We start from the raw sequence: 72,089 nt of genomic DNA on the forward strand, positions 1-72,089 counted from the left end.
CGTAAACAAACATTCCTAAACTGAAAATTATTGATAAAATTATCACTTGAGCCGTGCTATCACATCCCAACACTATAAAAACATTTCACCAATCGAACTATTTGTGCTAGCCAAGGTTCTATGGTGGTTATAGGCGGTCAATGTGGTGGCATGAGAAAAGAGAGTTGGTTCTGACGTTATAAATCCTAAATGATAAATTCTTACTTTTGATAACATACAAGATATATATTATACCATCAAGTACTGAAGTACATATAAAAAAAAGTATGTCAGCAAGAAAATGTTTATCTAACCATAAGGTGAAACCAAAGTCTCAGTATAAACGACCCATAAATTCCAGTCATTACTACATTTCTTAAATCTCTTAATAGTATTATCTTTTACATTAAATCTCACCAAGTCCCATGAATCCAAGTCAATCACAACATCATCTTCATGTGTAAAACACACCGGTGTCATTCTGTAACATCCTAAATATTATAATGTTAAATAAAAAAAGTTACGTTTAGTGATTTCGCGTTATTAATTAATTAATATCGAGTAAAGAACGGATCATGGACTTAGATTAATTAAGGTGGATTAAGTGGTAATGGGCTTTAGGTCCATGGGCTTTGTAACACCCCGACCAAAGGCGGATTATACATCGGGGCGCCACATATTGCTTCATTACTCGCGACACTATTGGTGTCAATATTTATTAATACACATTTTATCGCGCACGCGCAGCGGGGAAAATAAAGAACATAAATCAAACATAAATCAATATATTATAAATTATAACATTCAAACAACATTAACTTGTCTTGATACATTTTAATTCTAGGTCCAAAAGTAAAAACGTCCTACGTGTCCACAAGCTCCAAAACAGTTACTGCAAACCTGAACATGTGTTAAAATAAACGTCAAACACTTGCGTGTTGGTGAGAAATCAAGTTTAATACAATACATAGGTAACAATAAATCTGCGCGCAACATGTGTATGTCTGGTTTTCAACAAGGGTGTAATCTGATCGGGACCAACTCTAAGAGACAAGACTGCCAGTGCTCACAATTGAGCTCACAAACAAGACTAACTGTGCAAGTGTAACAAAAGAGAAAATCATAAACGAATGTTCTCCCGTGTTCATCTAATGGTACCATGAAAACTGCGGAATAGACCGTCCATACGGTTAATGATCCACACATACAAATAAACAGCCAAGTCTACGTCCTCAACACATGGGATACTGCGCGACTAAAGTTCATAAACAGTTTAAGACTCAAGTTTTGTATGAACACATGAACATCCCAAAGCATTTAAAATAAAAAGGGATTAGATACGAGATAACTCACTTGATAAACGATGCGGTGTAAGATAAAGCAAGAACCAACTTTAAACAAGCACAAGTTAACCTATAATTAAAGATTATTGTTTTAACGATCTGTTTTAAGTCTTGATTATAAGTTAGCATAATTAATAAGTAAACTATTATATATAATATATATATATTACCGGAAAAGCAAGGCAGAACGGAGGCAGAGAGGAAGCGGCAGAGAGAGCAAGGAAAACAGGAGAGATTAAGTGTTTGTGTGTGATGTGTTATGAAAATATTATTATTATTTATAGGAAAACCCTAGGAGACATAAACCCTAGAAAAAGGGGAAAAGATTTCAAAAAGTAAAAGAAAAGATATCAACGGTAAAAAGTTCTGAAAAGTAAAGATATCAAAAGATATGGCAGCTGCAGAGGGCAAGATAAAGCTGTCAGGGAACAGTAAAAAGCATGGGCGGATCAGATAAAGGTACTGGTCAAGCATGGCAAAAGCAGATCTCAAAAGATTATGTCAGTCACTTTATCTGTCAACCAAGGGGTTGGTACGCATGCTGCGCCGAAAGTAACTTTTCAGACATAAAGCAGATTAGGTCAACAGCTCAAAAGATAAGACAACTCAAAAGCAACGGCTAGCTTAAACAGAAGAAAACTCAAAGGGTTTAACGCGAGAAGGCTAAGGCGCGAAGGCAGACACAGAAGGTCAAGAGAGCGCGAGCGCGAAGGCAGACAAAAACAACCTTAACGCGTCGCGGAAAGAACTATATTTCCATGCGCACTGCGGGAAGAACCACATTTCTTAGCGCGCCGCGGGAGGAACTAAGATTCCTAGCGCGCTGCGGGAAGAACTATAATTCTTCGCGCGTCGAGGGAACTACAAATCCTTAGCGCGTCGCGGGAAGCGTTCGTCTCGCGTATCGCAGGAACAGATGGTCTTCACGCAGGCTTCCTTGTAAGGAGTCTGGCGCGTGAAGCTGCGCAGACAACCTTAGGCGGGAAGGAACAAAGGACAAGCAAAGAGTTGAGGGAAACAAGGCTTAAGGGCGGGACGGCGACAAGAGGGAAAAGAAGGTGGAAAGAGAGAAGGAAGGGGGAGGGGACGGCGGAAAGAAAGAGAGAGAAAAAGGCGGGAAGGAAAATATATTATTATTATTAAAAGTAAAATATAAGTATAAATAAATATTAAATCATAAAAGAAAGAGATCGGGTCAGAGAAACGGGTACCTGGGTCGGGTCGGATCAGGGCAGATGTCACAGTCTCCCCTACTTTAAGAAATTTCGTCCCGAAATTTATCTCGAAGTAGGTTGCGCAGAGAACAGGTGCGGGTACTTGATCTTCATTTGATCTTCCCTTTCCCATGTAAACTCGGCTCCGCGCTTGGACTCCCAACGAACTTTCACGATAGGGATACGACTGCGCTTGGTTTGCTTAACCTCGCGATCCATAATCTCAACAGGCTTCTCAACGAAATGCATAGATTCATCAACTTGAACTTCATCGAGTGAAATGTGAAGGTTCTCGTCAGCTAAACACTTCTTGAGATTGGATACATGGAACGTTGGATGCACATTACTGAGCGCGGGCGGCAGGTCAAGTCTGTAGGCAACTTTTCCCACACGCGCGAGAATCTTGAATGGACCAACATAACGAGGAGCAAGCTTACCTTTCTTCCCAAAGCGGACAACACCTTTCCAAGGCGACACTTTGAGGAGAACAAGATCACCAACTTGAAATTCGAGAGGCTTTCGCCTACGATCTGCGTAACTCTTCTGTCGGCTTCTGGCAGTCAGCAGATGATCACGGATCTTGGCGATTTTATCGGTTGTCTCTTGAACAAGTTCGGGTCCTGTGATTTGAGTTTCACCCACTTCGCTCCAACAAATCGGGGAGCGGCACTTACGACCGTAAAGTGCTTCAAATGGGGCCATACCAATACTGGAATGATAGCTGTTATTATAAGAGAACTCGATCAAAGGCAGGTGCGAATCCCAATTACCTCCAAAATCAAGAACACAAGATCGGAGCATATCCTCAAGGGTTTGAATAGTTCGCTCAGACTGACCGTCAGTCTGAGGATGATATGCCGTACTCATGTCCAAGCGAGTTCCTAGCGCAGATTGGAGAGATTTCCAAAAGCGAGATACAAAACGGCCATCACGATCGGATATGATGCTCAAAGGAGTACCATGGCGGCAGACAATTTCCTTGACATAAAGCTGCGCGAGTTGCTCAACACGGTAGTTTTCACGAATGGGCAGAAAGTGAGCAGACTTAGTCAATCGATCCACTATTACCCAAATGCTATCATGTTTGCTTGCTGTCAAAGGTAACTTGGTAATAAAGTCCATCGCTACACATTCCCATTTCCACGTAGGAATTTCTGGTTGTTCGAGCAAACCAGATGGGCGTTGGTGTTCAGCTTTAACTTTAGAACAAGTCAGGCACTTAGCTACGAACACAGCAATATCCTTTTTCATGCCAGGCCACCAATAAGTAATGCGCAAATCCTTGTACATCTTATCAGCGCCGGGATGAATAGAATACCGAGATTTATGCGCTTCACTCAGGATATCAGCGCGAAGATTCTCATCAAAGGGAATCCAGATGCGATTGAGATAGCAGAGAATTCCACTCAGATTAGGGACAAAATGCGCTTCCGCGCCACACGCTAACTCGGCGCGAAGGTTACCATTACTGATGGATGCGCGCTGCGCGTCACGAATACGCGATTCAAGGTTGCTTTGAATCGGCGCGAAGTGAAGCTGGGTGCGCGGCAAGATACAGTTAAGTTGGCAGGGTTTTCGGCTGAGCGCATCGGCTACCACATTAGCCTTACCAGGATGATACCGGATCTCACAATCGTAATCGCTGATGAGTTCGTTCCATCGGCGTTGCCTCATGTTAAGTTCCTTTTGATCAAAGATATGCTGAAGGCTTTTATGGTCAGTGTAGAGGATGCACTTAGTACCATAAAGGTAGTGTCTCCAGATCTTCAAGGCAAAAACTACTGCACCAAGCTCGAGGTCGTGAGTTGTATAATTCTTTTCGTGAATCTTGAGTTGCCTTGATGCGTAAGCGATAACCTTGCCTCGTTGCATAAGAACACAACCGAGACCTTGGTTGGAGGCATCGCAGTACACGACAAAATCATCATTACCCTCAGGTAGCGCAAGAACAGGAGCTTCACACAACAGACGCTTGAGCGTTAGAAAGGCTTCTTCTTGCTTCGAGCCCCAAATATACGGTTTACCTTTGTGCGTAAGAGCTGTTAAAGGCAAAGCGATCTTCGAGAAGTTCGAAATGAAGCGCCGGTAATAACCAGCTAAGCCCAGAAAGGAACGGATCTCAGAAGGAGAGGATGGCGTAATCCAGTTCTTGATTGCTTCAATCTTGGATGGGTCGACATGAATACCCATCTTGTTAACAACATGACCAAGAAACTGTACTTCATCAGACCAGAATTCACACTTGGAAAGCTTAGCATAGAGTTGCTCAGCTTTAAGCTTTTGCAACACCAACCGAAGATGTTGCTCATGCTCGGCCTTGGTCTTAGAATACACCAGAACATCATCGATAAACACAATCACGAATTTATCCAAGAAAGGCCTACACACCCGATTCATTAGATCCATGAAAACGGCGGGTGCGTTGGTTAAACCGAAGGACATGACCAAGAATTCAAAATGGCCATAACGAGTTCGAAAAGCAGTCTTCGGAACATCTTCATCGCGGATGCGCAACTGGTGATAGCCAGAGCGGAGATCAATCTTCGAGAAACAAGAGGCACCTTGGAGTTGATCAAAGAGGTCGTCAATACGCGGTAAGGGATACCGGTTTTTAATGGTGAGTTTGTTCAACTCGCGGTAATCAATACACATGCGAAACGATCCATCTTTCTTTTTAACGAACAACACCGGAGCACCCCAGGGCGAAGAGCTAGGGCGAATGAATCCTTTAGCAGTCAACTCTTGAAGTTGGCTGGCCAATTCTTGCATCTCAGCGGGTGCAAGACGATAAGGAGATTTAGCTACGGGGGAAGCACCAGGGACAAGATCAATGCGGAACTCGACTTCACGAGCGGGAGGGATACCAGGAAGATCATCAGGAAAAACTTCAGGGAAATCACGCACAACAGGGATATCGCGAAGCTTCTTTTCTTCAGCAGGTTTAACCACATGGGCTAAGAATGCAATACACCTTTTCCGCATGAGCCTACGGGCTTCGGCGCAAGACATAAGTTTAAGACCACTGGAGGGTTTTTCGCCGTAAATATGAAGATCACCATTTTCTCGAGGTATGCGAATCAATTTCTTGGCGCAAATAACTTCGGCGCGATTCTTCGAGAGCCAGTCCATACCAATGATAACATCAAAGCTTCCAAGAGGCATGGGGATGAGGTCGATTAGAAAATCGTTTTCGTTAAGATTAAGCGTACAATCTTTAATCACTGAGTTAATTAAAATAATTTCACCATTAGCCAATTCAACTGAAAAATCTTCTTTTAAATCGTTGCGCGGTCGCGCAAGCTTCTGCTCGAAGGCGCGAGAGATAAAACTTCGATCGGCGCCAGTATCAAAAAGTACAGAGGCATAAAATCCGTTAAGTAAAAATGTACCATTAACTACGTCATTATTCGCTTGCGCTTGGTGCGCGGTTATGTTAAAAGCTCGTCCACGCGTCACTTGGTTCGAAATCTGGTTCACCGGATTCGCTTGTGTGATTTGCACTTGTAGTCTCGGGCACGCGTTCCGGAAATGACTGGGATCACCGCAGTTAAAGCACGATCTGGGTCGTGGGTTTTGGTAGGTTGGTTGTGGGTTCTGCGGGTAGACTGGTGGTGTTGGTACAATTGGATTGGCGGGAAGGACTCTACAGTTTTCAGCAGTGTGACCAGCGCGGCCACATCGGTTGCAAAGTCGACACGGGGTTTGGGTTGGGTGGTGAAATCTACAGGTTGGGCAAAAGGGATGGTTTCCTGTGTAAGGTTTCTTAGGAGGCGGGGCAGGGAGTGCTGGATTGGTTAAGGCATAGTTATGGACTGCAGGAGGTGCTGGGTAGGTTGACAGTGGGTTAGGCGCGTAAACTGGGGGTTGGTAAACGGGTTGCTGGACAATGGGCGGGTTGGTAAGCGCATAGGCTTGTCTGCGCCTACGTTTCTGGTTATGGTTTGAGGGTTCAGGTTTGGTTTCTGTTGGTTCAGGGACAGTCTTGGTGGGTTTGGTCTTCTCTGTTCCCCGCAGGAACAGGGTTCCTGCTCTGACATGGTTGTCGCTGAGCACAGCGGCCAACTCGATGGCGTCAGAGAGGGTTACTGGGTTTCTGGCCCATACAGAATCTTGAATTTCCATGGGGAGACCCCCAAGGAATTTCTCGATTGCTCGGCGTGAAGGGGTAACAAGGTGAGGGACCAGTAAGCTTAGCTCGTGGAAGCGCGTCGCGTACTCGCGCGCTTCGCCACTGTATTGCTTCAAGTTCCAGAATTCTTCCTCCAGGCGCTTAACTTCGTTGGGAGGGCAGAATTCTCGCGTAAGAATTTCCTTGAATTCCTCCCATGTCATGCTAGAAGCAGCCTCTGCGCCACGCGCATGAGCTACTCCATTCCACCATGTAAGCGCTCTGGATTCCAGGACACTGGAAGCATATAGGGTTCGTCTGTCTGAGGGGCATTGGGTATGGAGGAAAGTGTTTTCAATCTTTTCGAGCCATTGGAGCATCACGGTGGCTCCTTCAAGACCTGTGAACTTTGGAGGGTTACCCGCGTTGAAGGATTTAATGTTATAACTGGAGGTATTGTTTTGGCTCAAGGCTTGGGCTATTGCGGCGGCCATTTCCTGGGAACGTTGCTGTCTACGCATGCGCGAGGCTTCTCTTCTCTGAAATCGGCGAGATAGCGGAGGCATTCTATAAAAATTTTAATTTTAGTTAATATCTTAGTTTTATCGCAAAGTATAACTTTATAGAGCTTGGTTTCGCAGAGTTAGATACTATCAAAAGTTAAAGTAGATTAAATGACCCTAAATGCAGACTTAATAAAGGTAACAAATTCGAATCAAGAATCGACAATTCATGTATCACCATGACTTTCCGAATTCCCAATTTAAAATATACGAGCAAACGAGTATTGGAGATTGACGATTCATGTATCACCATGACTTTTCAATCTTCAATATAAAACATACAAGAAAATGAGTATTGGAGGTTGACAATTCATGTATCACCATGACTTTTCAAGTCTCCAACCTCAGAACATAATCGTAAATGGAAATTGAAAATCAACTATTCATGTATCACCATGACTTTTCGGATTTTCAAACCCAACAAACGAATATGTAAGAAAAATCAATAAAAATCGAAATTCGACAAAAATCGAAACATCGCGAAATAAAACATAAAATCATATACCGCGCAAGCGCGAGCATATTCATAAATAACGAGTAATTAACAATAAGCGCGCAAACATGAGATTTCTCTCATGCGCGAGAAGGGACTCTTAGGTATTCTAGGCCGTTACGTCTAACCACCTATCCTAAAGCCAACGAGCTCTGATACCAATCTGTAACACCCCGACCAAAGGCGGATTATACATCGGGGCGCCACATATTGCTTCATTACTCGCGACACTATTGGTGTCAATATTTATTAATACACATTTTATCGCGCACAGCGCAGCGGGGAAAATAAAGAACATAAATCAAACATAAATCAATATATTATAAATTATAACATTCAAACAACATTAACTTGTCTTGATACATTTTAATTCTAGGTCCAAAAGTAAAAACGTCCTACGTGTCCACAAGCTCCAAAACAGTTACTGCAAACCTGAACATGTGTTAAAATAAACGTCAAACACTTGCGTGTTGGTGAGAAATCAAGTTTAATACAATACATAGGTAACAATAAATCTGCGCGCAACATGTGTATGTCTGGTTTTCAACAAGGGTGTAATCTGATCGGGACCAACTCTAAGAGACAAGACTGCCAGTGCTCACAATTGAGCTCACAAACAAGACTAACTGTGCAAGTGTAACAAAAGAGAAAATCATAAACGAATGTTCTCCCGTGTTCATCTAATGGTACCATGAAAACTGCGGAATAGACCGTCCATACGGTTAATGATCCACACATACAAATAAACAGCCAAGTCTACGTCCTCAACACATGGGATACTGCGCGACTAAAGTTCATAAACAGTTTAAGACTCAAGTTTTGTATGAACACATGAACATCCCAAAGCATTTAAAATAAAAAGGGATTAGATACGAGATAACTCACTTGATAAACGATGCGGTGTAAGATAAAGCAAGAACCAACTTTAAACAAGCACAAGTTAACCTATAATTAAAGATTATTGTTTTAACGATCTGTTTTAAGTCTTGATTATAAGTTAGCATAATTAATAAGTAAACTATTATATATAATATATATATATTACCGGAAAAGCAAGGCAGAACGGAGGCAGAGAGGAAGCGGCAGAGAGAGCAAGGAAAACAGGAGAGATTAAGTGTTTGTGTGTGATGTGTTATGAAAATATTATTATTATTTATAGGAAAACCCTAGGAGACATAAACCCTAGAAAAAGGGGAAAAGATTTCAAAAAGTAAAAGAAAAGATATCAACGGTAAAAAGTTCTGAAAAGTAAAGATATCAAAAGATATGGCAGCTGCAGAGGGCAAGATAAAGCTGTCAGGGAACAGTAAAAAGCATGGGCGGATCAGATAAAGGTACTGGTCAAGCATGGCAAAAGCAGATCTCAAAAGATTATGTCAGTCACTTTATCTGTCAACCAAGGGGTTGGTACGCATGCTGCGCCGAAAGTAACTTTTCAGACATAAAGCAGATTAGGTCAACAGCTCAAAAGATAAGACAACTCAAAAGCAACGGCTAGCTTAAACAGAAGAAAACTCAAAGGGTTTAACGCGAGAAGGCTAAGGCGCGAAGGCAGACACAGAAGGTCAAGAGAGCGCGAGCGCGAAGGCAGACAAAAACAACCTTAACGCGTCGCGGAAAGAACTATATTTCCATGCGCACTGCGGGAAGAACCACATTTCTTAGCGCGCCGCGGGAGGAACTAAGATTCCTAGCGCGCTGCGGGAAGAACTATAATTCTTCGCGCGTCGAGGGAACTACAAATCCTTAGCGCGTCGCGGGAAGCGTTCGTCTCGCGTATCGCAGGAACAGATGGTCTTCACGCAGGCTTCCTTGTAAGGAGTCTGGCGCGTGAAGCTGCGCAGACAACCTTAGGCGGGAAGGAACAAAGGACAAGCAAAGAGTTGAGGGAAACAAGGCTTAAGGGCGGGACGGCGACAAGAGGGAAAAGAAGGTGGAAAGAGAGAAGGAAGGGGGAGGGGACGGCGGAAAGAAAGAGAGAGAAAAAGGCGGGAAGGAAAATATATTATTATTATTAAAAGTAAAATATAAGTATAAATAAATATTAAATCATAAAAGAAAGAGATCGGGTCAGAGAAACGGGTACCTGGGTCGGGTCGGATCAGGGCAGATGTCACAGGCTTCAAGAGGTATAAATACCCTCTTAAACCAACCTAAAACCCTAAACCCTCATTTATATCCATCCTAATCTCTACACACTCAAAAACACACACACACACACTTCCTTATTACTATTTACGGCCGAGAGAGAGGAAGAGGGTGAAACAACCAACGAACATCGAATAGCAATAGATCTCTCATATACGAGCTAGATACAAGATAACCAAGCAAAACGCGACCAACCGAACGTATAAAAGGTATGCTTTGATCCTAAAGTTTACGTTTTTATAAACGTTTAGCCTTGAAACTTAGAACGAGAATAGATCGGGGGTAAACGAAATGTAAAGTTGTAAAATTGATGCTAAAACGAAACTAATGAACCCTTAAACCTGTGCGAATAGATTAAATAGAAAGATAGTCTTAAACGTTTAAAGGTCCAAACTTTATGCGCTTTTGGGTCAAGTTTTATCCGAAAATGAACATGTGAACGTTTACGGGTTTTGGTCACTATCATCTCCAAGGTTTCACGACGAAACGGATATGAGTAAGGGGTTTTAAAACGAACAGGACCTGCTGCTGAGCAACTTCGCCTGCAAGCTAAGTTCGCTTGCAAGCCAAGTTCGCTGCAAGCCAAGTTCACTGCAAGCCAAGTTCTCCAGCAGGAAACTTCGCCTGCAATGTAAGTTCGCCTAAGGTGTAACTTTGCCAAGTTAAATTCGCCACTGGTCAAGTTCGCTGATTCCAAGTTCGCCTAATGATAAGTTCGTCAAGTTAACTTCGCTTAATATTAAGTTCGCCAAAAGTTAAGTTCGTTGGGAAATAAATTAAATTCCTAGTGAAAAATGTGTTAAGACAGTTAATGGAAATAAAATTTTTCTAAGCTGACCTGGCAGCTCGACCCCAGCCAGGGGCTCTGCCCCTTGGACCCTGCTAGGGGCTGCCGCCCCTGGAACCCCACTGCCAGGGGCGCTGCCCCCGGACCCCCGTCCGTTGTGGGTTATAATTGAACTAGAAACACAATATAGATTGCGATAGATGATTGATACGTGTATTGTTATACAGTTAGCCGTGCACAGCTCAAGAAGGAAATAACAATTAACGGTGAACGTAACCGTGTTCAGGTGAGTTCTAGCCCCGTTTATGTGTTATGTTTTCGGGGTTGTATGCATACTCAATATGTTTGTTAATACGCTTATCCTAAGAGATAAGTGTATGCCTTATGTGAATAATGTGAAATGTATGAATGATTACTTGATGGTACGTGAACGATCTTCGGATATTGCACGTACTGTCAGGTTGTAACGCTATGTATAAGGTAAGTATGATATGTATGCTTATGTGTATGAACGTGATAAAGTTAATAAAAGAAGGAAAGGATGGTTGTATGGTTGTATGGTTACGAAAAGGGTACCGAGCCCTAATAATACTCGAGGTATGATGTATGGTTGTATGGTAACGAAGAGGGAATCGAACCCTACTAGTATTCGAGAACTAGGGAACCGAACCCTACTAATATTCGAGGAAAGAGGGTACCGAGCCCTAATAATACTCGAGGAAGGAGGGTACCGAGCCCTAATAATACTCGAGGAAGGAGGGTACCGAGCCCTAATAATACTCGAGGAATGTAGGGCGTAATGCTCTTTATAACGTTATATATGAAAGCAAGTTAGTACAAAAGAAAGTATGAAAGTATGAATGAAAGAATATAAGTTTGTGTGTATTGTATAATGTATGATTAACTAGAACTCACTCAGCGTAGCTGACTTTTAGTATGCACGCAGGTGAGTAGGATGAGGCAGCTCGCTTGAGGAGACACGTGGCATTGAATAAGAGGCTGGCATCAGAAGGCTCAAGACGTGATATGTTTTAATTACTTTGTTTTTGAAAGACAAGTTGTTTGTTTAAGACAAGTTTTGGATTGTTACGCACGTGAGTAGGATGAGGCAGCTCGCTTGAGGAGACACGTGGCATTGAATAAGAGGCTGGCATCAGAAGGCTCAAGACGTGATATGTTTTAATTACTTTGTTTTTGAAAGACAAGTTGTTTGTTTAAGACAAGTTTTGGATTGTTACGAAATGTTTTATGAAAGTTTTTAATGTTCCGTGAATGTTTTAATTAACTCTGATATATAGAACTGCGTTTATGAGTAAATCCAACACGAAAGTAGGGCTACCGGTAACGGGGCCTTACACATTCCATAATCACAACCAAATCTAATCCATTCCAATTTAATCACCTTACTCCATGAGCTTTCAATACCATATTCCTTCATCACCCACACTTCCATATCCACACCATCATCACCACCACCACCATAAACCGCATACAAACAACCTTTCAAATCTCCCAAACATCGAAATCCACTTTGCTCATTCTCACCACCATTTGGTAAAACTATATCCATAAAGACCTCGTCTTTTATGTTGAACGAAATAATCGCTTCACGTTTGTTGAAACCATCATCATGTGGACGATGTCTAACTATCCAATGTATTGCATCGTTCGTAAAAGACCCGATCATATCATGGTCATTGATGCTCATGTGGGCGGTTTGGACCGTCCTCCACGAGCCAATCTTGAGATTGAAAACTTGACAACTGATAGAATTACTAGAAATGGTTCTAGACACGCTAACCATCTTGTAATCATCGATGGAAAAATCATACCCGAGCCCATAAAACCGAGTGCCATTAGAAGATGGTGTTAATGGGTCAGGTATTACTCGAGTCTTTCCAGTAGTTGGATTCCACAATAGAATACAATCATCGAAACAAACAGAGAAAATCAAGCCATAGCAAGAACCTAATTTCTTTTCAATAACTGATTCTTTTTCAAATGGATCGGTTAAACTGATAATGGCCCTTGAATAATCATCATCGACGCCTTCATAACATGATGGTGACTCATAGTTGATTGAGTGTAGTGAATGAGTTGATATGACAAACACTCGGGAATGATTAGTATTAGTATCGAAGAGGGCTCGACGATGATGAAATTTAATAAACTCTTTAGATGAAATTAAAGAAAGCCAGTATTTTGATACTGATTTGAACTGGCCTAGAGACTTTGCAGGTAATCTTGAAAGAATGTTGATTAAAATATCGCGAGGAAGATCAAACATTGCTTTGATTTCCTTAATTAGATAAACTCAAAAGCAATAGTAAAAAGAGAGGCCAACAACCAATGTGTTTGATTTATACAGAACTCATCTTTGATCTTCCCTTGAGTTAGTCAAAGTCAATTGTCTTGGTCAAGATAAATGTTGTTGTACTTTGAATCCGTCAAGTCAAAGTCTAGCATGTATAATGTATTACCTTCACTTTCTATATATAGAAAGAACAAGTCCAACGTATCAACAAAAAGAGTGACCGACTAATTCGTACACGGCACAAAAATATGATATAGTCCAAACAGTCAAACACGAAATCTTTGCTGCAGTTTGATTGTTTCAATTGTATGTGACTACGATTTATGATAAAATGTCTTCTATTAGATATCGATCAAAATAATCAACAAACCAAAGTGGCGCAGCGGAAGCATGGGCCCATAACCCACAGGTCACAGGATTGAAACAATCAAATAACAGGAAAAACATATAATCTAACCAGGATAAATCAGATTTTATGTTGCAATCAACCAGCATTATGTTTTAATTTTATGTTAATAAACAAAATAACAAATAACAGATTTACAAACAAAATTACAAGAACACATACACACCATAACTCTTATTTAGGGAACGAAACACGCCCAATATCAATTATCCATCAATGAATTTACAATACCAACGGTAACTAACCGCTGCTGAATCAAGAGGAATGTCAAAAGGGGCACTCTGCAAAGCATTTTCAACACATTAGTTATTTACAAAAATTCAAAATAACAAAAAGGTGTTGGCTAGTCAACTCACAAGAACATGGACTTTTAACATAAAATTATTCTCAAAATAAAGTAGTCAAACTATCACTAGCATGCATTTCCTCACATTATTGGGTCAAAAGTATATACTAGCATCTGTAAAGCTTAATGGTAGTAAACCATCATTTTATTTTTTGTTAATAAATATGAAACATATGTCCATCCAATTCATTAGTAATGAATAATAAATATGAATAAAGAGCAGCAACTAATACTGAAGCAAATAAAATAAATATAGGTCCATCAATGGAAGGTCTTTAACTATTTACGATAAACTTGGAGATGTGGAGATACGAGGCTCTTAACAAATATACTAGAGCACATATACTTCCCATTGCAGGGTGCACGGTGACCAGATTGTCCATCATCATGTCTGAAAGTGTAGACATAACCCCTCTTGTTTTGTGAATCACTCACTACGCTCAAGCGGTTTGCAATATCATACTTGCTCTGCTGACGATCAATATACTGTTCCCACTTGTTGTTTACCATTACCCATATCTTAGAAGAATGTTTTGAATATATGCATAGACGGTCTTGTATAAGTCCGAGTGTGTGTTTAAACAAAGGACTCGTCTTAGGAATCGTCTTATAATCAACATCATCTGGTTGGGGGATTTTTTTAAGTTCCTCTGTAGATAAATCGAAAGAAATAATTATTAACTTTTTAAGTTTTATATTAGCCATGAACCAGTAAAGCACACCATCACATAAGATACCGTTACCACCCATACTATGATACTTTGATTCTCCAATAACTTTCCAAGTATTTGATTTCAATGACAAGACATGAAAACGTGTCGGCGGTGGTGTTTCAAGACCTACTACAACCTTGTAGTCATCTGAATACGAATCATAACCAAAACCCCAAGTTATTAATCTCCTAATGGTAGCTTCTTCGAACTCATTAGGCAGCGTTTGCAGTTTCTTCTCTTCTCTAGTGGAAGGATTTATTACAAGAAACTCGCCAACTATAGGGTAAATGCATACGAGGCCATTACAAGAGCCAACAATACAACTCAAGTTGGGGGCAACCCCGTAGCATATACGGATCCTTCTATGTCCAAGTCGTTGGTTGTCACGGTCACTTTTAATATTATGGTTTAAGTGAGCTTTAACAAAACGAGGACTGGATATAAAAGATTTCCATGACTTATACACGCTCTTGCATCGGATTAAATCTTTCACATCCAATCGTATCAGTATTTGCTCTAAAACGTCAAAAGCAAGCTCTGTCATTCCGAATGAGAATGAAGCAGAGTTAGGTTATGTTGTATGTTATATATGTTCTATGTTTAAGCCCAAGCCCACGTTTTCACTTCTATATTCAATAAATAGCCACTTTATATTTTTTATTATTAAAGAATATGTAGGTTTATAGAATTTTCTACGAGTTTTCAATTTCTTCAAGTCTTCCATTTGTTGGTTCTTATGGAGTATATGATATTGATTGTTGCTAACGCGTTAAGATAGACATGTTGGCCAGACACTGTGTTTACAACCTAGGTGACCCGAGTTTGAATTCTAGAGTCTGATTTTTTTCGAACAAAAATGCGGGTGGAATACAAATCAATTTGCGCTACAACGTTCGGGTTTATACTAGTTAGTATTACTTCTTATAAAATTATAATTTTGAATATAGATTTTTATTTTATTATATATATATATATATATTTTTTGTTTGTTTAGTTATTTATGCTTCTTTTTTTTATATTTGTAATAAATTAAATATACTTATATTAAAGGTGCAATCGGGTTAAGCCAGGCCCGAGCTCGCCTTATTAATGAAAGGGAGGAAAGATCGCCCAAAACATACAATTTACACACTTTGCTATTTGCACATCTTTCATATATTTTTCTAAGAAAAAAGCTGTCATACTTTATCCCGAACGTGATCCCTCATTTATTACATCTAAATGCGTTTTTGTATTTCTCCGTTAAACTAAAGAATAAGAAAACACATAGATGTACATTTAGAAAACACATCTAAATGCGTTTTCATTTACATTCACTATAATCGATTTGAACTAGGGCTGTCCAAAATGCTCGCCGCTCGTTCGTCGTTCGCTCGAAAAACGCTCATTCGATTTTGGCTCGGTTTGAAAGTGAGCCGTTCGGCTCGGTTCGGTTTAAAAACAATCCAAGAACGAGCAAAGCCTCGCTCGGTTTGGTTAGGTTCATTTTGCTCGAATTATTTTTTATTTATTAGTTTTATATATAAACTCTATGAATATATATAAAAGTATACTATTTTTTAAAGTTTTTAAAATTTCAATCTTTTGTGTTGAATTCAAAGTTCAAATTTAAACCATAGTCACTCGTTTTATATATATTTTGTAGTTAACTTTGAGTTTTATACATTTTAAAGGTGAAACTTTAGAAAATTTAGAATTGAAAGTCTTGAATTAATAATATTTTGAAGTTTTAGAAATTTAAAATTGGAAACTTTGTATGAAACCAAGCAAACCAAGCCGAACCAAACCGCTCGGTTTCAAACCGAACCAAGTTCAAGCATTAAGATATCGCTCGTTTCTTTAAATTCAATCCGTTCGATTCGGCTCGCTTTCAAACCAAACCAAGTATGAAAATGTCCGCGTTCGGTTCGGTTCGTGAACAGCCCTAATTTGAACAAGTTAAAAGTTAAACATAAAAAAGTAACACCACTTAATAACTAGAAAACTTGGTCAGTCAATTTCCCTTCATGTGATTTTAAGTTACTTATAAAACGATTAAAATAAAGTGGCAGGCAAACGGGCAACAAGCTGCGCCGCAACCCCCCTTTTGAATAGCAAAACCAATCCTGCTAAAAACGAAGCTTTGGGACCTAGAAGCTGAAGAGGTTCCATGTACGACACACTGAACCCTACTAAAAAATTTCACAGCCTCTGGGGCCAGAAAACCAAATGTATCAAAGGCAAATGGTAGAAAGACATGTTGATTATCTAAACAAGCTTTCTCGTGTTTAACAACTTTGCCCGATTCAGCCTTCAACGCAGCCTGACCCACAACAAACCCACGGTCCCTGAGACCAACCAGAGGAGACACTTTTGTAAGATCCACACATGCGTGTTTCCCCCCTGCCCACCCGAACACAAGAATATTAGCTGGTCGTAAAGTAGACCTCCCTTCAAGAGGATCCGTGAGAAAGTTAACAGGGGCCTCTTTTTTAGCAGAAATCCCTGCCCATTTAAGAACATCACATAGAACATCTCTAACCAAATTATGCATGTATTTAAAGCCAGGCAATTCTTTGCAATGCACCGCATGGTCACAAAAAGAATCCAAACAGACCTTGCGACAAATTGGGCAAGGCTCATCAGACGGGAATATAGGGATCATTAACCGGTACTTAAGGATAGCCCGATACTCCAAACCCGACATACGTTGGCCTAATCCGTCAATGGGAATGGCCGTTAGAAAATCCTGAGCCCGAGGAGCCCGAAGGCATTCAAACACCGCCTTTTGGCGAGGGGATAGATCAAACTTCACTTCTATACTCTTGACGATTCCACTAAATAAGGCACTCGCCACAACATGTTGGGCTTGGGGAGGGGGGGGGGGGGCGGTGTCCTTATTAGAGAACCCGCTAAGATCAAAATCTGGAAGTGAAGTACGTAAACGATCCATCGCACACCCATAATCAGAGTCCAACCCATAAATATCACAACCTCGAAGAATATGGTCTTGCAAACACCACGATTGTGCTCTCGAAGCCACAAAAGCATATGTAGCTACATCCTCGGCCGAACAGAGACCCAACCACCCATAACGGGTCGGAAGTGATGACAACCTCCATTGGAGATCCCCAAAGAATGAACCTCCACAAACCACGATGTCCTCAATTACCCTTCGAAGGCCATTGTCAAATATAGAAACAGCTTCCCCCACATACATAGGTTGGCACGTTCTCAAACCGAACAAAAGCTTGGCGACTCCCATACATGAGCTAAGCAAAAGAAGCTCGGATTGAGGATCCCGAAGTCTTGGGAGACAGCTCATCAGTTCCACAGTGCTAGATGTCTTTTTCATAGCCAAACTGCTGATAAACCCCGCATCTCGGCTTACAGCACCACCAAGGAGTTTCACGCCAAGCACTGTCCTTCCAATCCCGCAAGGGAACAACCCCTCATGTACCTTCACCCCATTACAAGTTGGCCAAAATAACTATGTTTTCTTAACGTTTAATTCAAGACCCAAACGAGGCCCCTCAGACCTGATTATATCTAATGCTTTGGTCACCTCGCTAGTATCCCCGATAATCGTGCCATCATCCAAGTACCAAGCATGAAAGAGAAGCTTGCACCGATCTCTGATTTGATGAACAAGTGGGTGCAAAACTAAGGCAAAAAGGAGAGGCCCAAGAGGGCCCCCCTGTTGAACCCCAGTGGTGGATTTAATGTAAGTATCACCCACATATAACCTTGCCGACTGCCCATATAAAAAATCCACCCAAAGAGAAATGGAAGGACATCGACTCCAGACCTCATGTAGAAGGGTCATCCTATCAACTAAGTTGAAGGCATTGTAGAAATCAACAGTGAGCATAGCCAATGACCCATCCGAATGAAATTGATTTAGAAACATGTTCGCGCTATGGAGCACGGCCTCTGCCCCACTAGGGACTCCCACCCCAAATTGAAAATCACCGAGGTATTTAGCCATCTCCTTCCCGACACCCCTCATAGCTACCTTAGAGACCAACCATCTCCAAATGGCCCCAACGGCAATAGGTTTAATCCCATTGTCCGGTTTAAGCAACGGCGTAAGTGGGGCAGACGCAACAAACTATGCCAACACCTTAGGACACCTTCCCCCGAAAAATAAATTAACCACCGCAGAGATAGCCTTGAGCAAACCATCAGCAATCGGAGACCCCTCTCCGCACAACGCATTTAAAATGTGTTGGGCTCGCAAACCATCCCGCCCACACGAAGTCCCTTTAGGGAAAGATTTAATGCACCCAAGCACACTATCAACGTCCATGACAATGGGAGACTCAGAAAGCAAGGAAACAGGCATAATCGGAGGTGCCATGATGGGATGCTTAGACAACAAAGCGTTCAAAGTATCCTTACCGAAAGGAGCAACCCCTGAAGAGCATAATACATTGACCATTGACCGCAGCAGTGAAATGTTCGTCCGCAACTTTCAGCAGGCATTGTTTAACATTGGCGCCCAACCCGACGTTAACAGACTCGGGGACAAACGCATCACCACCTGGGGCATCTCCTAGGGGTCAGTCAATGGGACAAGAAGCCCAAACTCCTAATTTTCACCCATGAAGATCTAGATATACAATCAAATGTATATCTAACCATAAGGTGACACCAAAGTCTCATAATACACAACCCATAAATGCCAATCGGTACTACATTTCTTAAATCTCTTAATAGTATTATCTTTTACATTAAATCTAACCAGGTGCCATGAATCCAAGTCAATCACAACATCATCTTCATGTGTAAAAAACACCGGTCTCATTCCATAATCACAACCAAATCTAATCCAGTCCAATTTAATCACCTTACTCCATGAGCTTTCAATACCATATTCCTTCATCACCCACATTTCCATATCCACACCATTATCACCACCGTAAACCGCATACAAACAACCTTTCAAATCTCCCAAACACCAAAATTCACTTTGTTCATTCTCACCACCATTTGGTAAAACAATTTCCATGAAGATCTCATCTTTTATGTCGAACGAGAGAATCATTTCACGTTTATTGAAACCATCATCATGTGGACTATGTCGAACTATCCAATGAATTGCACCGTTCGAAAATGACCCGATTATATCAGGGTCATTGATGCTCATGTGGGTGGTTTGGACCGTCCTCCACAAGCCAGTCTTGAGATTGAAAACTTGACAACTGATAGAATTACTAGAAATGGATCTAGACGCGTTAACCATCTTGTAATCATCGATGGAAAAATCATACCCGAGCCCATAAAACCGAGTGGCATTAGGGAATGGTGTTACTGGGCCGGGTATTAATCGGGTCTTTTCAGTAGTTGGAGTCCACAAGAGGACACACTCATCAAAACAAACAAAGAAAATCAAACCATAGCAAGATCCTGATTCCTTTTCAACAAATGATTCTTTTTTTCGCGGATCGGTTAAACTGATAATGGCCCTTGAATTCTCATCATCATCAATGCCTTCATAACATGATGGTGATTCATAGTTGATTGAGTGCAATGAATAACTTGACCTAAGTAACACTCGGGAATGATTCATGTTAGTATCGGATAGGGCGCGACGATGATGTAATTTAATAAAATCTTCAGATGAAATAAAAGAAAGCCAGTACTTGGATACTGATTTGAACTGGCCTAGAGACTTTGCAGGTAATCTTGAAAGAATGTCGATTAAAATATCGCGAGGAAGATCATACATTGCTTTGATTTTCTTAATTAGATAACCTAAAAAACAACGGTGAAAAGAGATGCCAACAAGAAAATAAATATCTTTGATTCATATAGAACTCATCTTCCCTTGAATTGGTCAAAGTCAATTGTCCTTGTCAAGATTAATGTTGTATGTACTTTGAATCCTTCAGGTCAAAGTCTTGCATGTATAATGTATAACCTTCACTTTCTTAATATAGAAGAACAACTCCAATGTATCAACAAAAAGAGTGACCGACTAATTCCCTACACCGCACAAAAATACAATATAGTCAAAACACGAAATCTTTGCTGCAATTTGACCGTATCAACTTGATTGTTTCAAGTGTATGTGACTCTTCTTAATATATGTACTTTGATGATTGGTTATACCTTTTAAGTTCTTGGTATAACTTACCAACATGTGTAAGTTAAATGTATAGTATTTGGTAATGAATAGACCTAGGATATACAAATACAATGCTAGTTGATACATTGAGCTAGCGTAAAACCCCGTAATCTCCGTATAAACTGGTAGATGAAAACTGTAATAAATTACTGAGAGTTTGTCATATTTTAACCGAATTAATAATTAACATTAGTGATCTGTTGAGTACGTAAAAAATGATCTTTGTTGGTCACTTAAGCTAATGTAACTAAGTCAGCCTCTGGTTGTTAAGTATATATGAGTTAACACAATAACTTATAAAGGTTCACCAGAACCTTTGTGGTCGTATCCACAACCGCTTGGCTCTGAATCTCGGTACATAACATACATATATGTTCTATTTTTTATATTCAACATGAGTAACCCGGTACCAACATATAATATATCAGATATTCCAACATTAGTGGATACAATAGCTTGATTAATAAAGAAATGGATGTGAACAGGATTGTATTGTGATTTAAAATTTTAATTATACTATGCTGAAGATTGTGTTAAATCACAATTTAACTAAATCAGTAAGTAAAAAATAGTATTAACGGAGTTGTTAAAAAAGACACAAAGAAGCGAAGTAAAAAACAAATAATCGAACCAGGATAAATCAGACATTAAGATGCAATCAATCAGCATAATATTAACAATGTTGAGTGTTACATATGAAAGGAAGTAGTACAATTAACCATGTTATGTTATGTAACATCAGTTTCCTAGGGGAAAAAATGTCTTATCAAATAATAATTTTATGTTCAAAATAAGGCAGTCATGCACAAATAACATATTAATTTACAGACAAAATTCCCATCTTTCTGTGCTGGAAAGAACACATACACGCCGAAACTGTTATTTAGGGAACCAAACATGCTCAATATCCACCAATGAATTCACAATATCGATCGGTAACTAACCGCTGCTCAATATTCATGGCATTAGTTAGTTTAGAAAAATCAAAATAACAAAAAGGTGGTGACCAGTCAACTCAAAAGAACATGGAAATACTATGTTCACTCGTTTTTATACCGACAATGAGAAGCCTCTAGACCTACAGTTGTGTAAAACGGGCCACCACCGACATTCGTCTTTGCAATTTGCATGATTATATCGAAATCAAGGTATGGTTACACGCACCTATTATTCATTTATGTGTGTTTAATTACTTTCTTTCTCATTGCAACACAATATGTATGTTTCTTTTGATCCTTCATTGAGTTGTGAAGAATGGGAAAAGCGAACGTGACAGACAAGAGGAACACTTTTTTGTGATTTAACTTGAAAATGAGAACAAAAGCCGAGTATGGAATTTGCAGATCGATATACTATTAAATTATCTGATTACATGTGTTCTAAAAAGTTTATTTATTGGCTCTCGCTCCAGCTCAATCATCGTTGTATCTTTTTATGCAAATGAATTAAGTTTCCTATGTTTCAGTTTGACTTGTATAGTTGTATGTGAACGGGCTACATTATCAGAGAAGTAAAATGTTTTGAACATACAAGTGAACCAACAACAAATCAGAGTGGCGCAGTGGAAGCGTGGTAGGCCCGTAAATGATTTTTTCCATTACCAAATTTATGCAAAATAACAATCTTAACCTTCCTATTATTCAACGTTCACGAATGAATATATCTTTAAACTAAAATCATTTTATTTTTGGTACATGAGAGAGATGGACGGTGTGTGGTTTGAAATATGGTAGAGAAGATTGTGTTTTGGTGGTTGCGGTTTGTGTTTGTGTCGATGATTGTCTTTTAGGAAGAGCTGAATTGGGCTTGGGGCGCTTAAAGTTGTGTTGACGATATCGGTAATCCCATTCCCCTACTCGGTTGTAATATCGTGTCCCGTATCCGGCTTAGTACCCGTTAGTTTGTTAAAAAGAATATTCGGTAGGATTTGCAAGTACATTTTTTGTTACAATTCTAACTTTTTTATATAACTTTTTGTTCAATGTTCATAACAAGTTATAATATGATAAATTGTATACATATCAATATCACCCTAAAAATATTTGAAATATTTAAAATAAGTAAATTTCATTATGATGATATAAGTTCTAAACAATAAATTCTAACATTATAACATACAAAATATATGCTATACCTATGCCATCATATACATATAAATAAGCATCTGGTAGACAATCAAATGTCTATCTAACCATAAGGTGACACCAAAGTCTCGGTATACATAACCCAAAAATGCCAGTCAGTACTACATTTCTTAATTCTCCGAATAGTGTTTTCTTTTACATTGTATCTTATCAGGCTCCACGAATCCATGTCAATAACAATATCATCTTCATATGTAAAACACACCGGCGCCATTTCATAATCACAATAAAATCTAACCCAGTCCAGTTTAATCACCTTACTCCATGAACTTTCAACACCATATTCCTTCATCACCCACACATTCATATCCACACCATCACCACCGTAAACCGCATACAAACAGCCTTTCAAATCTCCCAAATACCAAAATCCACTTTGCTTGTTCTCACCTCCATTTGGTAAAACAATATCCATAAAGACCTCGTCTTTTATGTCAAACGAAAGAATCGTTTCATGTTTGTTAAAACAACCGTTATTTGGTTTATGCCTAACTATCCAATGAATTGCACCATTGGAAAATGACCCGATTACATCAGGATCATTGATGCTCATGTGGGTGGTATGGACCGTCCTCCATGAGCCGGTCTTGAGATTGAAAACATGACATTTAATAGAATTACTAGAAATGGATCGAGAGGCGCTAACCATCTTGTAATCGTCGATGGAAAAATCATACCCGAGCCCATAAAACCGAGTGGCATTGGGGAATGGTGTTAAGGTGTCGGGTATAACTCGGGTCTCCACAAGAGGATACAGTCATCAAAACAAACAAAAAAAATCAAACCATAACATGAACCTAGTTCCTTTTCACCAACTGATTCTTTTTTCAAAGGATCTTTTAAACTGATAATGGCCCTTGAATTATCATCATCATCAACGCCTTCATAGCATGAAGGTGATTCATAGTTAATTGAGTGCAATGAATGAGTTGACATGAGGAACACTCGGGAATGATTAGTGTTTGTAGCGGAGAGGGCTCGACGATGATGTGATTTAATAAAATCTTCAGATGAAATAAAAGAAATCCAGTACTTGGATACTGATTTGAACTGACATAGAGACTTTGCGGGTAGTCTTGTAAGAATGTCGATTAAGATATCGCGAGGAAGATTAAACATTTTTTTAGTTTTCTTAATTAGATAAACTAAAAAAATACCGTGAAAAGAGAAACCAACAAGAAACATGATGTATTTGATTCATATAGAGCTCACCCCCCCCCCCCCCCCTCCCCTCTTCTTCCCCCTTGTTGAATTGGCCAACGTCAATTGTCTTGGTCAAGATGAATGTTGCACTTTGAATTCTTCAAGTCAAAGTCTTGCATGTATAATGTATTACCTTCACTTTTTAAATACAGAAGAACAAGTCCAATGCATCAACAAAAAGAGTGACTGACTAATTCCCTACACCGCACAAAAATATGGTATAGTACGAACACAAAATCTTTGCTGCAGTTTGATTGTTTCAATTGTATGTGACTCTTCTTAAAATACGATATAATGTGAACGATAAAATGTCTTCTATTAGATATCGACCAAAATAATCAACAAATCAAAGTGGCGCAACGGAAGCGTGGGCCCTTAAAATGGCTTCTATGTTTTTCTTATTTAACATGAACTAAATTTAAGCTAAATCTTTACTCTCCAGTTAGTATTCATTTTTCACAAATAAATCTATAACTTGAAAGATTTTGGTATTTGTATAGACTATTGTTCAGAAGTTTGTTACATCAAAAGTGAGTTTTGTGTAGTTTGACACATACAATTATTTGGATCCAACTATAAAACAAAATTACAATTTTATGTAATGAATTTTAAAAAGTCATTATATTCGAGATAGTACAACATTGTTAATGAAAAAATTTACGGAATTTTCAAAAAACTCATTATATTTGGGATAGTATAAGAATGTTAATAAAATACAAAGAAGCGAAAAAAAAAACATATAATCTAACCAGGATAAATCAGATTTTAAGTTTCTTAGCATGGTCATGTGAAAACGAATTAACTGAGTTGACTTTGACTTTTAATTTGATGAGAGTTCATTTCCAATTGATTAAATACCAAAAATGCACATTAATAAAACAAATGACAAAGCTTCAATGTTTTAGTTTTCTTTTTTCCTTTCAAATTTAAGTACACAAGGTTGGGGTCTGTGATTTCAATTTTATGACAAGTTTGGGGTCTAAGGCTAACTTCCGTTGCCTTTTCTGTTATATTTTGGTATAATGAACTAGAGGTTAATTATATTTTGAGAATAGGGATTATTTGACACACCATGTATGTATGTGTGTATTTACACAAAGAGCCTTTATTCATAATAACGTTAACCGCAAAATACTCCCTCTTTATAAAAAAGGTGGAATGGCCATTTAACGCAAACTTAACAGAAAACTTAACTAAAGTTAACCTTCGACCCCAAACTTGTTACAAAGTATAAACCAACCTCAACCGTGTTACCTTCAAACCTAGGTACCCAAAGATATTATTTTGCTCAAAAGTATATACTAGCATCTGTAAAGCTTAATGGTAGTAGACCATCATTTTATTCTTTGTTAATAAACATGAAACATATGTCCATCCAATTTATTAGTAATGAATAATAAATATGTATAAAGAGCAGCATCTAATACCGAAGAAAATAAAATAAATATAGGTCCATCAATGGGAGGTCTTTCATTGTTTACGATCAACTTGGAGATGTGGAGATACGAGGCTCTTAACAAATAAACTAGAATGAGTATAGTCCCCATTGCAGGGTTCACGGGTGACCATCATCATGGCTGAAACTGTAGACACAACCCCTCTTGTTTTGTGAATCAGTCACTCTGCTCAAGCAGTGTACAAAATCATACTTGCTCTGCTGACGATCAATACACCGCTCCCACTTGTTGTTTACCATTACCCATATCTTAGAAGAATGATATGGATATATGCATAGACGGTCTTGTATAAGTCCGAGTTTGTGTTCAAAGAAAGGAATCGTCTTATAATCAACATCATCTGGTTGGGGGATTTTTTTAAGTTCCTCTGTAGATAAATCGAAAGAAATAATTATTAACTTTTCAGGTTTTATACCAACCATGAACCAGTAAAGCACACCATCACATAAGATACCCTTACGAGCATGCATATTTTGGTACTCTACTTCTCCAATAACTCTCCAAGTATTTGATTTCAATGAAAAGACATGAAAACGTGTCGGCGGTGGTGCTACACGTCCTGCTACAACCTTGTTGGTTGTTTCAAGACCTACTACAGCCTTGTAGTCATCTGAATACGAATCATAACCAAAACCCCAACTCATTTTGGTAGCTTCTTCGAACTCATTAGGCGGCGTTTGTAGTATCCTCTCTTCTCTAGTGGAAGGATTTGTTACAAGAAACTCAGCATCTCTAGGAGACACGCATACGAGGCCATTACAAGAACCAACAATACGATTCCAGTGATCACTATCTCTATCATGGATCCTTCTATGGCCAAGTTGATGATCGTCACGGTCACTCTTGATATAATGGTTCAAGTGAGCTTTAACAAAACGAGGACTTGATATAAAAGAAAGCCATGACTTACACACGCTCTTGCATCGGATTACATCTTTCACATCCAACGGTACCATGATCTCCTCCAAAACGTCAAAAGCAAGCTCTGCCATTCCGAATGAGAATGAAAAAGAGTTAGGTTATGGTGTATGTTATATATGTTCTATGTTTAAGCCCAAGCCCACGTTTTCACTTCTATATTTAATAAATAGCCATTTTATATTTTTTATTATTAAATAACTAGTTTTAGAACCCGTGTAGTACACGGGATTTGTCAAATGTTAAAATAAATAAGATTGAGTTATTTGAAATAAGAGAACAAACAATAAGTTAACGTTTGGTATGCAAAAACTTGGAATATTTTAGAGGTAATGAAATTGATAATCTAACACTCATAGGTGATTCAATTTCCTTAACTTACCAAACACTCTTTTTTTCGTTCATTTGTAACGATCCATTTCATTATGTCTCCCAATTCTGCATACCAAACGTTAACTTATTGTTTGTTCTCTTATTTAAAATAACTCAATCTTATTTATTTTAACATTTGACAAATCCGATTGATGTAAAACTTAGCTCGAAACAATGCTCTAAACGGCTTAATTATTGCTTCAAGTTGGGTGTTTGGAAGTGGTGTTTAAACTTCCAGTTAACAAAAATTAAGTTGTCCATAGCATCATTTCGAGCTCTTCAACCACCGTCACCGACCACCTACAACATCGCCACCTACCAATGCCAACCACCATTAGATAAATGAATTCACCACCCGCCACCCACCATTGCCAACCACTTGGTAACCAAACAATAAATTGGAACAATAATGATCCATTTTATACATTTGTTCATTTATTCACCCTTCTATTTCATTCTCTCGTCTATTTCATCACCCAACCAAATATATCTAAAAAAATTATTTTATTAGCTAGAATAAATAAGAGTGGAGAATACAAAATTTACAAATTTACAAAAAAAATTGTTTAATAAAAATTAACATTCATGTCATCGGATAGACTTTAAAATTAGAACTTTAAAATACAAAATAATCGGATTATTCATCTGTAATTATTAATGTATTATAAGTATGGAAATAATACTAACGTAATATAAGTACCAATAATTTTAATAATTTGATATTATATAAATATAAATAAATTTTCATTAAGGAAACAAATAAATCCAAACTTATATTTTATTAGCTAGAATAAATAAGAGTAGAGAATAAGATTTTAGGCGGGAAAATTTGGCCAAAATTCAATATGGACATGACACGTGTCTCTTATTATTTTCTTTTATTTGAATAGGTAGATATGTAGGTTTATAGAATTTTCTAGGGGTTTTAAATTTCTTCTAAGTCTTCCATTTGTTGGTTCTTATGGAGTATATGATATTGATTGTTGCTAATGCATTGATATAGACATGCTGGCCTGACACTGTGTTTACAACCTAGGGGACCCGAGTTCGAATCCTAGAGTCTGATTTTTTTCGAACAAAAATGCGGGTGGAATACAAATAAATTTGCACTACAACGTTCGGGTTTAAAACTAGTTAGTTAATCGGTTACTTCTTATAAAAGTATAATTTTGAATATAGATTTTTATTTTATTATATATATATATATATATTTTGTTTGTTTAGTTATATATGCTTCTTCTTTTTATATTTGTAATAAATTAAATCTGTAGTATATATAAACGAAGACATAAAAATCCTACGTGTCGCGATGTGGTCGTTCCCATTTTTTTGGAGTCACCAGATTTGCTTGATTTTTAAATGGAGGCTTCTCATGCATTTGACCCGAATTCATGAGTATGGGTCTTACCAAACCTAGATATTCCTTAAACGGGTTATAACATCTCATTAAATTAAAATTTTTTATTCTCACCAAATTATTTATGTAAAAATCCTATAAAATAGGATATAATAAAAAATAATATCTTATTTATTTTAAAAAAGATATATATACTATTTAAATTAAAAAATCAATTTGATAGTAAAAAAAATAAACGGGCCTTGGGTCTCATCAAACCATAAGTATATTATTAACTTTAATAAATATTATTTATAATTAAAAAACCAATTTCATAGTAAAAAAATAAACGGGTCTTGGGTCTTGTAATATCACGTAAATTTCGGGCCAAAAATGTAAAATTTTCAAAGTCAATGGACCAATTCTGCCAATTTCCAAACTCCAGGGACTAAATTGAAATTTCTGTTTTCTAGACCCATCGCGCTACGCGATAGGGTCAAGAAAGACACCCATCGCGTATCGCGATGGGGTGTCTGACACAACGTGACACGTGTGCCACGTGGCACACGGTGGCAACGCCTGCTGCCACGTGTCACCACGTGTTGACACGTGTGGCGGCGCCTGCCACGTGTCAACACGTGGCAGGTCTACTGTCTGCGTCATCAAGCCTATATCGCGATACGCGATAGGCTGCCAAGTGACCCATCGCGTATCGCGTTGGGATCCAAAAATCACTATAAATAGGGCAGCCACGGGTTCATTTCAAACACACCTCAAATACACACATTACTCTCTCTCTAGCTTTCTCTTACTACCTCGTAAAGCGTGCCAACACTCCGTCCCGAATAAACGTGCCCCGAGCCTCGTTTTCCGTGCCTGTTACCTCGATATACGTGCCACTCCCCGACATCCCGAACAAGAAGGAAGTACTGCGCGACGACCCGGTGATTTTCTCGAAGTACGTGCCAAAGGTGTTGACGTCTCGAAAGGCGTGCCAAGTGTAAGAAGGTGCTGATCAAGTAGAAGTTGATAAGCAAGCGGTGTCGAAGTGCTGCCCAAGTGTCTAGGGTGTTGCCAAGCCAAGCAAGGTAGGCATAATGCCCGACCAAAATAATAATAAAATATTTAAAGGGCTTAATACCCTAAGTCAATATTATTCTCGATAAACGAAAGAAGTATTTAACAAAGAAAAGAAAGAAAAGAAAGATAAAATATATATATGAATATATATAAAGATAAGATTATTCTTTGTTATAGAAATATATTATTTAATTATTATGAATATACTTAAATAATAAAAGAAATACGTTTCTTAAAGAAGAAGAAACGTCGGGTTTTCAATATAAACTAAAGGTTTATAAATTACTATTAAAACTAAAGGTTTTAAAGTAAATAAAAGAATGAACTAAAGGTTCATCGAGATGATAAGACTAAAGGTCTTAAGCCGGATCGTGTATCCGACTGATGAATGTTATACTCGTACTATAGGTGCGAGATAGCGAAGGAAGAACTAACGGACGGTGTTGGAAGCCGATCCCATTGAAAGGTGAATACGCCCTTCTTTTACAAACTTGATTTCAAACAAACAAACGTGTTATGTGTAAAACTTTACATGAGACTACGTGTCTCTAAAAACATTGTAAATAAGAGTATAAGTCAGCCCTCAGGCTATGGTATACGTTTGTCTGGATCCTTTCACATGTGGAACGCGGTGGGCACATTGCACCACGCTTGGTCACGACCTCCAGCCACGATGGGCCGGACCTAAGTTACGTCCGAGTGGGGAATGGCCATGTGTATATTTATGGTACCTAAGTTATGTCATAAACGCTGCGGTGTTTCGCTGAGGTGACCTAGTGCAGAGACTCGAGTTTATAATGATTGTTGTTTTAACTTGATTATTCCTAAGCCAAGATGGGCCGAGGCTTACATGGTCTCGAGGGGTAATTAAGTAAAGAAAATATTTTTGCGTCAGCATATTCACCAGCATGCGTTGCTGACGTATTTTTATTTAACATTGTGTAGGTAATCAAGATTAGAGCTTGAGAGAACGAAGAAGCTCAAGTATCCGATGACTCGGATAGTTTTATGTAAATATTAAAACTTGGTGGTTTTGTAAAACATATAAACAAGTAAAACCAAACGAGACTTTTGTCTCGTCTTTTGTATTGTAAATATTTATAATATCGATCCTTATATTTTAAAGTCTTCCGCTAATAACCATAACTCTGATTTATTTACAAATATGGTACCAACTATGGTTCATACTCCTAGGCCTAGATTGGGGGTGTGACAGGTTGGTATCACAGCCATCGATCTTAGAGAATTGGGTATCATAAAACAATACCCAAGCTTCGATTCAAGCATAGGAAATAATTACTTGTTTATTTGAATAGGGATAAGATTGGTTGGTAACCCTTTCTTTCCCTCTCTACATTCTAAAACACCCAAACATGTCTTATGAAGAATTAATGAAGTATTTTGATAATGAAGCAAGAAGAACAAGGAAGTATTACAAATTCCCCAAGGACATCATGAGCAAGGATTACTTCGAATCATTTTTCAACTTCAACGAAGGACCTAGCCAACATCTTAACATGGAACCAAGTCCTATCTATCATTTGGACAATACACCACATGAAGTATACCAACCACCGAGACACTCGAGTTATCATCCCACAAGTCTACCTATGTATCAACCATCGGAGGTACCGACATATCCTTCCGAAATTCCGACTTATCAACCCATGGAGACTCCATCCCATTACTCAGATCCAATATATGTGCCACCAAATCCACACCCGTCATATTATTTCCTCGCAAACTTACCAATCAAGGAGGAACCCAAATCTCCTTCTTCCGAATGGATGAAATGCCACTCCGACCAGCGAAGGTGGCATACCGGCACTTCAACAATGGATACTGCCAACTCTCACATCAACAAAGGAGAGCCGTCTCACAAGCCCAAGATGAGGGTGATTATGCCTTATGAGAAGATCCATATGCCGGCAATGACTGAAGAAGAGTTAGAGAAGGAACCGGAAGAGGAAACTGATCCGGAAATGACCGAAAAGGAATCAAACGAGAAAACCGATCCTGAAGAGGAATATCCGGACAATCCAAATGAAATAACCACACCAATGGAGGAGCAACAATCAACCCCAAGCTATGGATCTGTGGACCCGTACATACAATTCCTCCATGAACTCAAGGGAAATGCATCAATAAGTTTCCCACCATATCAAGGCGAGATTCCATCCATTGAAGAACAGGCCAATAAAATTCGTGAGCAAAATGAAGCAGCCGATGCATTTTTCAATTATCCCTCCGATGTGACTGCATCACCATACCCAGATCCCAAGAATCACTACTACATTGTGATGATGGGTTACCGCGACCCACCTCCAAGATATGGGTATCCTACCGACATACCGCAGTCCCAGGAGGAGCATCTGGATCGAGCCTTACAAGAAACTGATGAGTTGAGAAAGAAGATTGATGTTGATGGAAAAAAGAACAAGAAAATGGGAGACAAACTTCTTCGCAAATGCAACAAGCTCACTAAAGTTGTGAAGAAGTTTATAAAAGATTGAGAAGAGAATGACATGAGAAGAAAAAGTTTATGTGCATAAAATAGTTTGTATGATATGTGTATAATATGTACCATATGCAATAAGGATAGGATCTTATATATTGTTTTAACAATATATAAAGTATGTTGTAAAATAATATACATATCATTTATGATATGTATATGGATGTGAAATAAATAAAACTTGTATAATAAGAAAAGAAATGTGTTAAATTTCAGATCAAGGAAAATAAAAGATAAAAAGATTTAAAAGAAAATGTCTAGACAAAGCGATAATCGTGAGGTTTCCCGAAAGGAAGCCGAGAAACGAAAAGCGAAAGGGAAAGGTCCCGAGAAAGCACAAGAGGATCCGATTCCCGAAAAATACATGAATCAAATACAACAAATGATTGATAAGGCTGTTAGAGAAGCATATGAAAATAGATCCCAAACGAAACATTCTCATTCTGAAAATCCTTCTCGAAATTCTGTTTCCAAACCCCGATCTAGACCCTCTCGCATGGACGAAAGCATGCACGAATCAAATGCCGATGGAGGCATAAGACAAGAATTTAAGAAACTGAAAATCGGGGGATGCTCGTTCAAAGACTTTAAATATTACGGACCAAAAGAATTTTACGGCGACAAAGGAGCCATCAATACCGTACGGTGGCTCGAAGAAATGGAGACAATAGTGATCACGAGCAAGTGTACGGAGGAGGAAAAGATCCAATACTCCGCCTTGATGTTCAAAGGCGAAGCACACGAATGGTGGAACGCGTTACTCCTAAGTAGGGGAAGAGAATCAATGTATAGTTTGACCTGGAATGAATTCAAGGAGTTAATGGTATCAAAATTCTGTCTGATGCATGAGACAGACCAGATCCAAACCAAGTTCTCAGCTCACAAGGTTGTCAGAACAAACCTTCGTGAGTATAACACAAAATTCCACGAGTATTGCCGTTTAGTGCCCTAGCTAGTCACGCCCGAGTCTAGCAAAGTTACACGTTACATATAGGGACTGCCTCGCGAAATTCGTGATAAGGTAAGATCGCACTTGCCACAAACTGCTGATTCCGCGATGGAGTTAGCAAGATACTTGATAGGCGGAATGATCCGCAATAAGGAGGAAGATGGGAAGGTTGTACCAGCACATGACTCGAGAAAAGGTGGAGATACCCGCTTCAAGGGTAAAGGGGTTGACCAATGAAGGTCTAGCTCCAATTCGGCGTCCCTCAATGCAAAATTTGCAAGAAGCATCATCGAGGTAGATGCAACTTTGCTTCCCGAGTTTGTGAATCGTGTAATAGACCCGGCCACGCCACGGCCGATTGCTGGAAAAAGAAGATGACCTGCTATAACTGCAAAGAGATGGGACATCTTAGCTTCGAATGTCCTAAAAATAAACCCGCGACTGGTGGTGCGGGTGGTAGCGGTCAGAAGAATGAGCCCAAGAAGGGCAATGCAAGAGTCTTTGTCCTTGACACAAAGAAAGCGGCTGATATGCCGGAAACTATAACTGGTACGTTTCTTGTTAACAACGCCTATGCTAGAGTCCTGTTTGATTCAGGAGCCAATTTAAGTTTTATAGATTATAAGTTTTGTAGTCTATTAAACGAACCTTTAATCAGACTTAATAAAACTCTAAGCGTCGAAACCGCTAATGGCGACATTGTTAAAATCTCCGAAGCCTTAGAAAACGGAAAAATCTTGTTAGCCGGTTATGTTTTGCCTATTCAATTGTTACCCATGACTCTTGCTGGTTTTGATGTTGTATTGAGTATGGATTGGTTATCCGACAACCATGCACGTATCCTTTGCAATACCAAGACTGTTGAACTCCAAGCCCCCGATAAACGTACTATACGAATTGAAGGGGACAAGGACGCTGGCCAAGTTAGCTTAATCTCCATAATAAGGGCTAACAAATGTTTGAATCAAGGATGCTTAGCATTCATGGCCTACGTCACCGAAGAATCCAAACCCAAAGAAAGCAAGGATGTTCCTGTTGTTTCTGATTATGCCGATGTATTTCCTGATGAACTCCCCGACATTCCTCCCGATCGTGAAGTAGAATTTAGAATTGATCTTATTCCTGGTACTGCTCCGATCGCCAAAGCTCCTTATCGCCTCGCGCCAACCGAGATGAAAGAACTAAAGAAACAGCTTGACGAATTACTCGAGAAAGGCTTTATACGACCAAGTTCATCACCGTGGGGAGCGCCAATACTATTCGTTAAGAAGAAAGATGGATCCATGCGGATGTGCATCGATTACCGAGCTCTTAATAAAGTTACCATCAAGAATCGTTATCCACTTCCGCGTATCGATGACTTGTTCGATCAGCTTCAAGGTGCTAGCTATTTTTCCAAGATCGATCTTCGTTCCGGCTATCACCAACTCAAGGTTCAAACTGAAGACATTCCTAAAACCGCCTTCCGAACGAGGTATGGCCATTATGAGTTCACTGTTATGCCATTCGGACTCACTAATGCGCCAGCCGCGTTTATGGATATGATGAACCGTATCTGCAAGCCTTATTTAGATAAATTTGTAATCGTTTTCATCGACGACATACTTATTTACTCTAAATCTAAGGATGATCACGAAAATCACCTTCGAACCTTACTTGAAATTCTAAGAACCGAGAAGTTGTACGCCAAGTTCTCGAAATGCGAGTTCTGGTTACACGAAGTGCAATTTCTTGGTCACATATTAAACGTTAACGGAATTCAAGTAGATCCCGCTAAGATTGAAGCTATCTCAAAGTGGGAAGTTCCAAAGTCGCCAACCGAAATCCGAAGTTTCTTGGGATTGGCCGGCTACTATCGGAGGTTCATTGAAAACTTCTCTCGAATCGTTGTTCCCTTAACTTCATTAACTCGTAAAAACATCAAGTATGAGTGAGGAACAAAGCAACAAGAGGCGTTCGATATACTTAAACAAAAACTTACCCAAGCTCCTATACTGGCTTTGCCAGAAGGTATTGAAGACTTCGTGGTCTTTTGCGATGCGTCACATTCTAGTTTGGGATGTGTGTTGATGCAACGCAAGAAAGTTATAGCTTACGTCTCTCGACAACTTAAGGTGCACGAAAAGAATTACACAACTCACGATCTAGAGTTAGGCGCCATAATCTTTGAACTTAAGATATGGAGGCACTATCTCTATGGAGTAAGATTCATCGTATACACCGATCACAAAAGTTTAAAACACATATTCGATCAAAACGAGCTTAATATGCGCCAACGACGCTGGATGGAAACTCTTAACGACTATGATTGCGAGATCGTCTATCACGAAGGTAAGGCTAACGTTGTGGCCGACGCCTTAAGTCGTAAAGAGCACGAAAATCCAAAAAGAGTCCGAGCGTTAAGACTAGAACTTCAACTCGATCTTATTGACCAAATCAAATCCGCGCAAACTCAAGCGATTAACGAAAACCAAATCTCCGACGAAAAACGAAACGGCACCATTGACTCGCTAGTCAAGGGTGACGATGGTATTCTAAGACTTGGCAATAGAATTTGGGTATCAAACGTTGGAGGATTGCGCGAGAAAATCTTAAACGAAGCCCATAAGTCCAATTATATGATGCATCCCGGAAGCGACAAAATGTACCAAAATCTTAAAGCAAATTATTGGTGGAACGGAATGAAGAAGGATGTCGCTTCGCATGTGGCGAAATGTCTTACTTGTTTAAAAGTCAAGGCCGAACACCAAAGGCCTTTGGGATTGCTTCAGCAACCCGAACTTCCCGTGTAGAAGTGGGAATTAATAACTATGGACTTCATAACCAAACTCCCAAAGACGACTCGACAACATAATGCTATATGGGTGATTGTGGATCGTCTAACTAAATCCGCACATTTCATACCTATAAATGAGTCGTACTCAATGGATAGATTAGCGCGTATATATGTAAACAACATTGTTGCTTTGCATGGAGTACCGCTATCTATAATTTCCGATCGAGACAGTCGTTTCACGTCTCACTTTTGGAAAAGCTTCCAACAAGCACTCGGCACAAAGCTAAACCTTAGCACCACCTATCATCCACAAACTGATGGGCAAAGTGAAAAGACAATTCAAACGTTGGAAGATATGCTCCGTGCTTGTGTTATAGTCTTAGGTGGAAGTTGGGATGACCACTTACCCCTAATGGAATTTTCGTATAACAATAGTTATCACACGAGCATTCAAACCGCACCATTCGAGGCGTTATATGGTCGAAAATGTAGGACGCCCGTGTGCTGGTTTGATGTAACATCCTAGAATTTTCGTATTTAATAAAAGAAAGTCGCGTTTAGTTATTGGGTCTAAATAATTAATTAGTATTAATAAAGATCATGGACTTGGACTAATTAAGATGGATTAAAGGGAATGGGTCTTAGGTCCATGGGCTTTAGGGAATATAAATATCCACCTAAACCAACCTAAAACCCTAAACCCTCATTCATTTCCATCCTAATCTCTACACACTCCAAACACACACACCACCTCATACGGTCGAGAGAGAGAGAGAGAGCGGATTCGAGTCCAAAATCAAGCCAACCATTATTAGACCTTCAATATACGAGCTAGTTACGAGATAACCGAGCACATAAAGGTATGATTTCAATCTTAAAGTTCACATTTTTATAAACGATTAGCCACGAAACTTAAACGTACAGTAAATCGGGTCTAAACGAAACGTAAAGTAGCAAACTTAACGTTGGAAACGAACTTAACAAACCTATGGCTATGTACGGCGACTCGTTTTGAACGTTCTTAAGCTTAAAGGTCCAAGCTTTATAGTATATACGGGTTATATATGAACGAAAACGGTTAGGAAACGATTAGTGGGTGATGTCGAACCATAACGAGGGTTCTAAAATCGCCAAAATGCTTGTTAAGATCAATAGGAACCAAACCCGTAGCTTAACTGAATAACTTCGCCTGCAAACAGCAGACCACGAACTTCGCCTATGTTAGAAGTTCGCTGAGTATATAAGTTCGCCAGGACTAAGTTCGCCGAACATTAAGTTCGCCTACGCTTAAGTTCGCTAACGATAATTTCGCTTAATAGTAAATTCGCCAAAAGTTAAGTTCGCTGAGAAATAAATTAAAATCCAAATAGAAATTGTGTTAAGACAGTTAATGAAAATAAAATTTTTCCGCTTGGACCCCGCTAGGGGCTGCCGCCTTGGACCCCGGCCAGGGGCTCTGCCCCTTCGACCCCGCTAGGGGCTGCCGCCCCTAAAACCCCGCTGCCAGGGGCGCTGCCCCCGGACCCCCGTTCGTTGCGGGTTATATAAAGATAGAAATACGATATGAGTAGTAATAGTTAATTGATACATGTAAATATTATACAGTTAGCCGTGCACAGCTCAAGAAAGGGATTACGATTAACAGTGAACGTAACCGCATTCAAGTGAGTTTCTAGCCCCATTTCCTTGTTATGTTTAAGGGGCTGTGTGCATACTCGATGTGATAGTTAATACGCTTACCTTAAATGGTAAGTGTATACCATGTATGATTTATGTGATAGATATTATGTTATGATTGTGAATGAAAGCTTGTCAATACTTGAACGATCTTCGGATATTGCACGTGTTGACAAGGGAGGTATGTACATTGTGAATGAAAGCTTGTCAATACGTGAACGATCTTCGGATATTGCACGTGTTGACAAGGGAGGTATGTATATGAAAGATGAATGTGTATGATATAAATATATGAACAATATATGAGTATGTAATAATGATTAAAGGAAGTATATGTATGAGTATGTAAAGATGGTATGAACGAAGAAGAAGAAAGAGGGATCAGACCCTAATAATATCTGAGATAGAGAAGACGGGATCAGACCCGTAATAATATCTGAGATAGAGAAGTAAAAAGAGATCAGACCCTAATAATATCTGAGATAGACAAGAAAGGGATCAGACCCTAATAATATCCGAGATAGACAAAGGAAAGAGAGATCAGACCCTAATAATATCTGAGATAGACAAGAAAGGGATCAAACCCTAATAATATCTGAGATAGACAAAGGAAAGAGGGATCAGACCCTAATAATATCTGAGATAGAAAAGGAAGGGATCAGACCCCAATAATATCTGAGATAGAATGGACAGTAAATATAAAGTATGAACGAAATAAAGTATGTACGTGTATGAAAGCATGAAATAAAGTAAATTAGTAAAGTAATTATTATGTATCTTCGGATGCATGATTGAAGGTAAGTGAATGTATTGTATGATGTATGATTAACTAGAATTCACTCAGCGTAGTTGACTTTTAGTATGCACGCAGGTGAGTAGGATGCGACAGCTGGCGTGAGCGGGACACATGGCAGAAGAATAAAAGCCTGGCATCTGAAGATCTGCTATGTTTTATAAGTTATGTTTTGATTTTGAAAAGACAAGAAGAATGGTTTTAAGACCTGTTTATGATTTAATATGTAACGTTTATGAAAGTTTTATGTTCCGCGTAAGTTTTTAATTAACTCTGATTTTAGAACTGCGTTTATTAGTAAATCCAACGTCCAAATGTAGGGCACCGGTAACGGGGCCTTACATCTGAAACCGGAGATAATCAATTATCTGGACCTGAGATAGTCCAAGAAACTACCGACAAGGTTATTCAAATCCGCGAACGACTCAAGATGGCACGTGATCGCCAAAAGAGTTATGCCGACGTCCGTCGTAAGCCGTTAGAATTCAATGTCGGTGACAAAGTTTTGTTGAAAGTCTCACCGTGGAAAGGCGTAGTCTGATTCAGCAAGAAAGGCAACTAAGTCCTCGATTAGTTGGACCTTTCGAGGTACTCGAACGAATTGGTACCGTCGCATATCGATTGCGACTACCCGAGGAAATGCAAGGGATACACATTGTATTCCATGTTTCGAATCTACGAAAATGTCTAACCGACGAATCTCTTTCTATGCCGTTAAAAGACATAGAAATTAACGAGAATTTAAAATTCGTAGAACGGCCAATCCAAATCGAAGATTCAAAGTTAAAGAAACTTAAAAGACGAACTTTGAAAATTGTGAAAGTAAAATGGGACTCCCGAAGAGGACCCGAGTATACTTGGGAACTCGAGTCCGAAATGAGAAAGAAATACCCCCACTTATTCTCATAAGCAATCTCGAGGACGAGATTTATTTCAAGGTGGGGAGGATGTAACATCACGTAAATTTCAGGCCAAAAATGTAAAATTTTCAAAGTCAAGGGACCAATTCTGCCAATTTCCAAACTCCAGGGACTAAATTGAAATTTCTGTTTTCTAGACCCATCGCGCTACGCGATAGGGTCAAGAAAGACACCCATCGCGTATCGCGATGGGGTGTCTGACACAACGTGTCACGTGTGCCACGTGGCACACGGTGGCAACGCCTGCTGCCACGTGTCACCACGTGTTGACACGTGTGGCGGCGCCTGCCACGTGTCAACACGTGGCAGGTCTACTGTCTGCGTCATCAAGCCTATATCGCGATACGCGATAGGCTGCCAAGTGACCCATCGCGTATCGCGATGGGATCCAAAAATCACTATAAATAGGGCAGCCACGGGTTCATTTCAAACACACCTCAAATACACACATTACTCTCTCTCTAGCTTTCTCTCACTACTTCGTAAAGCGTGCCAACACTCCGTCCATAATAAACGTGCCCCGAGCCTCATTTTTCGTGCCCGTTACCTCGATATACGTGCCACTCCACGACATCCCGAACAAGAAGGAAGTACTGCGCGACGACCCGGTGATTTTCTCGAAGTACGTGCCAAAGGTGTTGACGTCTCGAAAGGCGTGCCAAGTGTAAGAAGGTGCTGATCAAGTAGAAGTTGATAAGCAAGCGGTGTCGAAGTGCTGCCCAAGTGTCTAGGGTGTTGCCAAGCCAAGCAAGGTAGGCATAATGCCCGACCAAAATAATAATAAAATATTTAAAGGGCTTAATACCCTAAGTCAATATTATTCTCGATAAACGAAAGAAGTATTTAACAAAGAAAAGAAAGAAAAGAAAGATAAAATATATATATGAATATATATAAAGATAAGATTATTCTTTGTTATAGAAATATATTATTTAATTATTATGAATATACTTAAATAATAAAAGAAATACGTTTCTTAAAGAAGAAGAAACGTCGGGTTTTCAATATAAACTAAAGGTTTATAAATTACTATTAAAACTAAAGGTTTTAAAGTAAATAAAAGAATGAACTAAAGGTTCATCGAGATGATAAGACTAAAGGTCTTAAGCCGGATCGTGTATCCGACTGATGAATGTTATACTCGTACTATAGGTGCGAGATAGCGAAGGAAGAACTAACGGACGGTGTTGGAAGCCGATCCCATTGAAAGGTGAATACGCCCTTCTTTTACAAACTTGATTTCAAACAAACAAACGTGTTATGTGTAAAACTTTACATGAGACTACGTGTCTCTAAAAACATTGTAAATAAGAGTATAAGTCAGCCCTCAGGCTATGGTATACGTTTGTCTGGATCCTTTCATATGTGGAACGCGGTGGGCACATTGCACCACGCTTGGTCACGACCTCCAGCCACGATGGGCCGGACCTAAGTTACGTCCGAGTGGGGAATGGCCATGTGTATATTTATGGTACCTAAGTTATGTCATAAACGCTGCGGTGTTTCGCTGAGGTGACCTAGTGCAGAGACTCGAGTTTATAATGATTGTTGTTTTAACTTGATTATTCCTAAGCCAAGATGGGCCGAGGCTTACGTGGTCTCGAGGGGTAATTAAGTAAAGAAAATATTTTTGCGTCAGCATATTCACCAGCATGCGTTGCTGACGTATTTTATTTAACATTGTGTAGGTAATCAAGATTAGAGCTTGAGAGAACGAAGAAGCTCAAGTATCCGATGGCTCGGATAGTTTTATGTAAATATTAAAACTTGGTGGTTTTGTAAAACATATAAACAAGTAAAACCAAACGAGACTTTTGTCTCGTCTTTTGTATTGTAAATATTTATATTATCGATCCTTATATTTTAAAGTCTTCCGCTAATAACCATAACTCTGATTTATTTACAAATATGGTACCAACTATGGTTCATACTCCTAGGCCTAGATTGGGGGTGTGACAGGTCTCATCAAAACCGTATAACTTTTAAACCGGGTTATAACATTTCATTTATTTGTGAAATAATTTATCATCAAACCATAAGTATACTATTAACTTTCATACAATAAAAAAAATATAAATTAAAAAAATAAATAAATATTAGAACAAACAATATAAAACAACCCCCGTAATACGGGGGATAAAAACTAGTAAACTTATATTAAAGGTGCAAACGGGCTAAGCCAGGCCCGAGCTCGCCTAATTAATGGAAGGGAGGAAAGATCGCCCAAAACATACAATTTACACACTTTGCTATTTGCACATCTTTTATATATTTTTCTAAGTAAAAAGCTGTCATACTTTATCCCGAACGTGATCCCTCATTTATTACATCTAAATGCGTTTTTGTATTTCTCCGTTAAACTAAAGAATAAGAAAACACATAGATATACATTTAGAAAACACATCTAAATGCGTTTTCGTTTACATTCACTGTAATCGATTTGAACAAGTTAAAAGTTTAAACATAAAAAAGTTAACACCACTTAATAACTAGAAAACTTGGTCAGTCAATGGGACAAGAAGCCCAAACTCCCAATTTTTACCCATGAAGATCTAGATATACAATCAAATGTATATCTAACCATAAGGTGACACCAAAGTCTCATAATACACGACCCATAAATGCCAATCAGTACTACATTTTCTAAATCTCTTAATTTGATTATCTTTTACACTAAATCTCACCAAGTCCCATGAATCCAAGTCAATCACAACATCATCTTCATATGTAAAACACCCCGGTGTCATTCCATAATCACAACCAAATCTAATCCAATCCAATTTAATCACCTTACTCCATGAGCTTTCAATACCATATTCCTTCATCACCCACACTTCCATATCCACACCATCATCACCACCGTAAACCGCATACAAACAACCTTTCAAATCGCCCAAACACCAAAATTCACTTTGCTCATTCTCGCCAAAACAATTTCCATAAAGATCTCGTCTTTTATGTCGCAACGAGAGAATTATTTTACGATTATTGAAACCATCATCATGTGGACTATGTCTAACTATCCAATGAATTGCACCGTTCGAAAATGACCCAATTATATCAGGGTCATTGATGCTCATGTGGGCGGTTTGGACCGTCCTCCACGAGCCAGACTTGAGATTGAAAACTTGACAACTGATAGAACTACTGGAAATGGATCTAGACGCGCTAACCATCTTGTAATCATCAATGGAAAAATCATACCCGAGCCCATAAAACCGAGTGGCATTAGGGAATGGTGTTAATGGGTCGGGTATTAATCGGGTCTTTTCAGTAGTTGGATTCCACAAGAGGACACACTCATCAAAACAAACAAAGAAAATCAAACCATAGCAAGAACCGGGACTAACATTTAATATATCAGATATTCCAACATTAGCGGATGCAATAGCTTGATTAATAAGGAAATGGATGTGAACAAGATTGTATTGTGATTTTAAATTTTAATTATACTATGCTAAAGAGTGTGCTGATCACAATTTAACTAAATCAGTAAGCAAATGTCTTCTATAATACATCGATTAAAATGATCAGCAAATCAAAGTGGCGCAGCGGAAGCATGGTGGGCTCATAACCCACAGGTCCCAGGATCGAAACCTGGCTTAGATATTCAAAGTGGCTTCTCCATTTTCTTTTAGTGTTAATACACTTTTACATGAATTTTTTTCTTATACACCTTTATCACAGGGAAAGAAAATGCCTTCTCAAATAATAATTTTATGTTCAAAATAAGGCAGTCATGCACAAATAACAGATTTGCAGACAAACTTACCATCTTTCTGTGCTGGAAAGAACACATACACACCGTAACTGTTATTTAGGGAACCAAACATGCTCAATATCCACCAATGAATTCACAATATCGATCGGTAACTAATTGCTAGCTGCTGAATCAAGAGGAATGTCAACCGGGGCACTCTGCAAAGCATATTCATGTCATTAGTTATTTTAAAAAATTCAAAATAACAAAAAGGCGTTGACCAGCAACTCAAAAGAACAAGGAAATACTATGTTCGCTCGTTTGTTATACTGACAATGAGAAGTCTCTAGACCTACTGTTGTGTTATTCGGGCCACCACCGACGTTCGTCTTTGAAATTTGCATGATTATGTGGAAACAAACAGGCTGAGTTTACTTTGACTTTTAATTTGATGAGAGTTCATTTGAAATTGATTAAATACCTAAAATGAAGATTAATAAGACAACTGACAAATCTTCAATGTTTTGGTTTTATTTTTTCCTTTCCAATTTAAGTATACAAGGTTGGGGTCCATATTGTTATATATAGACTAACAAAGACCAGTACAAATCGCATAATACAGGAAAATAAAAGCATATAAAAAAAACATCTAGTACACAATCAAATGTCTAACCATAAGGTAACACCAAAGTCTCCGTATACATAACCCAAAAATGCCAGTCAGTACTACATTTCTTAATTCTCCGAACAGTGTTTTCTTTTACATTGTATCTTACCAGGCTCCACGAATCCATGTCAATAACAATATCATCTTCATATGTAAACACACCGGCGCCATTTCATAATCACAATAAAATCTAACCCAATCCAGTTTAATCACCCTACTCCATGAACTTTCAACACCATATTCCTTCATCACCCACACATCCATATCCACACCATCACCACCATAAACTGCATACAAACAACCTTTCAAATCTCCCAAACACCAAAATCCACTTTGCTTGTTCTCACCTCCATTTGGTAAAACAATATCCATAAAGACCTCGTCTTTTATGTCAAACGAAAGAATCGTTTCACTTTTTTTAAACCGTCGCTATTTGGTTTATCCCTAACTATCCAATGAATTGCACCATTAGAAAATGACCCGATTACATCAGGATCATTGATGCTCATGTGGGTGGTATGAACCGTCCTCCATGAGCCGGTCTTGAGATTGAAAACATGACATTTAATAGAATTACTGGAAATGGGTCGAGAGGCGCTAACCATCTTGTAATCATCGATGGAAAAATCATACCCGAGCCCATAAAACCGAGTGGCAATGGGGAATGGTGTTAAGGGGTCGGGTATAACTCGGGTCTTTTCAGTAGTTGGATTCCACAAGAGGATACAATCATCAAAACAAACAAAGAAAATCAAACCGTAACATGAACATAGTTCCTTTTCACCGACTGATTCTTTTTTCAAAGGATCTTTTAAACTAATAATGGCCCTTGAATTATTATTATAGTCGTCGTCATCAACGCCTTCATAACATGAAGGTGATTCGTAGTTAATTGAGAGCAATGAGTGAGTTGACATGAGAAACACTCGGGAATGATCAGTGTTTGTAGTGGAGAGGGCTCGACGATGATGTGTTTTAATAAAATCTTCAGATGAGATAGAAGAAAGCCAGTACTTGGATACTGATTTGAACTGGCCTAGAGACTTTGCGGGTAGTCTTGTAAGAATGTCGATTAAGATATCGTGAGGAAGATTAAACATTGTTTTAGTTTTCTTGATTAGATAAACTCAAAAGATACTGTGAAAAGAGAAGCCAACAAGAAACATGATGTATTTGATTCATATAGAACTCACCCCTCGTAAATTGGTCAAAGTCAATTGTCTTGGTCAAGATGAATGTTGTACTTTGAATCCTTCAAGTCAAAGTCTTGCATGTATTACCTTCACTTTCTAAATATAGAAAGAGTGACCGACTAATTCGTGCGCAGCACAAAAATATGATATAGTCCAAACAGTCAAACACGAAATCTTTGCTGCAGTTTGACTGTTTCAGTTGTATGTGACTCTTCTAAAAATACGATATAATGTGAACAATAAAATGTCTTCTATTAGCTATCGATCAAAATAATCAACAAATCAAAGTGGCGCAACGGAAGCGTGGGCACTACAAAGCATATTCATGACATTAGTTATTTACAAAAGTTCAAAATAACAAGGTGTTGGCCAGTCAACTTAAAAGAACATAGAAATACTATGTACACTCATTGTTTTATATTGACAATGAGAAGCCTCTAGACCTGCTGTTGTGTAAAACGGGCAACCACCAATGTTCGTCTTTGCATTGTTATGTGAAAACGAACAGACTGAGTTGACTTTAACTTTTAGTGTGATGAGAGTTCATTTCAAATTGATTAAATACCTAAAATGCACATTAACAAAACAATTGGCAAAATTTCAGTGTTTTAGTTTTCGTTTTCGTTTTGCTTTCTAATTAAAGTACTGTATACAAGGTTGGGGTCTGTGATTCAGTTTTGTAACAAGTTAATTTGGGGTCTAAGGCTAACTTTGTTGCTTTTTTTTGTTATATTTTGGTAAAATCACTATTCTACCCATTCATACCTAGAAGTTAATTATATTTGGAGCATAGGGATTATTTGACACACTACGTATGTATGTATATATATGTATTTACATAAATAACCTTTATACTTAATAATGTTAACTAGTCCATTTAGTTATAAACAAGGGTGGAATGGTTACTTTACCCAAACTTAACAGAAAAATTAACGAAAGTTAACCTTAGACCCTAAACTTGTTACAAAATCGAAACCACATACCCCAATCTAATTACTTCTAAACGTTAGTAGTTAGTATCCAAAGGGGCTATTTTGCTCAAACCACAATGATCGACCAACTGTGTAAATTACTGATATAATTCTTCAAGATAAATGGATTAGAGGTTTAACTGGAGAAATGACAATATTAAAGTTGCTCAGGTGATACATAAATATGTAGACTAACAGGAGGACCGGTTAATTTCCAAGTTATAGTACAAATTGCATAAGACAGGAAAATAAAAGATATAATCCAAAATAAATCAATTCTCAAAATAAAGTAGTCAAACTATCACTAGCATGCATTTCCTCACATTGTTGTGTTGAAAGTATATATTGCATCTGTAAAGCCTAATAGTAGTAGTCTAGTAGACCAATTTTATTTGTTAATAAATATGAAACGTATGTCCATCCAATTCATTAGTAATGAATAATAAATTATGAATAAAGAGCAGCAACTGATACTGAAGCAAATAAAATATATATAGGTCCATCAATGGAAGGTCTTTAACTGTTTACGATCAACTTGGAAATGTGGAGATACGAGGCTCTTAACAAATATACTAGAACTAATATAGTTCCCATTGCAGGGCACACGGTAACCATCATATTGTCCATCATCATGTATGAACCTGTAGACATCACCCCTCTTGTTTTGTGAATCACCCACTCTGCTCAAGCAGTGTGCAACATCATACTTGCTCTGCTGACGATCAATATACAGTTCCCACTTCTTGTTTACCATTACCCATATCTTAGAAGAACGATTTGAATATATGCATAGACGGTCTTGTATAACCCCGAGTCTGTGTTCAAAGAATAGACTCTTCTTATAGTCAGCATCATCTGGTTGGGGGATTTTTTTAAGTTCCTCCGTAGATAAATCCAAAGAAATAATTATTATCTTGTTACAATTTCTATTGGTCATGAACCAGTTTAGCGCACCATCACATAAGATACCCCTTTTACGAGCCAAATACTGATACTTTGATTCTCCAATAACTTTCCAAGTATTTGATTTCAATGTTAACACATGAAAAGTTGTTCGCTTTGTATCACGATCATTCCTTAACCCGGCTACAACCTTGTAGTCATCTGAAGTCGAATCATAACCAAAACCCCGACATATAAAGAACCTTACCATGTCTTTTCTATTGAACCCATTAGGAAGCGTTTGCAATATCTTCTGTTGTCTAGTGGAAGGATTGGTTACTAGAAACTCAGCATCTTGAGGAGACACGCATACGAGGCCATTACAAGAACCAACAATGCAATGCAAGTTGAGGCAAACCGCGATGCCTTCACTACTTCCATCATGGATCCTTCTATTTCTAAGCTGACGATTGTCACGATCACTCTTGATATTATGGTTCAAGTGAGCTTTAACAAAACGAGGAGTGGATATAAAAGATAGCCATGACTTACACACGCTCTTGCATCGGATTAGATCTTTCACATCCAATCGTTTCAGTATCTCCTCCAAAACGTCAAAAACAAGCTCTACCATTCCAAACCTGATCGATCGAATGAAACAAAGTTAGGTTATGTTATATATGATCTATCTTAAGCCCAAGCCTAAGCCCACTTTTTCACTTCTATATTTAATAAATATAATATATATATATATATATATATATATATATATTATGAAATAATATGTAGGTTTATAGATTTCTACGACTTTTAAATTTATTCAAATCTTCCATTTATCGGTACTTATGTGATTGTTGCTATTGCATTAAGATTAAGATAGACGTTTTAGCCAGACATTGAGTTTACAACCTATGGTACATGAGTTCGAATTCTTGGGTCTGATTTGTTTTCAAACAAAATGCGGGTGGAATAGCGTCCGAGTCTGCGTTGCAACGCGCGGATTTAAAACTAGTTTGTTAATCTGTTATTTAATTTTTATAAAAGTATAGTTTTGAATATAGATATTTATTTTAGTCTATTTATATATATATATATATATATATATATAAATTAGTTTTTATACCCCATATTACGGGATTGTTTTATATTATTCGTACTTAATATTTATATAATTTTTTGGATTGCAGTGTTGTAAAACTCGCTAGGCAGTCCCTAGGCGGCTGACCCCCTTGTAGGGAGTTTTCGGAGTACTCGGGTGTACTCGGCTTATACACGGACATGATAAATATATCACAAAATAATTATTGATATTATATAGATGTTAAGACAAGCACAACTCACGACAAAATAAACATAATTCATATGAAAAAAAAATAATTCAAAAAATTCATGTTTTGTTGTTATTTTAATTTTTTACTAAAAAATAAATAAATAAAAAATGGTGGCCGAGTTGACCTTGGAGGCCGAGTACTCCGACTTTTGACCGAGTTGGATCTTGGCGAATAATGGTGGCCGAGTTGAGAAAAGACGACAGGTTGATGTAAAGATGAGATCGGGACCGTACCCGTACATATACCTGTACCTTTACCCGAAAGTACCCGTACCTAAAGTCAGTAAATCTTGGTACCCATACCCGTACCCGAATTATATGGTATGGGTACAGGTAGGGGTGTGGGTACGGGTACATGTACTTTGGGTACGGTACTCGCTTTGGTATCTCTTTGTTCTTTTTTTTTTAAATCTCCACTAAACTATGTAGCGGTACGATACGGACAATCAGTTATCTATTATACCAAAACCATAATACCGCAACCAACACCAAAAATGAAAAAAATCAGCCATAATATAAAATCCATTCCCTTTCCTTTTCTTAGTTTATTGCTTCCTCAATTTGTATAGAAAAACAAGAGAGAAAATTAATGCATGTTATTTAATTATATACACAATTACACATACATGAAATAAAAATATACGAATATACAATATATGAATATACACATATAAATTGAGAATAAACTTATTCAACTAATATATATTATGTTTTGAAAATCCCGCTTGAAAGTTAAGTAATAACTGTTGGAAACCTAATAAAAGCCCCTACATATTTTATTTATAAACTATCGATTCTCTTTTTTTGGCCAACTTATTTAAAAAGAAAAAAAAATGATCAGAAAAATCCCAATATTCACCTGCTATAGTCACGATTCCTGGAACGCCCATCATCATCGTTTCTATCCCTGCCACTTCTTTCTGGATAATCCCTGTGTCGTCTGTCTCGATCACGATCCTGGTCCCGATCCCTAGCCTTTGATCTCTCACTGTCTTCACGAACTTTGTGCTGCCAAAAAAATAAGATCATATTTAAAGGGAAAACAAGCCATGAAAACTAATAAACAAAAAAAAGTATAGTATCACAAAAGAAAAAAAACTCGACAAATATGGAACAACTATCATATTGCAAGAAAAAAAACATGTATAGAACATTGTAATAGCCTTTATACTTAATAATGTTAACTACATAAATAGTCCATCTAGTTATAAACAAGGGTGGAATGGTCACTTTACCCAAACTTAATAGAAAAATTAACGAAAGTTAACCTTAGACCCTAAACTTATTACAAAATCGAAACCACATACCCCAATCTAATTACTTCTAAACGTTAGTACCCAAAGGGTCAATTTTGCTCAAACCACAATGATCGACCATCTGTGTAAATTACTGATATAATTCTTCAAGATAAATGGATTAGAGGTTTAACGGGAGAAATGCCAATATTAAAGTTGCTCAGGTAATACATATTATTATATATGTAGATTAACAGGAGGACTGGTCAATTTCCAAGTTATGGTACAAATTGCATAAGACAGGAAAATAAAAGCATATAATCCAAAATAAATCAATTCTCAAATAAAGTACTCAAACTATCACTAGCATGCATTTCCTCACATTGTTGGGTCGAAAGTATATACTTGCATATGCAAAGCTTAATAGTAGTTGACCATTCTATTTGTTAACGAAAATGAAACATAGGTCCATCCAATTTATTAGTAATGAATAACAAATATGAATAAGAGCAGCTTGTAATACAGTAGCAGATAAAATGTATATCAACGGGCAACCTTTACTTGCTTACGAGACATCTTGCTCCTATTCCTCTCTCTCTTTTTTGTGTTACAACTTTCAGCAGCCTTATTATCTTCCTGTATATACAAACACAAAATTAAAACAATATATATTTGTGTGTGTTTTTGTATTAAAAGAAGAGACATTTAGATGGAACCTTGTTTGGTCCCTCATCAACTTGGAAATGTGGAGATACGAGGCTCTTAACAAATATACTAGAACTAATATAGTCCCCATTGCAGGGTTCACGGAAACCATCACCAAGTCTGAAAGTGTAGACATAACCCGTCTTGTTTTGTGAATCATACACTCTGTTCAAGTGGTGTACAACATCATACTTTCTCTGCTGAAGATCAATATACAGTTCCCACTTGTTGTTTTTCATTACCCATATATTGGAAGACTCATGGGAAAAACATGTATATATGCATAGACAGTCTTGTACAAGCCCGAGTCGGTGTTTCCAGAAAGGACTGTTGTTATAATCAGCATCATCTGGTTGGGGAATTTCTTTAAGTTCCTCCGTAGATAAATCCAAAGAAATAATAATTCTCTCTCTATCATTTTCATTAGTAATGAACCAGTAAAGCACACCATCACATAAGATACCCTTACGAACATACATATTCTGGTACTCCAATTCTCCAATAACTTTCCAAGTATTTGATTTCAATGTCAACACATGAAAAGTTGTTTGCTTTGTATCACGATCTTTCCTAAACCCGGCTACAACCTTGTAGTCATCTGAAGACGAATCATAACCAAAACCCCAACATTCTATGTGCCTTAACATATATTTTTTATTGAACCAATTCGGCAGTGTTGGCAGTATCCTCTGTTGTCTAGTGGAAGGATTTATTACAAGAAACTCACCAACAATAGGGTTAATGCATACGAGGCCATTACAAGAACCAACAAAATAATTCAAGTACAGGTCACCTCCAGCATATGGATGGATCCTTCTATGTCCAAGTTGTTGGTTGTCACGATCACTTTTAATATTATGGTTCAAGTGAGCTTTAACAAAGCGAGGAGTGGATATTAAATTTTGCCATGACTTACACACGCTCTTGCATCGGATTAGATCTTTCACATCCAATAGTATCAGCACCTCCTCCAAAACGTCAAAAGCAAGCTCTGCCATTCCGAATGAGAATGAGGTTATGTTGTATGTTATATATGTTCTATGTTTAAGCCCAAGCCCACGTTTTCACTTCTATATTTAACAAATAGCCATTTTATATTTTTTATTATTAAATCATATCTATGTAGGTTTATAGAATTTTCTACGAGTTTTAAATTTCTTCTAAGTCTTCCATTTGTTGGTTCCTATATGATATTAATTGTTGCTAATGCAGTAAGATAGACATGCTGGCCAGACACCGTGTTTACAACCTAGGGGACCCGAGTTCAAATCCTAGGGTCTGATTTTTTTTCGAACAAAATGCGGTTGGTATACAAACCGAGTCTATGCTGCAACGCTTGGGTTTAAAACAACTAGTTAGCTAATCGGTTACTTTTTATAAACGTATAATTTTGAATATAGATTTTTATTTTATTATATATATTTATTTATTTTGTCTGTTTAGTTATTTATGCTTCTTTTTTGTTATTTTTGTAATAAATTTAATAAATTAATTATTTATTTTAAAGGTGCAAACTGGGTTAAGTCAAGCCCGAGCTCACCTAATTATTGGAAGGGACGAAAGATTACCCAAAACATACAATTTACACACTTTGCTATTTGCATATCATTCACATAACTTTTTTTAAGAATAAAGTAGCCATGCTTTCTTCCGAATGTGATCCCTCATTTTATTACGGGTATGTTTGGCATGAAGCTTTTAGGAGCTTCTAGCTTCAAGATAAACTTCTACTCAATTAAAATCCTTGTTTGGTTCAAGAATTTTGAAGCTATTAGGTCAGGAGAAAAAGCTTAAAGCTTCTACTAGCTTAAATAACCTTTCAAAATAAATACATTTATTATTACTATTACATAATCACATAAGCCGGTAAAGCACACCACATAGAGGTGCACAAAAAACCCGTACCCGGAGCCGGACCCGAAAAAAATACCTGGAACCGGTTTTTTTTTTATACCCTGGTATTCAATACCCGAAATCGGAACCGACCCTACCCGTAGGGTATGGATAGGGTATGCCTTTTGAGCTCAATACTCGTACCCGGAACCGTACCTGATTTATACCCGTAAATATCCGAAACCGGTCATACCCTATACCCATACCCGGTTACCCCAGATACCCGATAACAGTTTTCTAATACCCGAAATAATACATGAGTTTTTATAGTATATTTTTATGTTTACTTCACAACTTTTATGTTTAAGTTTTTTTAAAATGCATATAGTAAATAATTTGTACTTAAGTGGATTTATGGTTTTTGTAATATAGTATAATTACTTTTATTAATTACAAAGGAAATTTGAATTTTAAACAAATTTAAAAATGAATAAATAATTTACAAATTTAAAACCGGGTATTAATACCCGGTCGTACCCGGTTCCAATACCCGAACCCGATTATACCCTACCCGGGTACATAGGGTTGAGTTTTTCTCGTCAATACCCTAGCCGATTTCTCTCAATACGCGATCATACCCGAAACCGGTTTCATACCCGAACCCGGGTATTAAAAACCCGATTTGTGCACCTCTACACCATCACATAAGCTTCTACTAGTTTAGAAAAAGCTACTAGCTTTTAGTATTTTAATTTACTTAAATAACCTTTTAAAATAAATACATTTACTATTATTGTATTTCTCCGTTAAAACTATAATAAGAAAACACATATTTTCTTCTTCATTGCAACTTCTGACTTTTGAGAGACCATTTTTACAAATTGTAAAACAAAACTTAAGATTAAATTAATGCTTAACATTAAATAGAAAGTAAAGAGCCAACTGCAGTGGCGGACCCAGGATTTTTTGCCAATGGGGTCCCATATTTTCGGTGTTCAAATTTTTCGGGTCGGTCGTTGTTCAGGTCGGGTCGAGGCGAAGAACATAATAAAAAACAATATCATAATAAAACTTTCTTTTCAATCATCACTACCTGAACGGGTCAAAATGGGTCGGGTTGACACATAAACACTTTGTTTTCCCTTTCTTAAACATTTTTGAGATAGAATCTAGATCCACCCTTTCATAAGCATGTGTTGAAAACCATTAACTTAAACTAGTGAAAAATAAAACTGATATTTTAAAGTGTTTGAATGTTTCTAAAGAAAACCATGCATAAAGTTGAAAACAATGATATGTATTTTAGAGGTGTTTGAATGTTTCCAAAGTTATCATTGCAACATTAGCAATCAAATGATTGATTAACACAAAAAACCAAAAACTGAGCCTTGTAAGACTTGAACCCATGACCTTTCAAAGATAAAACAAGGGACTTTCCACCAGACCACATCAACATTAATAGTATGGGTTCCAAGTATTAAATCTTATGGGGTCCTCAAAAAATTTAATATACCGCTTCTAATAAATTTTTAAAAAACATTGGTGTCCCGGGACCTCGATCCACACTATGTGGGTCCGCCCCTGGAGCCAAGTATGTACAAATAAGATGAAATGTCAATTTTACCCTTCGTCGCAATGCATGTGAGGGGATCTAGATGTAAAACAATTTAGACAAAAATCGACCGCTACAAGTCCACAAAATATTTCTGGTTACAATATATCAAAACAAGTCTTGGTGGTTTCATTTTTCAAATTAATGTATGATATATAAAACAAAATAAAATATTTTCGTAAAAGACAAATAACCTAAGCCCCGTATTCGCCTTGATAATATTTATCCTCCGGATAGTAGACCGCAGTCACCACGTTCCCTCCGAACTTCCGCCCACTCAAAGAATCCTTTGCCTTGGCACAATCAGAGGGGTCGGCATACTCCAAGAATACCTGACGATATACAATTGCTTATTGTATTAAACATAACTGATATTAATTAATTTATATAAAAAGTGTGGCTTTGACATTAACTACAGATTTACACATTTTATACATACCTTCCCAAGACCAACAACTTGTCCTCCATTTGGATCAGGGCGAGGGATTACAACATTCGTCAAATCACCTACAAATTTCAAAACAACGAAGAGGTTATGGTTTATAAAACAACAAACGTAATTCCAACATTAATGAGATATGAGGATGTTTGTTACCAAATTTCCGTCCTTCTTCCCTCATATCCTCTAATATTTCTTCGTATTCTCCATCATCCATCAATTCATCCACGCTTATCACCTTCATTGCAACCAAATGCCATAATCATATTTATTAATTCTATAAATAAATATGTACTAAATAACTGGTTTTAAGCATATGTTTGGGTGGCTTTGTATTTTACCTCGGTCAAACACAAAACTTTAGTTGGAACCTCCTCGGGTCCTCTAGGCATTCTAGGAAGATTAAATCCACCAACCTGTAAGGCCATTTTCTACAAACCAAAAGCAGATATTGTTATTATTACTCTGATTATTATTGTTATTATTATAATTATCATGTATCAAGAGTAATGATAATACTATATTATTATTATTATGCAACTAAAAGATGTGAAGTTTGTTCCGATGTACCTGCATAGCTATATGTTGTTGCGCTTGGGCTAATATGGTCTCCTGTTCCGATTTCATCTGTCCACTGCTGTAAAAAATAAAAAAAATATCCTGCTTAACTTTTAATCATTTATTGAATTGCAATTAAGGGTGGCAAACCCAACCCAAATGGATTGTTTTGGGTCAAGATGGATAAGCTTTAAAAGTAAAACGGGTTAGGATGGATCAAAAAAATTCTTCAAGGAGGTCAGGATGGGTAGGAAATATACGAGTGAGTTTCATTTATAGGTTAAAATGGGTCAAAACAAAATACCCAAGTTATCCAAAATTTACCTAATTCAAAATACCCAAACTATCACGTGCGAAACAAAACTCATCCGAAACCCAAAAAACGATCAAAACGAATCAAAAACCCCGAACCGACTAAAACGAAACAAAAAAAAAACGAAATGAAACCGAAAAAGTGACCAAAACGAAACAAAAAAATCGAAATGCAACCAAAAAGCTAACCAAAACTAAACAAAAACACCAAATCGACCAAACCGAAACAAAACTGAATCGAAATAGAAAAACGACCAAAACAAAAACAAAAAAAACCGATATGAAACGGAAAAGCTGACCAAATCGAAACAAAAAAAAACGAAATTCAATTGAAAAGCTGACAAAAGCGAATCAGAAACACCGAACCGACCAAAACAAAACAAAAAAAATGAAACGAAACTGAACCGGAATAGAAAAACGACAAAAACGATAAAAAAAAACCGATATGAAACCGAAAAACTGACCAAAAGCTTAACAAAACGAAATAAAAAAACTGAAACGTAGCCGACCAAAATAAAACAAAATGAATCGAAACAAAACAAAAAAAACGAAACGAAACCGAAAAAACTGCCAAAAACGAAACAACACTGAAACCGAAAAAACCGAGAAATCGAAACCGAAGTCATTGAAACCCACGAAACCGGGAATGGACTAAAACAAGCTCCATCCAATTTTATTTTAAACAAAGCCCACGAAACAGAATAGAAATCGAGTAATCGAAAACAAAATCATTGAAACCGAGCATATACCGAAACCGACCAAAATGAAAAGGAAAAAAAACAAAACCGAACCGGAAAAATACCGAAAAACTCGAACCTGAACCGTTACAAATACGTTTTTTTTAATGAACGAGGATGATGGGGGAAATATTTTAGTTATTTTACATTTTGCGTTTTTTATTTATATTTTGAGTAATTATTTTTTTTAATAGTTTTTTTGAATATTTTTTTGAGGGGTTTTTAAAACCCTTTGTATTTCAACCTTCACTTGGGTCAAGATGGGTTAGTTTTACCCATCTTGACCCATATCAATCCTAACCCTCTATTTTAAAAATCCATCCTGACCCCATACCCATTCTAACCCATCACCCAAATGGCCAAATCCAACCCAACCCACTCTCACATTGCCACCTCTAATTGCAATCATGTTTTGACGAGAAAATGCGGATGCTATCAAATATCATCCTGACAAATATAAGCTACTTTTACACACAAACCTGATGGTTGCACGCCTGACCGTCAATGTTTTATCACCCATTTTTAATCCATTCAGTGCAGCACAAGCAATATCTGTAGCTGCTTGATCCTGAAGGCAAGTTATAACTCATTTTTATTAAAATGATAAAATAGAGTTATAATTATAATAAATAGCTAAAGAGAAATTTTGGCATTCTTTACCTCATAGACACAGAACCCGTACCCTTTTGAGTTTCCAGTATCTCTGTCCTTAACAAGGTCAAACCCACGCAACGTTCTGTATCATTAAACGTTTACATTACATCATAAGTACATTCTAATAAATATTTTGTTGCAACAATATAAATATAGAGCAGCATGTATAAAGCACATACCCAAAGGATTCTAGCAACTCCCTTATTTGTACCTCAGTGAAGTAATACGGTAACCCCCCAACAAATACGCGATCAGGTCCTTCAGCTCCACCAATGCCACTAATTATAACAAAAAAAGTAAACTTGGCTTCAGGGTGACGAATCAAAACATAATAACTAACAACAAAATAATAGTTGCGTGATAAGAATCAATAAGAAAAGACAAACTTACCCTGGGGTAAGACCAGCAGCAGCTAAATTAAGATTTGGATTTGGTTGACTTGGACCGAGTGTTGCAGCTAGTGAAGGATTGTAGTCAGTAGGTCTTCTGACTCTAACAGACACTCCCTGATAAAAAGCAAAAGTATCAAATGAGGAAATAGCTAGCATGTGTGCATAAGCAAGTGAATGAAAAAGGTTCAATGGAAATTGTGCATGCCTCAAAGATGATCCCGTCTAATGCCATGGCATTACTTGCTTCTTCAACCGTTCTCATCTCTACAAACGCAAACTTCTTTTCATGGTTAATGTAGACATTAACTACTGCATCACCTGCTATTAGAATATTGAATTAAGCTTTATATATTAATGATAGCCAATCAAATAAAAGAAAAGAAATGTGTGTATACTAATAAACCAAAATAAATTTCAAGTTAATGAAGCTTAACCAACCTGGCCCAGCAGAATTTCCTCCTATGGCTGTCATAACATGGCTAAAAAAGGTTGCTATTGTCTGCTCCAAACATACAAAAGGGGTAAATGAAAGTAAAAAAAGAACTCAGTACTGAGTAGGGGTGATTAACGGGCCGAAACAGAACCATGAAACTGTTAATATCAGAACAGAACAAGAAAAAAGTAGATTGGTCACGGGTTGGTCCTCACTGGTAATACAGCTTGGCTCTTTTAAGGTTCTAGGCCAACATCTCAATGATTGATCTACCAAAAGATAAGATTATGTTGCTACAACTGTTCTGAACCATATGCATTTGTTACAAATGGGCTGCCAGTATGTATTTTTCACACTCCCATACAGTTTTTTTCAATGCAACTCCATTTCCAAATAATAGTACTTCAAATTAAAGAAAAAGAAAACATATTCAAATAACAATAATTTGAATATGTTTTTTCTTATTTAAAGTACTGCTAAATGAAAATATAATTACATTATAACCTTCTCTTTTATCGTAAAATCATGAAAACAACATGCTGAATATAATTTGAAACAACTGTAGCAGCCCATAACCTTGCTTTTATACAACCCAAAACATTAAAGTGGCAGCCCAGAACCCTAAAGTCCAGACAATCTGTCCTGTGAGAATCGACCCGCGTGACCCCCGATACCCAGGACCAACCCACTTCCTTTAGTCCAGATCTCAGTTCTAATGTTATAAATTTCACGGTTCCAGCACGGTCCAATCTGATTAAATCACCCTTAGGTAGATGTAAAACCTGTTCGTTAGCCAGTGGTGGCAAGCCACCAACATATACTCGACGTGCATGCCTTGTGGCCTATAAGAAACAAAAAATGATCATCCACCAAACTGTGAAATTTGATATCTAAACTTTATTAAAAACAAATAAGTAATCAAGCATTGCATGCATACCTGCTGAGTCATCGCCTGAGCAGGCATCAAGGGAAGGCCTCCCAACTGGTTTTAAGATAGTCAAAGTCAAAACACAGAAAGGAACAAAACAATCCAACAAAATTTTTATCCATTAAACAACAATTACCTGTGCCGTCCCAAAGGGAAACATGTTCTGGAACATTCCAGGCACTGATTGAGGAGCATCTGCCACTTGTCCTGCTTAATTTAAAACATATAAAAATATAGTATTCATTAAGCAAGGAAAAGAAAAACTGGTGATTTTTGTAGAAAAACAACTAGAAGTTTATCTTGATATGCATCAATTATACAAAAGTACAAGGACAAAAGTATAATAGACCTAGTCCTTACCTAGATTTATACATGATTCAGTACTAATATTAGAAATTAATTTCTGTCACTGCAGATGCTTGAAAACAATTGCAAGTGTACCAAATCATACGTCTGGAGATCCAGCTAATTGAAGGAGCATTGACTGAATTCCTCGTTCAACAAAAAATCTACAGTGGTGGGTACCAGGTAGCCCAACATTGTCTTCTTTTACCAATATCATACCCAAAAACACATACAAAACCACACGCAACAGCCAACAACACAACAATTGTCCTCAGTTTTGGTAATAAACAAATTAACAATACAATATGACACAAATTAAACAGAACAAAAGCAGCACGGGTATATAAACCAATGTGATACGTATACAAGGAAAGCTACTAGCATAATAGTGTAAGATGAAGGTATTAAGTACTAACCGACTGCACCAGGCAAAGTTGCAGCAGTAGGAGGTGCCATGTCAAAACCACTTGTCCTCTTGCTGTAGAGAAAGATACAGTGTAACAGGATAATAACTGAAACTAGAACTTGTGTACACATATTTACATATTGATCTAGTGTTTCAAATATTATTAATGCCTAGTTTCCAGAATCAAGATAAATTTATAGTCTATAAAAGAGTGCATGACGTACACAACCAAATAAGCATCACTTAGATTTCAGATAATAGCATATGTTTAAATGAAGCTAGCAAAAACCTTTTAGAGCGAGATCTAGAAGATTCTCTAGATCGATCAGGTGATGCAGAACGTGATCTGTGTCTGTGATGTCTTTCTCTATCTCGATCATAATCATGGCGCCTGCATAAGTAAATTGTGTGTTCATAGGCCCATGGTTCAGAATCATTACCCACAAAATGCAGCATGTAATATTAAATAACTCTCTTCTTTATTTATAAACTATCGATTCTCTTTTTTTGGCCAACTTATTTAAAAAGAAAAAAAAATGATCAGAAAAATCCCAATATTCACCTGCTATAGTCACGATTCCTGGAACGCCCATCATCATCATTTCTATCCCTGCCACTTCTTTCTGGATAATCCCTGTGTCGTCTGTCTCGATCTTTCCCCCTATCTCGATCACGGTCCCGATAACGATCTCGGTTCCGATCACGATCCTGGTCCCGATCCCTAGTCTTTGATCTCTCACTGTCTTCACGAACTTTGTGCTGCTAAAAAAATAAGATCATATTTAAAGGAAAAACAAGCCATGAAAACTAATAAACAAAAAAAAGTATAGTATCACAAAAGAAAACAAACTCGACAAATATGGAACAACTATCATATTGCAAGAAAAAATGCATTTAAAGATAATTGCAATAGCAGTATCCATTATCCTTGAGGTGAACTTGAGAAATTTAAGTTACAAGTGGTTTAACTTCAGTACATAATACACAATCACATAAAATATATAAAGTTAAAAGAACTACATCATCTTACATTGGTAACTAACTCCAGACTCTGGAGTCCAGAGATGTTTACTTGTTAGAAAGGGAGAAAAGCTTAACAAGAAGCAAATTAACAAAAGCAAGTTAGAGATTATGTAAGTTTGTATTTCAGATTAAATTAGCCATTGTATCAACTTAGTTTTTGACTTCTTTCAGTATGATCTTAACTCACTAAAAGCAACGAAAGCAGCAAGCTATCCTAGCCTGTTATTAAAGGTTACACTCATGCCGAGTTAACCATTTGTGTATTCCAAGTTGCTATAAACGACAACATAACTTCAAAATTCAGAAAACTTGAAATCCATCTGATCACAGCCTTAATTCTATAATGGTTTGTTTGGTACACTGTTGGAATCGATGATCAATTACCAAACAAGTAAAGGAAATGCAATCATAAACATATGGACAGTTCTAATCCCGTTACAGTATCTCAAAACATGTCTGCGAAGCCACGTTACACCACATCATCAGTCATGAAAAACACGCAGGGAATAATATACGTATGTTATCTGGATTATTGACCACGAATCAAGTCCTAATATAAACATCATAAATCATGAATACAGAAGTTATAGACAAAAATGTTGAGGCCCTATGTAAAGTAAAACAGCTCACACTCTTCTTTTGATTGCGAGTGAAGGCATATCAATTTTATACCTAACAGATGAGCTACTGGTTCTGAAAAACAAATTATGTACACAGAAACTGCTAGTGTGAATGCCTGTCGAAAACTAGTGATTAATATAATACACATAACATCATCATTCATCAACTTATTAAGTTAAACTCAAATTCAGCTGAATTTATACTAATTGCGATTGATCATGAACAAATTATTATAAGGAAACAAAAAGTATGAAAATGAACCTTGAGAAATTGAGAATCACGTTCTTCAAATAAATCGTAAGGCGAAGAACCTCCACCGTCGCCATCAGCGTGTCGAGAAGACATCGTAGCTCCAATTGAATTCGAAGCAATTATGATAATAATAATAACAATAATAATAATAATAATAAGTTGTATCAACTGACTGTTTTGTGCCCTAGAACCAGGAAGGAAATCAATCTGGGTGATGTTAATGTTATTCGGTTGCTACGTATCTCTTTTCTCAATTAGTCATGGGCTCCATGTGCCTGCCAATAATACAAGCCCAACTTTGACTTATTAATCGAAATTCGATCTCAATAAATATTTACAAACAGTCTCAACTTTAAACGTATTTTTCACCAACAATCACACACTAACTGAAGGTTAACCCTGTTAAGTCTAAGACAGCGCCTTGACAGGGTTAAAGGGTTGGCCATTTTTGGGGTGTAACTTGGTTACTGCCCGATAGCAACTTGGTTATTGAAGGTCAACGGATAATGAAAATTATTAGCAACGTTGTTCATGCGGTAACAGCTTAGTTCATGTGGTGGCAATTGTATATATGTGTGGCTTATGAGTTGATTAACAAAGATGTGTTGTCATCTTGTACTTAGTAGGATCTTAACACTTTGGTACTGAAAGAAGTTTATCATAGTTGTTTATAAAACGTTGTGATAGCCGACAATTCACCCCAGTCATTTTATTGGCTCGACACCTATATAAATGAATCAATTTTTCGAATTTCATAATCGATTTCCATTTGAATTTCATAGATAATAATTTATCATTCTTAGAGAATGCACTTTGTCTTTGTTGGCTTATTGATGTTATGCTCGGGGTACTTTAATCTAGAAGTAAATTCCATGCACAGTTAAGAAGTTATCTAAGGGGATGTTTGGTTCATTCAGATCTGAATGAACATCTGTCTCATTCAGCAACAACAATAAATCTGAATGATTCATACCAAACTTTAACCATTCAGATGACAACCTTTGAAGTATCACCATATTCATGGAGAATCCCAATAGTACTTCAACAGTTCAACAAGTTGCCAATTATGCTAGTCTTGGAGTTTACTATACCAGTTTCACATACATTGTGATCAGTGCGTCCTAAGTCCTAAGTCCTAACATAAACTTTAATGTTACGTTATTAACATGTAAGGTTAGCACATTGACAAGAACCACAACAAATTCATAATTTGTGTGTAATAAACTTAAATAAGGAACACTTGAGTAATTTTAAAGAAAATGGCTTTAATATATATATATCACTTGAATAATAATATAAGCCCTCCATTTACCAATTTCCACCCCGATTATCTTTCTTCGGCCCTGAAGGAGGCGGGGTGTTCTCCCACCCACCCCAAGCCATTCAGCACCAATTTGCTCTGCTTCTCGCGCTTTTTCTTCTTCTTTGTCTCCTTCTCGAATCAATGTGGTGACCCCGAGCTTGGGTGTTTTTTGTCGGGCCCGAGGGACACCGGATGGTGTTTTTTGAACTAACCTGTTTGATTGCTAATTCCTTTTAAATAAATTTTCAACATTCCTAACACAAACTTTAAGGGCTTTACTGACCTGTTTGTTATTTATTAACTCTTAGGTTAGGAACCCGTGTATTACATGTGTTAGTCAATGAAAACAATATATTTGATAAATCTTTAAATACATTATATGATTAAAATTACGTATAACATATAATATTGAAAAACGAAAAGTTCATAAATCTCTAAATTACAAATAAGTTGCAAATTTTATATATACAAATAAATTGCTCCAGTTTTACCGAAACATTAACAAACCATACGTTATATAACAACAAAGCATATACAAATCATATACAATTTTTTTATCTGAACTAATTGCTAGTTTCCCTAAACATTGATAAGGCCATCTGATGTTCAATTATTGCTTCTATTATTACCTGCAATTCACAACAAAAATAACCAAACTAACTATGATTTAATACCCAACACTTGTCTCATTCATTTAGTTTGATTTCTACATTCATAATCAGTCAATAGATCGAAATAGAGAGGAAAAAAAGTAAGGAAAGATTGGCTAAATTCTTTTTCAGCTCAATTTCAAAATAATAAGACTTTTGTATTCATATGTAACACTCATATTGCTAATCAAAATACTGGACAAGTAATGTTCCGATTCCAACTGGTTCATACGAAATTAGTCACTTTAACCTTCTACCCAACCCGCTTATGTTGTTGATCTTGTAAATAAGGTTTTTTGGTCAAAATAACCTAGAATAATCTGATTAATTGGTGTCTACCCAACTCGCTAATGCTTCTGATCATGTTTTTATCATGGTAACATCCAACTTTGTCATTGACAAAGGAGATCTATTGCATACAACTTGGAACAAAATATAAACCAAGAGTCAATATACTTCAGGTTTGTGAGAAGATTAAATAAGTCATTTGGGCAATCATAATCAATAAAAGGGGTGGTATAATGAACATGACTTTATAATATAAATCAAACTCCCTTAGTTGTAATCCACAATAAGGCTAGATAAGGAATGAATGGGATAATGATAAGGCTAATAAGGAATATTTTAAATCTTAATTAAATTTTAGTTTTAAATTAATAAATTTAATTAGAAATTATAGGTTAAACATGAGAATGCCACTTAGCAAACTATTAGACCAACTAATAAGTTTATTGTTCAACCAACATTTTTGTTTATTATAAAAGTAGATTTTCAGACACTCTTTAAATAAACATTTGTTCGTTCATAAAGTTCATTCTAGGTCAAATGCAGTTAATAATTCACCCTACATTCAATTAATAATTAAAAGCACTCATTAAAAAAACATAAAGCAGCCAGGTTGAAAAGATTAATAATCATCAAAATCATGATAATCACTTTCCAAACACTCCCACATTACATTCTATCTTTTCATGCCATGCGTACTTTTGAACATGTACCAACTCAGTCTCCCACAATCATTTCGACAAATTAACAAACACCCATGATGCATGTTCACTTCAACATGCATGTGTCCATCATCACACACACACACATACTGTGTGTAACCAAGATAGCCATTTATAAACCACTTCAAAGTACCAGTTTGCATGTTTAATGTTTCATGCTTCAAGAAACAAATATGCAATGAAGAAAGATATATCCAAAGAACGCGTCGTCCATTCACCGTGGCGTGAAAGATAAACGCAGCAAGATATGTACGGCAAAAGGGTCAAGGGATCGGCGCATTCGGTTATCAGCCAACACTGCAATTCAGTTCTATGATGTGCAAGACCGGTTAGGGTTTGATCGTCCTAGTAATGCCATTGATTGGCTCATGAAGGAAGCTAAAGCCGCTATCGATGTGTTAAACGGTGATCAGTATCATCATCTTCATGATTTGCTGTTACCGGATACCGCAAACTGTGTTTTCAATCTCTCACAGGCGTTTCATCGAACTTCGAGTCTCCCAAGCCAAGAAAATATGATTCAAGATCAAGTAACTAGCTTTAACAAATGTCAATCACAAGATGCAAATCTGATCCCTATTGTTCAAGATTCTAACGTCCCGTTGTCAACGAATATTCGGCAGTTTTCTTGGAACCCTAATTACAATGAAGCTGAAGGTTTTGAATTTGTGAACCCTCCTGAAAGTTATGGGTTACCGGGTGTTTGTTTTGAGCAAGGGGTTCGAGTTCAAGAAGCGGTAATGATCGATTAACTTGTTCGATTATTAGGGTTTCCATTGTTATCTATATACTGATGCTTTTTGTTTCTGGAGATCCAGGAGAAAGAAGATGACAGGAGATATGATCAAGGGTATGTGTTTTAATTAAGGATTAGTGGGTTTGTTTGTTTCCACCATGTATGGGTACTTGGTAGTGAAATTGGGTTTCTTGAAATCAATTGATAAATTGAGTTTACATGTTTGTGGGTTTTTGTTTTAGAAGGTTGTGTTTATGGAATTACAGGTTGATAGATTTTCGATGCTAAGGTGATACTAGAGATACTAGATATAGTTAATGTGTTTCTCGTGTGAAATAAACTAACCTCTTGGTTTATATATCGATGCACATTTTAAATCAAGTCATGTTTGTGTCGTGTTTATGTCGACGTGTTTAGTGATTATATGTAAATGTTATTATATCAAATTGACTTGGTGACATTTAAAAACGACTAATACAACTCAAATTAAATGATCATTTTCTTGTAATTGATCTATTGCTTGTTTTATTTCATTGTCATTCATTCTCAATTAATAAACTTAGGTTTATATATTTAGCTTAAGATTAAATCATGTAAAATTGACTTGGTGACATTTAAAAGGGACTAATACAACTCAAAATAAATGATCATTTTCTTGTAATTGATCTATTGCTTGGGTTTATATTTAGCTTAAGATTTAAGAAATCATATGGAAAAGGCTTTTGAAAAAAGGGTAGTTGAAAATCACGAATAAAGTTGATAAGTATAATTTAAAAAAAACAAAACAAAACAATTTATTTGTAGAAGAGAATAGTTAAATGAAAAGTAAATAGCCAAAGAGTTTTTGGTCTAGTGATATGAAAGAGTTAAGATAAGAACTTGTCCTTCTAAAGGGTAAAAGTTTAAATCTTGTGAATGACAAAACAATAAAAAATGAAATTCAAAATAATAAATGTTATTGTCACGAAGATAATGAAGAATTAACCAAAAACCCAAAAAACAACTAAAGAAAAAAGATTTTGATCGAGTAAACATCGTCTGGCCCCACACTTCTTTCCCACAATAGCGTCACCTCCTCAAACTCGTAATGGTGTTTAACGTGAAAAAGAAGGTTAATTGGCAGGGACCCGGCCCCCTACACCTCATTAGTCACCATATCACATGGTCTAAGTGTGTAGACGGGATCACCATCTTCTATTCATCTGACGGAAGGTGATCTATTTGACAAGGTGATCCCGACCTAAGTAAATTTTTCAAAAATCAATAATAAACAACACTTTTTTAAATAACTACATTCAAATACAAACTCTTCTTAAATCTCTTTTATGAATCAACGGGTCAACCTATTTATTAAACGGGTTATGTGTGTGGGTTACACATTTATTAAAGCATGACATGTTCGATTTAACCTATTTAAAACAAGTTACATTGGCCATCCAAGTTATACATATGATGGACCAATAAGATCAGGTAACATTAACCTCACCCTTAAGACAAATAATTCAGATCTAGAATCTCAAGGTATGCCGACCTAAGGTTAACTTTGCGAAAGCTAGTTTTATGAATTTCTCGTCTTCTTTTTGCTCAACATTCTACATCTCACATGCAACAAAATATGCCTAAGGTTGACTCTACTAAAGCTACCTAATCTTCACCGTCAAAAAGTCACTTATTTCCTTTCTTTATCCACCACTGAACACGTCTTAATAGATCTGGATTATAATTTAGAAAAGCAACTTTATGAAATAAGTAGAAGTTAGACATTCCAAAACCATCCAAAAGTTGGAAAAGAAACTTATGCTGATTAAAACTAGATTTGCTAAATGTTCTATCTCTCTCCTCAATGTCCGTCTGGATAACCCTAGAATACTATTGTGCAAAAAGACGAAGTATCACGACTGAGACAAGTTCTTAGGATAAACTAAACACGAAGTTTACCATAAAGCTAAACGAAATGATCAAACTAATCATGTAATAACTGATATAAAACATAATATAACCAAACAAGTCATATAATATGAAATGAATACTCATTAAGTTTTAGGTACAAAACATATGAAATAAAACTCATGAGCACAAAACAAAATATAAAAACATGGTACATCTTAGCTGCCTATGTACAATGTGCTAGATGAGGAGTGGATATTCGCATAACCATTTACTAAAACACAACAAATTATTCTATCATCGATGTATACACCTCTTCCAATTTGTGTTCCAAACAATGCAACAACATAGACAACATAGTCTAATCACTCCGCCAAGGATGGTGTTTACGCCATGTATGCCTCGACGACACACTCGTTGAATCCATGTCCATACACCGTATGAGCACCCTTGGCCTTAGGTATCATAGTCAAATTGAAGACTTGAGTTTGTACATACATGATGTTACACTGAAGTTGATTTTAATACTTAATCTTTTGTAACACATAAGTATATAACAATCAATCTAACAGTCATGTGTCCGTTAACATGCCGCATATCAACAATAGCTCGAGACGTACCCACAAAACGAGTTGGCTCAATACCGATCTAGCCAATCCCGCTTCACCCCCTCTCCCATACAGCAATACCTTTTATCCAGTGTTGCAAAAATCCCGACTAGTCACCTAATTAATCCCCGATTAATCGCTAGTCTCCACTTCACTGATTAATTTTGGGCTAGTCGGCCAATTAATCGATCAATGGTAAAATCCGGGCAAAATCGACAGTTTCTGATCAAATCAAACCAAAATTGGCGGCTTCCGGCAAGATTCCGACCAAAATCAACCGTTTTCCGCGGGAGATTTCAGCAAAATCCCCAGTTTCAAGCGAGATTCCAACCAAAATATGTTTTTGTATGTATAAAACTGAAAGCTACATATAAAAATGTGTGCATGTATATATAAAACTAAAAATTATACATTAAAGTCCGATTCGATTAATCTCGACTAATCCTGATTAATCGTTAGTCCTCACCCCACCGCCCGACTAACGACTAGCGATTTTTATGACACTGCTTCTATCCTCAATTTTCTTAAAACTTATTATTCACATTTAACATTTTTTTATGTTTAATAAAATTACAATCTTTCTTTTTTTCCTTTTCAACCACTTCAGGACTCTTTTGTTTTTAGGGGTGTTTGGGATTCCTTATTTTTATCGACTTATAACTTATAAAATTTTTAAAAAGTTAATAAAGTGTATAAGGTGTTTGGCAAACCATAAGGCCTTATGGATTTTAACTTATGGTGAAGGCTAAATAGAGGGGTTTTGAAAAGTTATGAATATGTAACTTATTAACTTAATGAGTTTGATTTATCTATTACACCCTCTCACCCTTAAACCCCATTACACTCCTTTTAAAAAAGAGTGTCTCATTTGGTCATTTTGGTTTCCCCTAACACATAAACTAATCAAAACATTCCATTAAAAACTACTTTTCAAAATTTCATAAGTTTAATCAAAAGTCCTTTTTCACTTAAATAAGCAATCCCAGACACACCCTTTTGTCAAAAGGTGAATCAAGTAGAGTAGAACCCATTCCTAATGTATAGAAGATCAGATATTAATGAAATGAAAACCTACCTAAATTCCAGCTCACACACATGCTCAGAAAGCTATCAATTTCAATAGCATCATTATCACTCGACTCAACAACACTACCATGACAACCACCAACTTAATCTCATCGCGGCTAACGGCGTTAGCTCAGCAGCTCCGTCTCTACAAGCCGCCGGATCTAGCCGCCGAGAAAGGCGTTTCCGTTTCTCAAGTCGATTTCACCGGCGATCAGAAGCTAAACCCTAACCCTAACAGAGCTGCTGTTTTGATCTGCCTTTTTCATGGAAACAATGATGGTGATGACCTCCGCGTGATCCTTACCAAAAGGTCTTCTGGCCTTTCTTCTCACTCTGGTATTTATAATTTATTTGTTTACTGAGATTTTGCAGATTTGGTTTGTTATCAATTTTGACTTGCTTTTGCCTTTTGACTCTGCAGAATTAGGCAGCTTTTAATATGCTCTTGTCTGTCTGTCTGTCAAATTTAGCATGTTGTAAAAGTTTATATTCTGTTCTGTGTATTTTATTATTGCAGATTCTCACATTTAGAACTGACTAGAATATATTATTTTGCTCTTAATACTCATTTTTAGGGATTCATGATCTGATAAATTGAATATTGAAATGGGAAAATTCCCAAAATGACCCCCCGTTCCATCTTTACGCAGAAAGACCCTTCTAAATCCTCCACATGTGGCCTAGTGGTAGGAGGCTTGGGTTCTCCGGTGGAGACTCAAGTTCAAATCCCACTTGTATCACTTTTGGGTGGATACCGGCAATGAAGGATTTGAGTTAGGCCTTATGCGAAGGTTGTTAGTTTGAACCTTGAGCCCACCCGAGTTTTTGTCCTACCGTGTGTTACGCTAGAGAGTTATGCTCTTTGGTGGCACAACGACTGTCAAGTGACAGTCGGCGGTATGGTTTCCCATTGGAACGCCCAAGCCAAATTTTGAAGCCGGCATGAGCCCGCTTAAGACAACATAGTATGACCAGAGTAGGGCATCGAAGCTCTCCAAATTTGGAGGGTGCGGTAGCTTAAATACAAGAAAGTTGCCGTTCTAAAAAAATCCATCGTCAAAGATGAGATTCGACGTCGAATGGGAAGGTGACACTTAGGCATCCAAACTCATCGACAAGGTGAGTTTGGATGCCTACGTGTCAGTTTTCTATTGGTCTTTGAATCTCATCCTGCAGATGGGATTGAGATGGGTCATTTTGGAAATTGTCCAATTAGGGGGGGGGGGGTCATTTATGGAATCTCTCTTGTCACTAGGGTCATGTTAGGAATTTTTCCTTTCGAAATAATCAGTTTTCTTACAGCTCCTAGCTGCACCACCAACATGATTATTTTGACCATAAATAGTGATAGGAATACATTGAGTAGGCCTGTAAACGAACTGAACGTTAGTGAACAGTTTGATGGGAAGTTCGTTTATTTAATAAACGAACGAACATTAATTGAAATTTTGTTAAAAGAAGGAACATGAACGCATGTCTCATTTGTTCGTTTATGTTCGTGAATATTTAATCTAATTTTAATAGGCCCATTACAATTTAATCTTGTTTTCATAACCTTGGTTTAAAAAGGCGCGCCTCAGGCGTGAGACGCCCGAGGCGTTTTTGAAAACGCCTTATTTTAAGTAAGGAGCTAAAATACATAAGGCGCCCTGAGGCGACGCATTAGCTGGCGAGGCGTGAGGCGCTTGAGGCAGCGCCTCATGTGATTCAGTCCAAATTAGAGTGTTTTGCAACTTCATTATTACTTTTCACTATGCCTTTTACTTTTTACTCTAAGAATTAAAGTGTTTTGCAACTTCTAAATATGTTTTTATAATGTTTAACCTACGTATTAAGTATTCATTCTTAGTTTTACAAATATGTTTTATCTTTATGATTGATTTTCAAGTAAAATATGTCATGTATAATTAATTTTTAGTAATTTTTATATTGAGCGCCTCACATACGTGAAGCTCTCGCTTCGCGCTTCGGATTTTTGAACCAAAACGCCTCGCCTCGCCTAACGCTTTTTTAAACCAAGTTCATAACTATTTAGGCCCAACACGTTGTTGTTCACATTACTTTTAATTGGTTTTAGTTTAGTTAGGCTCGTTCATCTATGTTCGATTATGTTCGTGAACCATTCGTATATATTGTTAACAAATGAACATAACCGAACACAAACACACTCATTTACTTAATGAACGAACACGGACTAGAAAACCCATGTTCAGTTAAAGATAAACGAACAAACACGAACATGCGCTGTATGTATTCGTTCGATTAATTTACGTGCCTTAATATGGGTGATCTAAATGTAATTTGAGCTATCTGATATCTAAATGTGTAATTCTTAATGATGGAAATTAGGCTTTTGATGTTCATATAATATATTTTTTTTCTGTGACTAACGAGAATGACAAATGGTGCATTTGAACGGACCATACTATACAGGTGAAGTATCATTGCCCGGAGGAAAAACAGAGGAAGCTGATGTGGATGATGCTGACACAGCAACACGGGAAGCAAAGGAAGAGATAGGGCTCGAGCCATCACTTGTAAATGTCGTGACCGTTCTCGAACCATTCTTATCTAAAGTATATATTATGCTATTAGTATTAGGGTTTAATTGTGTTTAGCCCACATCCCCGAGTTAGGTTTCTTTAGAGTCACATTTGTGATGCATGTTTAATGTTTTACAGCATCTTCTTAGAGTAACTCCGGTTATTGGCATACTTTCTGATATAAACGCATTTACTCCAACTCCCAACGCGGGTGAAGTAGATGAAATATTCGATGCTCCATTGGAAATGTTTCTCAAGGTATCTGACTATTCCTCTAGCGAACACTTGAGGAGTTGGCTCTTTTGGTCAAACCTTATATTAAAGTTTGGTTTACTGAACACCAATATTTACTGGTACAGGATGAAAATCATAAGTCTGAAGAAATAGATTGGTTGGGAAATAAGCTTCTTATTCATTTCTTTGACTACGAAACAGGCGGTAAAAAGTTTATGATATGGGGTCTTACTGCTGGAATATTGATCCGAGCTGCATCGGTTGTGTACCAAAGACCGCCCGCTTTTATTGAACAGACTCACAAGATGAAGCTTCCTGGAGTCGTAAGCAAGGACACTAAATCGCCTTAAAATCTCACCCTGTACTTTTGCATATTTATATCTTGCAGCTGCTGGAAGACGGGGCTCGTTATTACATGCTGCGATCTCTAGGAATGATGTTGATGATTGTTATTAAGTAATGTGCTGTGACCATAGATCTTCTTCTAGACAAATTGTTTCAAGTAAACTACATGTACTTACTATTTACCAATGGAATTAACATGCTTATTGTTTAAAATATCTAGTTTTAACTTAAGATTACTTCTATTATCATCAATCATGCTTATGTTGGAAAAATTGTTTAAAATATCTAGTTTAAAAATGTATTTTCGCAAAGTTTGGATATAGCTTTATGTATGTGTGTAACTGCGGTCAATAAAAATGCTAACTATTTCATATGTGTGTGATAACTTCGCAACGAACCATATGCCGTCCAAAATGTAGCTAAGTTGAATCAGATGTTTATGCTCAAAATTAGGTGTTTGAAATATTAATGTTGTCAAAAACTTTAATAAAATAAAATATAAGAGCGAGTTGGTGGAGGGATAAAACCTTGCATGGTTTCTGTTAGAGGGAGTCACACACAGGTGTAACCTTGAAGGTGTGAGGCACCCTTTACCCCGCACACGAATGCAATGTGGGTGATGAACGATGAACACAATGTGGCGTACTTTGCAAACATTAGAGCATTCACATCTTGTCCCACTTATTCAACATGATTCTTAAATTTGAAGTAAAATGACCAAAAGGCATAGAAAGCATGTATACATTCTACATCCCAATCCCATATTATGGAAAACATACAAATCCCTCAAATTTTGTTCTCATTATTTTTCCCTCGTATCTTTTATATTTGGTGGATGGATGTGAATGGAGGAACGAGAAAAGGTAATAAAAAGAAGAATAAAGAAGTAATATTTAATTGAAAAGAGATACATATAGGGATTAAGATGCATAAAATTTTGAAAATGAGAAACAAATTTAGAAAAATGTAATTAGTAGTTCTATTATAGGTTGAGGATATGAGATGGGATGTGAATGCTTTTATACATATAAAGGATGTAATTGTATATGATAGACTGATACTCTAATAGAGACAGTCAGATCGTGTGATTAGTAACCAACCTTTTAAATTCTAACATGCACTCTACATAGCTTGCACTTAGGCAGTTGCATGCCCACATTCAAACGCAGTTGCCCTCCTTTGAAAAAATATTCAGTGTTATTTATACCCGAAAATTCTGATTGTCTTCGTAAAATTTTAATTAAGTCTCTTGATCGCCTCAATGAAAAAAAATCTTAGGTCCACCACTGCACGTAGGCAAAACATCATGGGTGCGCCAAAGTCAATTATAACCCGAGCCAGAATACCGTGAATAGAATTTGATGAATATGATTGGATCATCATTCATCTCTTCTCAAACAAAAGAGAAATCATACATTGAATAATTTCGGGATTCGGCTTTGAAGATGCTATTAATTGACATTCTCCAAACTTCTTTATCCGTGCAAGAAATTAATATATTGAAAAGTAACTCTAATGATAATTAGTTAATTACCAAATTCATTGAATAATTAAAACAATAATTAAGTGGATACCAATCCCATGCCTAATTCTCATAAAGTTAATGATAATATTACCAAATTAATTGAATAATTAAATGGCACATTTCTGTTTTTAGCGAGCAAGATTATAAATTATTGAGGTACCTTCCACTTAAATTGTACATCAAAATCCAAATGTAGCATGTCTTCGCCTTTGCTACAAGAAATCCACAAATTAAGACCGACAATTTTCCAACATCCAAAACAAACCAGGCTGAATATTTTTCATCCACACCC

The 72,089-nt window shown here is 37.3% G+C and overlaps 7 protein-coding genes and 2 pseudogenes across 12 annotated transcripts; 1 reads left to right on the forward strand and 8 right to left on the reverse strand.

Annotated features, from left to right (window-relative positions):
* Positions 1-288: 288 nt before the first annotated feature.
* On the reverse strand, positions 289-12,922 carry LOC143583693 (F-box/kelch-repeat protein At3g06240-like). The gene is made up of 2 exons (XM_077065933.1): positions 11,994-12,922; positions 289-460 (listed from the first exon to the last, which is right to left on the reverse strand). Exons 1-2 carry the CDS (start codon positions 12,920-12,922, stop codon positions 289-291), a joined length of 1,101 nt encoding a protein of 366 aa, XP_076922048.1.
* A 639-nt stretch (positions 12,923-13,561) lies between these two features.
* Positions 13,562-14,958, reverse strand: LOC143583687 (F-box/kelch-repeat protein At2g43270-like). Its single transcript, XM_077065929.1, has 2 exons — positions 14,014-14,958; positions 13,562-13,636 (listed from the first exon to the last, which is right to left on the reverse strand). Exons 1-2 carry the CDS (start codon positions 14,956-14,958, stop codon positions 13,562-13,564), a joined length of 1,020 nt encoding a protein of 339 aa, XP_076922044.1.
* Positions 14,959-18,976: 4,018 nt separating this feature from the next.
* On the reverse strand, positions 18,977-20,480 carry LOC143583694 (F-box/kelch-repeat protein At3g06240-like). The gene has a single exon (XM_077065934.1). The coding sequence runs from the start codon at positions 20,122-20,124 to the stop codon at positions 19,030-19,032; it is 1,095 nt and encodes a 364-aa protein (XP_076922049.1). The 5' UTR covers positions 20,125-20,480; the 3' UTR covers positions 18,977-19,029.
* A 2,207-nt stretch (positions 20,481-22,687) lies between these two features.
* On the reverse strand, positions 22,688-23,786 carry LOC143583695 (F-box/kelch-repeat protein At3g06240-like; annotated as a pseudogene).
* A 1,639-nt stretch (positions 23,787-25,425) lies between these two features.
* Positions 25,426-26,319, reverse strand: LOC143583688 (F-box/kelch-repeat protein At3g06240-like). Its single transcript, XM_077065930.1, has one exon. The coding sequence runs from the start codon at positions 26,317-26,319 to the stop codon at positions 25,426-25,428; it is 894 nt and encodes a 297-aa protein (XP_076922045.1).
* A 14,910-nt stretch (positions 26,320-41,229) lies between these two features.
* LOC143583689 (F-box/kelch-repeat protein At3g06240-like) lies at positions 41,230-42,767 on the reverse strand. Its single transcript, XM_077065931.1, has 2 exons — positions 42,698-42,767; positions 41,230-42,054 (listed from the first exon to the last, which is right to left on the reverse strand). The coding sequence occupies exons 1-2, from the start codon at positions 42,765-42,767 to the stop codon at positions 41,240-41,242; spliced, it is 885 nt and encodes a 294-aa protein (XP_076922046.1). The 3' UTR covers positions 41,230-41,239.
* Positions 42,768-43,031: 264 nt separating this feature from the next.
* On the reverse strand, positions 43,032-44,275 carry LOC143583696 (F-box/kelch-repeat protein At3g06240-like; annotated as a pseudogene).
* An 8,532-nt stretch (positions 44,276-52,807) lies between these two features.
* Positions 52,808-60,096, reverse strand: LOC143583683 (splicing factor U2af large subunit A-like). 6 transcript variants are annotated; one of them, XM_077065926.1, is made up of 18 exons: positions 59,901-60,096; positions 58,558-58,754; positions 58,285-58,386; positions 58,006-58,067; positions 57,381-57,454; positions 57,254-57,298; positions 57,099-57,158; positions 56,322-56,382; positions 56,089-56,204; positions 55,882-55,997; positions 55,671-55,769; positions 55,498-55,573; positions 55,317-55,405; positions 53,801-53,864; positions 53,572-53,661; positions 53,387-53,468; positions 53,231-53,298; positions 52,808-53,123 (listed from the first exon to the last, which is right to left on the reverse strand). In XM_077065926.1, exons 1-18 carry the CDS (start codon positions 59,982-59,984, stop codon positions 52,986-52,988), a joined length of 1,623 nt encoding a protein of 540 aa, XP_076922041.1. In that variant the 5' UTR covers positions 59,985-60,096; the 3' UTR covers positions 52,808-52,985. The 6 variants fall into 6 exon arrangements, with proteins under 6 accessions (XP_076922041.1, XP_076922040.1, XP_076922038.1 ...); XM_077065925.1 differs by having other exon boundaries at positions 52,810-53,123; positions 53,801-53,867; positions 57,381-57,451; XM_077065923.1 differs by having other exon boundaries at positions 52,810-53,123; positions 53,801-53,867.
* Positions 60,097-67,211: 7,115 nt separating this feature from the next.
* On the forward strand, positions 67,212-70,607 carry LOC143583697 (nudix hydrolase 22, chloroplastic-like). Its single transcript, XM_077065935.1, has 4 exons — positions 67,212-67,486; positions 69,584-69,726; positions 69,832-69,951; positions 70,053-70,607. The coding sequence occupies exons 1-4, from the start codon at positions 67,237-67,239 to the stop codon at positions 70,275-70,277; spliced, it is 738 nt and encodes a 245-aa protein (XP_076922050.1). The 5' UTR covers positions 67,212-67,236; the 3' UTR covers positions 70,278-70,607.
* The last annotated feature ends 1,482 nt before the right edge of the window (positions 70,608-72,089 follow it).

This window comes from Bidens hawaiensis, unplaced genomic scaffold (genome assembly GCF_021521415.1).
Source record: "Bidens hawaiensis isolate Kalapana, Puna unplaced genomic scaffold, B.hawaiensis_p1.1 tig00032491_1, whole genome shotgun sequence".
Classification (NCBI taxonomy): domain Eukaryota; kingdom Viridiplantae; phylum Streptophyta; class Magnoliopsida; order Asterales; family Asteraceae; genus Bidens; species Bidens hawaiensis.

What these genes read in the sequence shown, in the direction of transcription:
- LOC143583693 (XM_077065933.1), bottom strand. Translation starts at nt 12,922, where the DNA reads ATGTTTGATCTTCCTCGCGATATTTTAATCAACATTCTTTCAAGATTA. An exon ending in TTTGGTTGTGATTATGGAAT is followed by an intron (nt 461 to 11,993) that starts GTGTAAGGCCCC and finishes AGGATGTTACAG; the next exon opens with AATGACACCGGTGTGTTTTA.
- LOC143583687 (XM_077065929.1), bottom strand. Translation starts at nt 14,958, where the DNA reads ATGACAGAGCTTGCTTTTGACGTTTTAGAGCAAATACTGATACGATTG. An exon ending in GTATATTTGTTAAGAGCCTC is followed by an intron (nt 13,637 to 14,013) that starts GTATCTCCACAT and finishes AATGCTTTGCAG; the next exon opens with AGTGCCCCTTTTGACATTCC.
- LOC143583694 (XM_077065934.1), bottom strand. Translation starts at nt 20,124, where the DNA reads ATGTATGATCTTCCTCGCGATATTTTAATCGACATTCTTTCAAGATTA.
- LOC143583688 (XM_077065930.1), bottom strand. Translation starts at nt 26,319, where the DNA reads ATGGCAGAGCTTGCTTTTGACGTTTTGGAGGAGATCATGGTACCGTTG.
- LOC143583689 (XM_077065931.1), bottom strand. Translation starts at nt 42,767, where the DNA reads ATGCAAATTTCAAAGACGAACGTCGGTGGTGGCCCGAATAACACAACA. An exon ending in AGGTCTAGAGACTTCTCATT is followed by an intron (nt 42,055 to 42,697) that starts GTCAGTATAACA and finishes TTATTAATCAAG; the next exon opens with CTATTGCATCCGCTAATGTT.
- LOC143583683 (XM_077065923.1), bottom strand. Translation starts at nt 59,984, where the DNA reads ATGTCTTCTCGACACGCTGATGGCGACGGTGGAGGTTCTTCGCCTTAC. An exon ending in TAGACGGGATCATCTTTGAG is followed by an intron (nt 55,998 to 56,088) that starts GCATGCACAATT and finishes GCTTTTTATCAG; the next exon opens with GGAGTGTCTGTTAGAGTCAG. An exon ending in GAGTTGCTAGAATCCTTTGG is followed by an intron (nt 55,574 to 55,670) that starts GTATGTGCTTTA and finishes TTAATGATACAG; the next exon opens with AACGTTGCGTGGGTTTGACC.
- LOC143583697 (XM_077065935.1), top strand. Translation starts at nt 67,237, where the DNA reads ATGACAACCACCAACTTAATCTCATCGCGGCTAACGGCGTTAGCTCAG. An exon ending in TGGCCTTTCTTCTCACTCTG is followed by an intron (nt 67,487 to 69,583) that starts GTATTTATAATT and finishes CATACTATACAG; the next exon opens with GTGAAGTATCATTGCCCGGA. An exon ending in CATTGGAAATGTTTCTCAAG is followed by an intron (nt 69,952 to 70,052) that starts GTATCTGACTAT and finishes TTACTGGTACAG; the next exon opens with GATGAAAATCATAAGTCTGA.